This window comes from Gossypium raimondii, chromosome 11 (genome assembly GCF_025698545.1).
Source record: "Gossypium raimondii isolate GPD5lz chromosome 11, ASM2569854v1, whole genome shotgun sequence".
In the NCBI taxonomy this organism is placed as follows: Eukaryota; Viridiplantae; Streptophyta; class Magnoliopsida; order Malvales; family Malvaceae; genus Gossypium; species Gossypium raimondii.
Genome location: NC_068575.1, coordinates 17,838,592 through 17,910,680, shown reverse-complemented (window position 1 = coordinate 17,910,680; position 72,089 = coordinate 17,838,592). Strand labels below are relative to the sequence as shown.

At 31.7% G+C, this 72,089-nt stretch overlaps 3 protein-coding genes, 1 long non-coding RNA gene and 2 pseudogenes across 5 annotated transcripts; 5 read left to right on the top strand and 1 right to left on the bottom strand.

Moving 5' to 3' along the window:
- Nucleotides 1–3,616: 3,616 nt before the first annotated feature.
- LOC105804399 (cytosolic sulfotransferase 14-like) lies at nucleotides 3,617–4,815 on the top strand (annotated as a pseudogene).
- A 2,719-nt stretch (nucleotides 4,816–7,534) lies between these two features.
- LOC105804400 (uncharacterized) lies at nucleotides 7,535–9,708 on the bottom strand. 2 transcript variants are annotated; one of them, XR_001136959.2, is made up of 3 exons: nucleotides 9,195–9,661; nucleotides 8,658–8,722; nucleotides 7,535–7,947 (listed from the first exon to the last, which is right to left on the bottom strand). It is a non-coding gene; the product is annotated as an uncharacterized LOC105804400 (long non-coding RNA). The 2 variants fall into 2 exon arrangements; XR_008191314.1 differs by having other exon boundaries at nucleotides 8,658–9,708.
- Nucleotides 9,709–38,507: 28,799 nt separating this feature from the next.
- On the top strand, nucleotides 38,508–39,658 carry LOC105801581 (cytosolic sulfotransferase 14-like; annotated as a pseudogene).
- A 2,812-nt stretch (nucleotides 39,659–42,470) lies between these two features.
- On the top strand, nucleotides 42,471–43,556 carry LOC105801582 (cytosolic sulfotransferase 14). The gene has a single exon (XM_012632817.2). It carries the CDS (start codon nucleotides 42,471–42,473, stop codon nucleotides 43,554–43,556), a length of 1,086 nt encoding a protein of 361 aa, XP_012488271.2.
- A 2,509-nt stretch (nucleotides 43,557–46,065) lies between these two features.
- LOC105804402 (cytosolic sulfotransferase 14) lies at nucleotides 46,066–47,231 on the top strand. Its single transcript, XM_012637001.2, has one exon. It carries the CDS (start codon nucleotides 46,087–46,089, stop codon nucleotides 47,173–47,175), a length of 1,089 nt encoding a protein of 362 aa, XP_012492455.2. The 5' UTR covers nucleotides 46,066–46,086; the 3' UTR covers nucleotides 47,176–47,231.
- A 2,601-nt stretch (nucleotides 47,232–49,832) lies between these two features.
- LOC105801179 (cytosolic sulfotransferase 14) lies at nucleotides 49,833–61,193 on the top strand. Its single transcript, XM_052623594.1, is given in 2 exon segments — nucleotides 49,833–50,239; nucleotides 60,503–61,193. Coding segments are annotated over 2 exon segments (1,098 nt in total).
- Nucleotides 61,194–72,089: the final 10,896 nt, after the last annotated feature.

The window sequence follows — 72,089 nt, the reverse complement described above, 5'->3', positions numbered from 1 at the left end:
CCACTAATATATTCATGCTATACTGCTTAATGGAAAATGCGCACTCTTCCTTACTTTCAAATCTTTAGCCTACGAACAACTCCTCAAGATCGGAATCTACGGCCAGCTGGTGAGCATGTAGTATTTCAAGGTACTCTGGGAACTTAGCTGTGTGTGCCACATCGGGGTCAATGAGTGACATGTGTGCCCCAAGATTATTGCGTATCATAATATGTCGAATATGGTCATTCACCCCTTCGTCGTTAATATCATCCGGGACCTCATCTACATCGGGATCACTATCACTATCGACCTCGTGATCAGAAGGATCACTACTATCATATCCATTATCACCAACCGCATCAGTCTCGATTGCAGCATTAAGATCGATATTGATCCTGCATACAATCGATTGACTATCAACATACATGGCTCTTGAGCTCCATTTTCTTCACCTAATGGAATGGGATCTTCAGTTGGCTCCACACTAGCTAACTCGGCAAATAATTGAATCGATGCATTTTGGTTGCTCCGATTCCTACAATAAAGAGTGACAATTGCCTCATCTTCTTCATTGTCTACAAGTTCCATTTTGGTAAATTTTATGGGACCTATTGAAATTGGAAACTTGTAGAAAAGTTTCGAGATCTTTCTCCCACAAGATTTAACACATTTTGCACTAATCCTTTCCTTCATGTTATCAAATGAGACATTTCTATTAAATCCCATTACTATTTGTTAGTGAAATTCAAATGTATATCCCATGGTTATTGTGAAAATTACTCCATTGAAATAAACACATACGAAAAATGATTATCCATCTTCAATACTAAATCTATTAAAAACAAATAAAATTCTCAAAACAATTTTGAACAACAAAAAATACTTATATAAAAATTTAATGAATAAAAGAGACCAAAATTATAACAATATGAAAAATTTTCATTCATGAGCTCAGACTTTTCAATTCTCATTTCATAGATATACAAATTCTCTACTCTCTAAAATTTATCCTTACATTTAACCACTTAAACTCATTTCTACATTTTCTTCCATCTCCGTTTTGGTATATTCCTCTAGGAAATTCTCAATATTAAATTTTGAATTCTCTTCAAATTCATCTTCTACAATCCAATGTGGAAATTCTTCAGGATCTTCTTCCTCTTCAATCTTTATAACGGGTATTGAATTTATAAGTTCTCTTGATAATTTCCTAACAACTAATTTATCCATCCATGGCATGTCAAAGACATTTTGCTTCCCAATCAATTTTCGCAAACCTACACTTTTTCTTGCTATTTTCCTTGTTCCATAAGAGATTATAAACTTCAAGAAGTATATAACTATATTACAATAGGTTCGTGGTACCAATGTCTTCCAAATTTGGTCTAAAATGATTTGATGCTTCTGTTCTATTAATGTCTCTCTAAGGGTCAAGTATTGCACTTTATTCTTTCTAATCAATTCTCTCATCATCTTATAAACTTTCTCCCTTTGTGCTGAAGTTGTTATCTCATCAAGCAATATCAGATTTATTGTCATTTCTACTAATATCTATGACAAAAAATATTTTTTTCTTGATTTTCGCTTTTATCTATTTTCCTCTAGCATCATCACTAACTAATAATTAATTTATAATAGTTGCTAACAAAATAACTTTCAAATAAATTAAAAATATTAAAGATTACATTCTTAACCTAACAAATCACAATAAACCCTAAACAAACAATTAACCTAATCACAAAACTTACTAACAAAATTAATAAAAATTTACATTCATAACCTAAAAATCACAATAAACATTAAACTAAACAAATAATTTATAATAGTAACTAACAAAATAACATTAAAATAAATTAAAACAACATAAAATAACAATAAACAAACTACACAATACTAACAAAATAATTTATCCTCATCATAATTCATCCTATTTAAAAAAGAAAAACATTATCCTTCTTTTTCCTTCTCCTTTCTTTCTTTTCTTTTTTCTATTATTTCTTCTCCCTCTCTTCTTTCTTCTCTTCTACTATTTTTTTAACCCTCATTCTCTTCTTCACTGGGACCATTAAATAGTGTCTTAAAATCGGACCACTGGTGCCGCCTAACAGATAGGGGTCACTAGTGCCGCCTATCAGATAGACACCATCCCCTTATACCAGTTTTGAATTTGTACACGGGCTTATACTAGACCTGAGAATGCCTAGGAGAAAGGCACCACTAAACAAATAATATATTTTTAAAAAAATAAAAAAATAAATTTTATTAAAAATATTGGTGGTGCCACCTATGAGAAAGGCACCAACCCTAAACATACCATTTTGATATTTAATCATACTAACATACCATTTTGGTATTAATTTTTTTTATAATATTAACGTAAAAAAGCTTTGAAAATATTAAACACAATGCCGAAGTTTAGTTCCACTATTGGCCTCTTCCCTTGAAAATAAAGGAGATGAGGACCCAATTTTTAAACGTTTTTACCTTAGGTAATAAAAAAAAGTTTTTCATTATTTTAACTACTTCCGTTAAAATTGTAAATCAAAATATATATGAAATTATTTTTAAAATTTTGATATTTTGCACAATTTTTTTAAAAAAATTACCATTTTAATCTTCAATCTTTTAATATATGTGAGGTTTAATCCTATTCTTAACAAATTGGGAATAACAACCACATCATCTATGAAAAATGGCCTCCTCTTTCATCTGCTTTGTTGATTAGAGCAATGCGTCACCTTTGACGCTGACTCTTTGTAGTAGAGGTGACAAAAAATCGAAAAACAACTTAAAAAATAGTATGGAAACATCAAATAAAAAAAGAAAAGAAATATTGAAAATATTAAAGATAATGTCAAAGTTTCCAAATCTACTATTGGCCTCTTCACTTCAAGATGATTTACAAATAATTTTATTTTAAAGTCTATGCTTTTTCTCTTTTTTGTAATAACTGTAATAGTAAAGCTAGAATTTTTATACAAATTTTTGGATTTTTTATACCTGTGAGGATTTAAGTTTTAGGCATGGGTTGTTTTTTCTGGAAACTGTTGTTAAGTGCTTTGAATGGTTGCCAATTTCCCCATGCCCCTAATATTTGCATAAGAACAATGAAAACCCTAACTATTATATGCCCCAAATATTACTAGTTAAGGAAGAAGAAAGCATGTTATTTATGCCCTAAAGACATTGGAATTTATTGTGAATTTTTCACAGAGGATATGGTTGTTGTTCTCAAATTGTTAAGGTGAGAGGTAAACCTCGTTTATATAAAAAGATTGAGACTAAAATGATGATTTTTATTTCATTTAAATATGTGAAAAATCAAAATTTTAGAAATAATTTCACGTTAGATCTCTGTGTATCATTTTAACAGGAGTGATTAAACTGATCTAGATCTCTATTTATCATTTTCACAGGAGTGTGTAAACTGATCTAACAGGTGTACCTATTTTTTCGGATGCTTATCTTTAAAACTTTTGAAAATGAGGCGTTTACCCTAAAATAAATTATTAAAACATAAAATATTTGATATGGTTTCTTTTTGGTCCGCTCCACAAAACTTGCTATATAAACAGAAAAGTAGTTTTGAATGTTGTTTTCCTTATCCCTTTCTCAACCAGCTGCTTGTTTCACCATGGATAAAATAGATATGTGCAACCCCAGCATGGTTTCCACCTCCCATGATGTTGAGGAGTCTTGGGATGATGAATTCCAACAACTGGTGCAAACCTTTCCTAAAGATAAAAGTTTCACAGGAATGAATCTTTACTCCTTCCATGGTTTCTGGTGCCCATCAATTGTTTTAAAAGCTGTGATTTCATGTCAGAAACATTTCCAAGCATTTGATTCTGATATTATCATCGCCACTTTGCCAAAATGTGGCAGTACTTGGCTTAAAGCTTTGGCTTTCTCCACTTTGTATCGCAATCAGTTCGCAAGGGAGAAGAATCCCTTGCTCACCTATAGCCCTCACTCTCTTGTTCGCTTTATTGATTATGACTTCTATTTCAACGACACTTGTCCTGATCTCGAAAATTGTACTCTTTATCAGCCAAAACTTTTTTCTATCCACTTACCTTATGCTTCTTTGCCAACTTCCACTAAATATTCCAACTGTAAGATTGTTTACTTATGTAGAAACCCCAAAGACACGCTCATTTCTTTTTGGTCTTTCTTTGTCAGGCTTTGAGGCGAAGGCTTTGAGCCAGTCTCACTAGATGAAGCTTTTGAGATGTTCTGCCAAGGAATCAATGAATTTGGACCATTTTTCGATCATGTGTCTGGGTATTGGAGGGCAAGACAAGAAAAACCGAGCAAAATATTGTTTTTACAATATGATGATCTCAAGGAAGACATCAATTCTCACTTAAAAAAAGTTGGCAATGTTTTTGGGGGTTCCTTTCACCGAGGAAGAAGAGAAACAAGGAGTTGTTGAAGAAATAGCGAAAATTTGCAGCTTTGAGAACATGAAAGACTTGGAAGTGAACAAGAAGGGCATGCAAACTTTTGGGTATCCACAAGAAACTTTCTTAGGGAAAATAAAGACTTATGAGATTCCACGTGAAGCTTTCTTTAGAAAAGCAAAAGTGGGAGATTGGAGCAATTATCTCACACCCTCCATGGTTGTACGTCTAGAGAAACTTATTCAAGAGAAATTGGAAAACTCAGGTTTAACATTTAAATTGTTCTCCAAAACATCAAAAGATATTACTTCTACAAAATGAGGGATGTATGTCTATTGGCTTTAATTTATGATGAATAAATTCCATATTTGCATGTAGAGAGTCTTTCCCTCGCAAAATAAGGTTATATAAAAAAATTGTGGTTAAAATATGCTTTTAGTCCTTATATTATCTAGAATTTGAGATTTAGTTCTTGTATTTTAAAAGTGAAAATTTTAAGCCTCTTGCTTTTTAATTTAAAATTTTAGTCTAATCATTATCCTTTTTGTAATTTCTATCAAAACTTGTCAACTTAACATGTTTATTTTTTGTCAATCATGTGCAATGTCATAAGAGGGTAGTCTAATTGGCGTGCCAAGTTTGCAAATTTTGATGAAAATACTAATAATATTAATGATTGGATTAAAATTTTAAATTAAAAATTAAAAGAATTTAGTTTTAACTATTTAAATATAATGACTAAATTTCAGATCTTGTCTAAATACAGGGACCTAATATTATTCCAAGGATATGTAATATAGTTATCTTATTGTAAGGCTATGATTTATGAGTATCTATATATCTAGATGTAATAAAACCAACTCGCTTGAGAGCCGAGTAGGAATAAATAGGGTATTGTGATAAGTCGTTGAAAGTAAATAAGTATATTGTAGTGATTTTAAATTATTTTTCACATAATTTTAGTTAATTGATTATCTGTTTAAAAATTTTAAAAACTTCATCAATTAAGTAATATTTTTATAATTGAAAATATTCATTCTATAAATTCCCCTTCGCCAATTTGTACTCACTCTTCTCTTTTGGTAGAATTTCTCTTTTCCGTTACCATTTTTTTACTTGGCTGAACTATCAAAAATTTTGCTTATTTATTTTCATCAATTTATGGGTAATAAAACCGCCTCCTTTCAGAATCATTAGGAATAAATAGGATTATTGTAATCATTTATTGGGAGTAATAAACGTATTGTAGCCATATTAAATTAATTTTATTTATTTAAAAATTCAAAAATCAATTTCAACTCAAAACATTTTATTTATTCTCATTAAACATCAAATAAAATTTCAAATTTTATTATTCTAACATAATCAATATTAACTAACCAAATTTCGTAATGGTTTTGATATTCTATCTCAACATTAAACTTTTTCATTGTTACTAATTTTCATGTGTATAAATAACACATTTACTTCTTATACATATTTCTATTATCGTTTTTATTTGGGATATTTATAAATGTTTCAAAAAAATCATATTTATCAGTTTTTATTTGCATAAAATTACTAAATATATTTGTATAATATTTGTCAAAAATTGATTAAATGTGCATAATCAATAGTTTTAGAAAAAGTTGAAGTAATTATAGTTTTATAAATTTATTAGTACATGTTTAATTTGATTAAATTTATTTTGAATTTTACTATATATTATAATTAACTTAAAAATTTTAAAATACTAAATAATAAGTTAATATAATATATGTTGATAATAAATATTAGAATAATAACCTACAAATATCACACCTAATTAGGATTTATATCTTTTAAATTTGGATTTCCATTCCTTTTAGCGTAAGAGAAATTAAAATTTTACAAGTTAGAAGGTAAATATAATTTAAAGCATTTTTAATTATAATCTCAATTAAAATATTTTGAATTTAAATTATTATAAAATATTTGGTTTGAAGTATCTAAAGAGACAAAAAGACAATCTTATAGTTTGTAAGATGCAAATAGTTTGATTATCATCATAATTATTGATTCTAAATATGTGCATTGTATAGGGATAGATTAATTATAATCGTGAAATGTATTTGTACTTTAAAAACAAAATAACTTCATAAGAATATCATGATATATACTAAATTTCTTAGAATGCTCAAATGATTATTTTATTTTAAACATAATTAAATCAATTATTTTTTATTTTAATTCATGATATGCGCAACGCGCGGAATAGTCCTATACCAAATTTGGTTCAGTATAATGGAATAGAGCTGTAATGGAATAGAGTTATAATAGAACAAAACTGTAATAGCAATTCAATTGTTTGGTTGAATGGAATGTAATAGAACTGTAATTGTATTCTTGTGTTTGGTTGAATGGAATGGAATAGAGTTGTAATAGCATAAGAAAAGAAGCTGAAAAGACCAGAGTGCCCTTAGTAGAAATTTTGTTAGAAGGATGATTATTGTTATTAAATATTAAAAGGATTATTATTAAATATAATTTAATAAAAACAATTATACATAATTTAATCCTATTTTAATAAATTTATTATTAAATATAATTTAACAATAATAATATATAATTTAATAATATTCTTAATATAACAATTACTAAAATATGAATTAATAAAATAATATATAATATTACAAAAATAATATAAAATTTACTTTATTATTTTTAAAATATAATGCATATTTAATGTGTTAGAATATTATTAGCGAAACAAATAATTTAGCATATATATAATAATCTATATGTTACTTAAAGAGTAATTTAAACAAATAATTTAAAGAATATCTTGTCTCAAATATTTTTACTCATAGACAGATGCTGAAATACAACAAAAGAACTAATGAAATTGTTATGTTGTGTATATATATTTATATATATATATATATAACATATTTTCATTAATTTATTTATGCTGCTAGATGTGTATAATATAAGAATCTCATGTAAAAGTAAAATGAATAATATAGATTTAATATCTGTAATCACAAACTCTCATGCAACTTTATTTTTACATGTGCCAAACTTCACAAAGAATACTGATTGAAAGTATCTATTCACAAAGAGTAGCATTAAGGTTCCTTTAAAATACTGACCGAGAGTATTCTATAGAATCAAATATGATAATACAAGGCTATTTTAATAAAATATATATTAATGGAAAATTATTGAACATAGAAAGCTTCACTGCATCAATGAATGTATTTTAGAAGCTGGAAAATACAAAGCAAGAATACCAATAGATTGAATACACTTGAATAACACGCAACCATTGGCTCCTCTTCTTGAAAATTTGTAAAGCTTTTGCAGCTGCAATCAATGGAAACTCAGTCTCCCAAGCTACCCATTTGTCCAATGCTCCATAAACTACCTCTTTTTCATTGGTAAGTTGAGAAACCTACTTTTACATATAGAATCTGTGTATATCTTTATCTTTAAATACTAAATACATACTATAACTAAAAATTATACCCAATATAGGGAATGCTCTATAAAGCTTCTTGTAATCTGAAATTTTGCATATTAGAGAATACTCTATGGTGAAGACCTGGAAAAAGAACAAAAGATAAATATATTAACTTTAGATGGCATGGTAAAACCAATAGAGGAAAAATTATTAATACATTATGTAAGTTGTATTATTTGTGCAGTCAAAGATTTCCTTTCCCATCTCTCTGAAAAGAAAGGGGTTTCACATACGTACAACTATTTGATCCCAACCATCTTGAATGTTTGTGTCACAGAGGATATCAAAATTACATACAATTAGTACTAGGAGAAAAAAAAACATAGAAAACGGGTGAGGGTTTCAAGCTGAAAAGCATACAAGTAAAATCAGACTCATTTTTTTTCCAAAAAAAAGAGAGAAGGATAGTTCTTTATTGTCACTGATATGAGCAATCATAAAGGTTTCTGGAAGGTTAATTGTATCATAATCACAGCAAGAGTGCATGTATTTTGGACAAACATAATAGACGTCTTGTGTGTTGGCTTGATTTTAGCAAATTGCAAACGTTTGTGATTAAGATGGTAAAAAATTCAACCTGAATCATATTTGAGAGTGCATGTATTTTTGTTTGTAATCATGCCCTCTAAGCTAGGATCTAAGTTATCAATGAGAGAAGCATTGAATGTTTTAATTTAAGTAAAGAACACAACATTGAACCAAAAATAAAAATAAACAGAGAAAAAACAACAGCACAACAAGTTTGTAGGTTAGATAGTATGCATTTACAAATGGAAGGGAAAAAGAAAAACCTTTGGCACAAGAGCAGTGTTTCTGTCCTTCTGGATTTTAGCAACACCACCTTTAATCTCTATTCCTGTGATACTCGTGAATAGTTAGCCCCAAAAACACCTTTAACACTAACAAAAACGAAACATAGCCTACAATGATATCTATACACATTTTTCATTACAAACATGAAATGCTATTGAACTTCAAACCCAAAAAAAACAAACAAAAACCAAAATAAAAAATTAACCTTACCAACAAAAATTCCCCGAATCAAGAGAAGAATCCAAAGGGTATTCAACAGATTATCGACTAAATATCATGACTTTGGGTATTCAATTCAACAAAGCCAAAACATAAACTACTGGAAAAAGAAAGATCTTGATAATCAAAGTTCAACTTCTTGTTTGTAGCTTAGGAAAGTAGAAATGAATTTTAAGGCAGAGGTAGAAAAGGTAAAATCACTGAAAGCCTGGCAGGATAGAAATTCAGATCCAATATTTTAGAGATTTTGTTTATTAAAAAAACACAGAGATGATGGAGAAGAGAAGAAGACTAACAACAATCACTGATAATTGATCGGAGCCTCGCCTTTCTCACAATCTCTAGGCTACACGGTGGGAGATGTGCACATTTCTTTGGAAAGTTCCACCTTCGACATCGATTTCTCCATATTTTCCACCACACGCAAATCTGCCACACCCAAAATCCAAAAACAGAGAGTCTTTTTATGCATTTTATGGAAAACCCAAGAAGATTTTCTTCTGAATGATGAGTGGACGTGGGAGGAGATTTTCGTCTGAAACAAAAAAAAGCTATTACGAGAGGCATTGAATAGGCATTCAAAGCCCAACCTTCTAAATGGATATGCAATGTTTATGTGTAATAGATCTCGCATGGAATAGCGATTCGACGGTCAAATTTCAACCAAACAAACGTGTCACTGTAGCATATAGAATAGGGACGGAATGGAATGGCCATTCCGTCGAACCAAACATGCCCCTAGTATTATAAAACCAGCTCCTAAAAGAGCCTTTAGGAATTAATAGGAGCATTTTCGACGATATAAAATAGTATTTGGGATATTTTAGGTCTTATAAAAAATATATAAGGATATTTGAGGCATTAAAACTTAATAAAGGCAATTTAGATATTTTGTAAAAAGATTTATTTATTTATAAAATTTAAATTATTTGTGGAGTGTGTCTCGTAATTTTCGAACACTTTGCAGACACTTATCGTTGCCCATATCGCGACATCGAGGACAGACGTAACCTTTTGAAAGTAGAGGTGATGTCGTGACGAGGAAGCATGTGACATCACAACGACGCGACATATTCCTCAAATAATGTAGTTGGGTTTTGACAGCCAAGTAGGATTTTTTCTCCCATACAAACTATGATTACTCCAAGGATTTTTTTAGTCATATTTGCCCTCTAATCTTAGCCTATTTAAAGGGCCACTATAACCCTAGTAGAGATGGTAAAAAGAGAACTTTATATTCGAGAGAGGGTTTTGTTTTTTGGATTAGGGATTCATACAGTGAGATCAATTTTCTCTCTATCTTGTATTCTCGTTTGTTTTGCTCATTAGTGAAAAGTTGAAGCCTACTTTGCTTGTGGTTTTTTATTCTATTGGTCGTATCGATCAGAGGATTTTTTTCATATAAATTTGTGTGATAGATCTTCTCCACTATTTCTTTTCATTATTTATTTGGGTTGATTCCCAAAAAATTGGTATTAGAGCTTTGTTAGGATTCCACAAACAACTCATTCAGAAATGGAAATAACGAAATTTGATTTTGAGAAGTTCAATGGGATCAAAAATTTCAGTTTGTGACATATTTGGATTACTACAATCCTAGTTTAGAATGGCTTAACGATGGTTGTTGCCGGTCAAAAGCCCAAAATTTTAGATTAGTCAAAATGGGATAAGCTTTATGAGAACACCCTGTTTGCAATTCACTTATGCCTCACGAATAATGTGTTGCACTTATGGAGAAAATGAAATTCGTTTTATGGACGAAGTTAGAATCATTTTATATGATAAAGTCTCTAACTAATTGATTGGTGTTGAGACAACATCTGTATGCATTCCGTATGGCTAAAGGTCCGTGCATTAGGGCTCATCTCAGTGAATTTTTTACTCTCTTGAATGACCTGAAGAGTGTAGAAGTTAATATAGATGATGAAGGTCAGGGTAAGTCTAGGTCGATATCTATTTCAAGGAATCAAGACAAGACATGTGACTGCTGCAAGAGGTTCGGTCACATTAAGGTAGAGTGTTATAAGCTGCAAAAAAAAAAAAGGAAGGCTGCTGAGGGCGATGAGAAATGGAAATAGAAGGTTGATCTAACAGATGCTAGTGTAGCCAAAAACAAGAGTGATAATTTGTTGCTATTGTCTATGACCGAAAGGTCTAACCTTACGTTTGAGTGGATCCTGGATTTAAGGTGTTCTTACCATAGGTGTGTAGCCCCCCAAAATTCTTGTTTTTGAATTGTTAAAACATTTCAAGTGAGTTAATTTGGTTCAGTGGTTAAGTGTTATGTTTGTGTGTGTGAGGTCTTGTGTTCGAATATCTTCCCTTGAATTTTTATTATTTTTCTCCAAACCCTGTCTTTGATATTAAGCTTATCTATTAATTTTACTCAACTGCTAACAAGAATAAGCTTGTTGGTTCAGTGGTTCAGTGGTAAGGTTTTAGCTTACCTAGATGTTCCGTGTTTGATTCTCATGCGTGCAAAATAAAAATATTTGTGCTATTCTCTGTCTGTGCTGCCCGTGTGGTCAGAATTTGAGTTCAATTCAAATTCTGAAAAATTTGATAGGTTAGGAATTAGTGGGTAGTTTTTTTAATAAAATAATTGAGTAGTGTGCTCCTAAATTTTCTCTCACTCCTACCATCAATTTCCTCTTCTTGCTCACGTCAATTTCTTTTCTTTTGTTTTTTCTTGATTTTTCTTTCTTCCACGTTTGCTCTATATTATTCTCACATTTCCAATTCCCTATGTTATCAGTGTCCTCTTACCATTTCTTTACTTTTCATCTCTTCTGCTATTGAGTTACTTTGCATCAACATCCTTTTTAATCTTGATTATTGGTAGTGTGTGGTAAGGATGTTGATTTAAGACTTGTATTCTCTAAAGGAGTTTTTTTCACATGCTTGAATATTATTCTTATTTTGTGTGATAATAGTTTTAATGGTTGGAAATCCTAGATTTAGGTGAAGAATTGGAAGTGACTAATCTGCCAGAAAATTGAAAGCGTTAGGAATTCTTCTTCTGTTGGGGCGAGTGATCAATGTCTTGTTAAGACCGTATCTTGATGTTAAAACCAAATGTATAATGTTTATGACCGATTTAGTGGTCAAATTTAGCATGACATTCACTAATTAGTACATTCCGAATGTTGATTTTATAGGTCTAGATTTGTGCTATTGCGTTGCTTTTCAGAAATGACCAAGTGTGTACCTTCTATCCCAAAAAATGGCGAACAACACGAAGCCGAAAAATATTCTGTTGACACCACATAACTGTGTGAGCCACACGATTGTGTGGGCTACATGGGTTGTGTCAGGTAGGTCGTGTAGGCCACACGAGCGCATGACAGGTTGTGTGGGCCACACGGGCTTGGTTAGATAGGCCATGTAGGCCAGACGGGCGTGTGGGTCTATTTTTTGTAAAATTTAGTTAGGGCCATGTTTCAAAGTGTGTTTTGAGGTCAACAATATTATAGGGTTTGTTAAGTGATATTCATGTTTCTGGTATATGAATATGTGGTTTTGCCTTTGTATGAGTACTTTCTGAAAGCATGGTAATTGAAGTAATTTTGTATCTGATCTGAAAATTTTAAGTATATCATTGGCATGATTCCAATATGTAAGCATGTCTGATCTATATGCATCTGAATTTCTGGTTATGCTATTATTGCATGTGCATTGAAGTGGGATAATTATGTGACAAAGGAAGTGTTGGCAATTTAATGATCTGCCTTATCTGGTGGTTTAACCACATATCTGTTCTAACAACTTGATTGCAATTTTGGTGGCTTGACCACACTTATCTAATTCTGGTGGATTATCGCATTATTTCTAGCAGCTTTGACTACACTTTTCTATATAGTGAAAAATGCTCACTTATTGGTGTGTTGAAATGGACGGAGATGGTGTGTAACGGATGGGGGTAGGATCTGTATCTGTTCTGTATTAAGTGTTGCATCGCATGATATGTCATGCCATCCGTATCTGATATGATTATTATGTTGCATTGCGTAGTATGTCATGTTGTGTATTCTGTTCAATTTCTAATTTCTGTGTGACTTTGCTATATTTTCTGTTTGTATGGGCTAAGTTACACATTGAGCTTGTAAGCTCACCCAATTATTTTCCCTTCTTAGGTAATCAACAGAGTTAGGGTTGGGCAGCATACGGTAGCTCGAAATGATTTTTCGGATAATAATATAAAAATATTTATGTTTAATTCGACATAACTCTCCCTAAATTGTTTTAAGACTATGGCAGTAACTACCATTTCATAGTTCAACAAAACTTAGAGAAATTCCCCTTACAATGGGTAATACATTTAATATGTCTATTTCAGATTTTAACATAGCCATGAGTTTTGTTGACCTTGACGATGTTCAAACCGACACGTACCATACTGCTTTACTCAAGATACCTAGCTATTTCAATGCTGACTTACCTTACTTGGCTTTGACTAACTCAATATACAGACCTTACAATTCTAAGACCTCCAAAGCCTTATTAGTACATGAACCGACCCTAGGATATATTCATAGATTCATTGCTTTTAACTATTCGGGCCACAATGATTCTTCCTTTGTCCTAACTAAGACAGAATTATTTTTCATGTGATACACGCACTCCAGTTATAAAGTCAACTTAGGATATTGGTTTGCACGTAGTTTTCATGTCGTAATTCAAGCCCATCGACCACTCATATTCGACCCATACATCACGCATTTAGCCATGAACATTTTCCCTCAGAAATTGATTTTTCATCTCTCTCATAGGCTTATAATATGGATCATTTAAATGAATATAGTCTGGATTCTATGGGTTTGCTTATCGATGCCCTTTCTGCATTTTATTTTGTTCCCCTAGGTACATGAACTGCTCGAAGTAATAAAGTGTTCCAATTAGCACACAATCCAGCTTCTAGGGAGCAAGAGGAGCAGCAACCTTCCGTTGTGGAAGAAAGACAAAAACACATTGAGGCTCGCCTAGAAACAATAGAAACCAACATCTCAAGCATCCTTAGCATACTGCCAAACAGTCACTTCCACCATCCTCCGCCTCATTAAAACATACACTGGGAGTACATTTGACCCTATTTTATTTATTTATTTATTTATTATTCCATATTGGGGGCAATATGGAATAAGTAGGAGGGTCATATGCTTTGCTATTTCTCGTTCTTCGTTGCATGTGTTGATTCCTATATTGAAATTATTCCCTAAGTTGCCTTGAAGTTATGTGATTCTCATGCCTAGTTAACTCAAATGATTATGTGATTCATGAATAATTTCTTACTGCTTGATTTGATTGACAAGTTATTTGTAGAATTGTAAATATTATGATTAAGTCAACATTCCATGAAAATTTTTAGCTATTTTTTTAAACTTGCCTAATAAAAATACTCGATAAAAATTTTCATAGAATACTCCACTGAATGTGACTGAATTGAGTAATCGGGTTAAGGTGTTTGATTTTTCATCTCATCTCGCGTCAAAAAATTCAAGTGACGAACCGAAACTTGCAAACACTCCACTAACCGAGCTAAAAAAAACTGTTTGGAGACAAGCCAAATTGAATAATTGGGGTAAGTTGCTTGGGTTGTCAATTCATCTCGCATAAATATATTTTCCCAGTCCTGATATAAAAAAAATATATAAATATTTACGATCATTTTTCAAGTTTTATTAAAGCTTTAGTTTAGTGAGATTGTTGATTTTGTTGCATAGTTTTCAAATTCTATATGCGCTTGTTAATTAAATTTAGCAACTACTCCTTCATGCTTCACTTAAGTTATTTGCATTCTATATAGTTGTGGGATGAGACTTAATTTCAGGGTAAGTTGTGAAATTGTTTCTAGTATAGGAATGCATAACATGCTTGAGGACAAGCATCGACTAAGTAGAGGGGGTTTGATAATATGCTAAATTTGTATGTTTATTGCACCCAATTTTGGTAATTTTTGCTGTTGGGTCTATAATTTTTGTTTAATTTTATTAGGTATGCAGTTGGAGTATCGAAATAGGAATTAACAAACAAATCGGGCTAAATTGGAACACAAGCAATAAAAGGGGTTCAAATTAAAATTTTAGAAATCTAGGGCTAATCAAATTTTATTTGACTTTGTAAAAGGTAGATTTAGAAAAAAAATCTAATAAAAATCATATTTTAGTGGGTTGGTTGTTAGATGAATTAGACTAATTTTAGTAAATGCAATATATATAAATACCATGAATGGTGGCCTTTGGAAATGCATTGAAAAGTAAAATACAAATTTGATTATTTCTTTATCTTTTCACGCGTCAATGCATTCTACCTTTCTTATTTTCCATTTTACTTCTTTTGGTTTAATTGCTTTCTAGGCATTCCAACTTTCCACCCTTCATCATTTCCATTAAATTCCTTCCCATAAACTAGCAAAGCATGATTAATTTTATTCTCAACTAATTTCCTTTTACCTTTATCCCAGTTATCATTCCAACAAAAAAATCGTGAGATATGAATCCGCACTAAAAAACCTTTCAACATGGTATTTGTTATCTCTCTGGTATATGGGATAAACACAATTGTCCCTTAAATTAATTCAATTTCAATTCAAAAAGTGCACATTGGATTAGAGTTATTTGGCGTATAGTTGGGAAAATGAGACGGTTGCCTGCCGAGTTCAAATTCTCGCGAAGAAATTGGCGTGTTCAATTGGAAAAAGCTAGTTGAATTTCGTCAAGAGATATAGTGATCAGATTTAAATGGCCTACGCAGTTGATGATATTAATTCAAGTTGGGCTTTCTAGATCGCAAGGCTGCTGAAATTTTAAATTACGGGAACAAGTTACGTTGTTAAAAATTTAACGAGGGTCGATTTGCAGGTCGTACTGGAATAGACTACATTTGGAAAATTTAGCAGTTGAGGAGTCCTTGATCGCTATAACCAACTTATCGTTTGGAAGGGAAAATCCATTTTTCAAGGATCGGTTCTAGTTCAAAGTATCGTGGTTGAGGCTAAGCTTTAACATATTTAATTCATTGATTCAATTTAATTCACTTAATTTTATTTTGAAATCATAATTATGTTTATTTTATTTATTTTACAGCTCTATACGCACAGGTCGAGGGCACAACAACTGCCTAGACTCATAAATCTGGTCTCGAAAATAGGAAAATTAGGAATTCCAATCCTTGTGGGATCGATCCTACTGCTCTATACTACTATTTAATTAAGTTAGAGCGTAGGAATTTATATTTGGTGGTTGTGACGCCCATTAGAGACTAACAAATAAACTAGAAGAGTTGGCGCAAGAAAAGAGAGATGATGAAAATCTTGTAGAGTTTATTAATTCAAAGGTATTTTTGAATCTTGAGATAGAGAAAGATGAAATGTACTAGGAAGAAAGAGCTCGGGCAAATTAGCTAAAATTGGGTGATAGAAACACAGATTTTTTTCATAAGCATTCATCTCAACGTAGGAATGGGAATTTTATAGGGAGTTTGGAGTACGATGATGGGAGGAAAACTAGTGAGGAGGGTGAAATGGAGGAGCTAGCTTAAAACTATTTTCATAAGTTGCTTTCTCAAAAGGAGTTGGGGATTTGAACCATATATTAACTAGCGTTGAAAGATGCGTCAATTGGGAGGATAATTTAAGGTTAACATCAAAACATTCAAAAGAACTGTGGACAGTGCTAAAAGAGATGGAGCTTACTAAGGAGAAATAAAGCTTAAGGAGAAAAGAAGCTAGCTCATCAAAAGATATATAAAGTTGAATGAGCATCTAAAAAATATCTTTAAAATACAAATAAATCAATAAAGTGCAATAGAAAGATATAACATAAACATAAAAATAAAGGTGCAAATGTTATGAAAATGAAATGTATGGTCTAGAGTTGGTCTAATCATCATGATGAGGGGACAAAGAAGGTGTCGAAGGGAAACAGGCTAAGAGTGATGCCATTTGTGTCTCTAAAGTCGAGAGATGAGAGTGAGCATCTTCCCTAAGAGCTTGAATGTTGTTGCTCAAGGAATGCATAGCATTGAGGATAGCACTATTAACCTCGGAGGAAGGTTAAGCAGCATGCGAAGAAAAAACTCGTAGAGCAACTGGCTCGGGTACCAGAATATCATCAAAAGCAGTGTCAACGTTACCATCTTCATAATTCACCAGATGGTCAGGTTTCATCTAAGTGTTGGTGGCAGAATCGAAATGATATCCCACAAGATGTAGGGCCCTATAACTAATAGGTTGATTAGAAGAAACGGGGGTGTCTCTATGGGTGCTAATGCCTAATTGCCTAAAAACGTATGAAAAATATGTACCATGAGGAAGAGTGACATTTGTTTTCATCCCCCTTCCAATAGCTTTCGTAATGTCATTAAACAAGATAAGTGCAAGGTCAGGACGCCTATTGGATTTAAAACAATTGAGCCACAAATAATCAGTGTTTGGAAGCTTTGCATGCTTTTTGATAGGTCTTAGGTTCCATGTGAGAATTAAATAGAGGGTACGATCATGGAGATTGAGTTCAGATGCCGATCTAGACTAGATAAAAAGAGAGATCAAAATACCCTTTTTCATTGGAGGAACCTCCAGAAGTTAAGTGAAGACAATCACCAAACTCTTTGAGAGTAAGGCGAATAGGAGTTCCCATTAAAAATGAGGTGACAGCAATAACAGTATCGCCGGACTCATCACATTTGAGTTTGGCATTTGAAAAGAAAGCTCAAACAAGATTTAAATAAGTTGGCGAAGAAATATTTAAAAATTCCGTCCACCCCTAATTTTTTAAATCAGGGAGATAAGCAAAGCTAATAGCTTCTAACATGGCTATATCAATTTTCCTAGCCTCCCAAACACGTTTTGACATAAAATATAAGTTAAAAAATATACCAAGTGTGTGAGTCTTGAAAACATGTGTTAAACGATGACTCCAACTTACTAGATCGATTAAAAGATGATGCACTGGTCCTAAAACATTTCTTTGGTGCCATGTTAACTATTAACCACTTAGAAAAACACTAAAACCAAACAAAAATCTCTTTGAAGAATTTTGTCAAACACTTGGTGTGTTAAGGTTTGAGAAAAAAATTTAACAAAGTTCAGTAGGAATAGGTGACCCCCTACAATAAAACATGATATATATTGTTCAAAAAATCCTAATAAACCATCAACAAACATAATTTCAACCTACATTTGTCAAAATCAACAACTTGAAAGTTTTAGAAATTTACCTCAAAAAAGTTGAAATAGGAAAAATCTTCAAGCAAGGATGAGCAAATCTTGTGAAAAGAACGTTTGAAGATGTAAAAGGACCAATTCTTGTCGAAAAATTGAAGAAATTTGAAAAAAAAATTGAAGAGGAGATGATAGGTTTTTCAGTGAAGGGAAAAACAAATTTAGGGTTCTTTGTTTTAAAACAGCAGCAGGTACCTTTAAAACCCTAGCAGTATCGATATTTTTTCATGAGTACCAATATTTTTATAAAAGTATCGATATTTTTAAGTTGGTATCGATACCAAATTACCATTTTGTTTTCCAAGTGCAGTAAAACAGCAAAAACGAGATTTTTAGGTTGTATTGTTTTCTAAGGGTCCTAAAATGACTCCAAAATTGTTCCTAAACATTTCATATGCATAAAGATATGTAGTGTGAGTAAAATGCCTAAAATGCATGAAGCAAAAATATGTTAAAAAAATGACTAAGCAAATACCACTTCTCTAAAATGTAAGAGGAAATGAAATCAAAATAGAACAGTTTTTCATATGAAACTCCCCCTACCTTTTTGCATATAAAAGCCATGAAATCCATTCTCAACAAGCTTTTTGCAATAAAATAATCAAATAAGATACAAGAAAATTTTACCACAAAGTCAAGGCAAGGTTGTTAAACCTAGCTCTCCCCTAAATGTCCAAAAACTTTCTTTATCTAATGGTTTTGTGAAAATGTCAACTAATTGGTTTAAGGTGTCTATATATTCTAGAACTATTTCACCCTTTTGGACATGGTCTCTAATGAAATGATGTCTAATTTCAATGTGTCTAATTCTAGAATATTGATGGGATTTTTAGTGAGACAAATAGCACTAGTACTGTCACACTTGATAGGAACGATATCTATATCAATCCTATAGTCCTTAATTTTTTGTTTCATCCATATAATTTGAGTACAACAACTACCAGCATAAATATGTTTCACTTCGGTGGTGGACAATTTAACATTATTTTGTTTCTTTGATAACCATGAAATTAGGATGATGCCTAAAAATTGACAAGTACTGGAGGTGCTTTTCCTATCTAATTTGCAACCTCCAAAATCCCCATCTGAGTAAGCATGCAAGCTAAAGGATGAGTCTCTAGAGCACAAAATACCTAAATTTAGAGTATCTGTAAGGTATCTGAAGACTCTCTTAAGGGCTTGTAAATGTGATTCCTTAGGACAATATTGATATCTAGCACGCAAGCATACGCTAAACATAATGTCGGGTCTATTTGAGGTAAGATAAAACAAAGAACCAATCATTGACCTATATAATTTTAAATCAACACATTTACCTTTATCATCTTTGTCAAGCTTTGTAGAAGAACTCATTGGAGTAGCCTGTGGTTTGAGAGTGTCCATCCCAAACTTTTTAAGCATGTCCCTTGTGTACTTAGCTTGATTGACGAAGATACCATCCTTTCTTTGCTTGGTTTGGAAACCTAAGAAGAAATTTAGTTCTCCTATCATGCTCATCTCAAACTCACCTTACATTAGCTTAGAAAATTCTTGACAAAGAATATCATTACTAGAACAAAAAATAATATCATCAACATAGATTTGAACTACTAACAAATCTTTGCCTTTTCTTTTAATAAAAAGTGTTGTGTCAACCTTCCCTTCACAAAAAATCTTTTCCAATAAGAAAATTTGATAATCTTTCATACAAAGCTCTAGGAGATTGTTTCAAACCATATAATGCTTTTAAAAGTTTGAAAACATGGTTTGGAAATTTTGAATCTTCAAAACAGGCTGGTTGTTCAACATACACTTCTTCATTTATAAATCCATTAGAAAAGCACTTTTTACATCTATTTGATATAATTTAAAATTATTAAAGCATGCAAAAGCTAAAAGCATTCTAATGGCTTCCATCCTAGCTATGGGAGTATATGTTTCATCATAATTTATTTCATCCTATTGAGTGTAAATTTAAGCAACAAGTCTAGCCTTATTCCTCACTATGTTACCACTCTCATCTAGTTTGTCCCTAAAAACCCATTTAGTACCTATAGTAGATTTATCACTAGGTCTATCAACTAGGGTCCATACTTCACTTCTCTTAAATTAATTTAACTCTTCTAGAATAGCCAATAGCCAATATCCAATATTCATCATTTAATACTTCTTTGATATTTTTAAGCTCAATGCATGAGATAAATGCAACATACTTACAAGTATTTCTAAGAGAAGATCTAGTAATTTGGAAAATGCCCCCAATTTATAATTTCATAACAATTAGACACTTCTAAGAGAAAATCTATTTCACCCATTAGTTAATTGATGGACAAAAATAGACTTAAGAAATGGGTGAAATAGATTTTTTTAAATGGGGGCATTTTAGTCATTTGGAAATAAAAAGAATAAAAAGGGAAAAAGATGGCAAAAATCATCATCTTCTCCATAGCTTGCTGCCAAATTTAGAAGGACTCCATAGCTAGGGTTTCTTCACTTTCTCAAGCTCATAGTAAGTGCATCCTAGCTCCGTTTTTAATGTTCTTCACATTTTTGAAATCCTCGTAGCTCGGTTTAGCTTATTTTATCAATAATTCATGTTAGGTTTCATATTTGGAAAAATACCCATAGGTGAAATGTGTTTATTTTGCTGTTTTATGGTAGAATATAAAGTTAGAAATTATGTTAAACAACTTTTGCTAAGCGATTTTAAACGAAAACGGGTAAATTGACATAATCGGTAAAACTAATTAATGTTCAAAAGTGTGTGTTAGAGTGAGAATTTGATGTTTCCATAGAAGGGAAAAATGTTCAGCATGTCATAAAACATAAAAAAAAGAGATGAAGTTTAATTTCCGAGCTTAGGACAAAAGTGTAAATATGCAAAAGTTTAGGGGCAAAATTGTAATTTTTAAAAAAGTTGGGTGGAGAAGTATTTTAAGAAATGTGAACATTAAATGATTTAAAATTTCTATTATAGATCAAGAAAGACGAGAAGACTACCTCAAACGGGGAAAAGAGAAGATAGTGGAGTAAATTGCAAAATTACGATATTTTGCACCGAGGTAAGTAAACATGTGAATTAATGCATTGTTTTCATATTATTTAATATTTTTTGAGATTTAATTGAACATAAAATAATTAATTGACGAAGATCCTAAAAATGTGGTTAAGTTGGGAAAGGTGGTAAAATGTTGAAAAACACAATTTTCAGTTGAACACTCGGAATAGGCCGGAGTACATTGAATATAAAGGGGGTTGCTAAGTGCAGTTTCCCCCAAGGGGTTGCTAAGTGTTGATTCCCCGATTCATTGGTGGTTGCTAAGTGCTGATTCCACCATATTTTAAATGTGAAGGGGGTTGCTAAGTGCTGATTCCCTGAATCATTGGTGGTTGCTAAGTGCTGATCCCACCGTATCTTAAATGTGAAAGGGGTTGCTAAGTGCTGATTCCCCGATTCATTGGTGGTTGCTAAGTGCTGATTCCACTATATTTTTGAATGTGAAAAGGGGTTGCTAAGTTTTGATTCCCCGAATCATTGGTGGTTGCTAAGTGTTGAATCCACCAATAACGGATAACATTCCGAGTGTTCAAAGGGAAAATTGGAATAATATATGAAAAATCACCATAAATGGTGGAAAATGAATTAGAGGCTGAATAATATATTAAATTGAAGCTGAATGAGTCTATTTTTGTATGACAGGAACATAACAAGTAAAGGATTTTTATATTTTGGGACATTTAAGTTTTATTGAGACAGGGTTGGATTGATTTCGAATCCCCTGTTCCAACTTTGGAAAATCACCAAATATTGTTAAAAAATAATTATGGATTGAAATTTACATTCTTGAATTCCTTAATGAGTATATTTTTGATATAAATAAAAAAGAACATTATTTGAATTTTTTACATGGAGATAAATAAATTTTAGTAAGGAGAGGTCAAAATTGTCAGGAAGTGAAATAGGGGAATATTTAGAGAATAAAATGTACTAATTGGCTACGAAAAAAATTCTGAAAATTTTATTTCAGAAAGGTATATGAGTCTAGTTTTGGGGAAAATTTACGAAACTTAATTTGGATCCCTGTAGCTCCATATAAAAATAAATTGGTGACTGTGATGCAAAAAAATAGCTTGCTGGAAGTTGAGCAAACAATGAAATTTTTGTGTGGTTAAAATTATGTTACTTTGTAATCATGTGAGAAATTTATTTATTTGTCATGTTTTTACTTACTAATCTCTATGCTTACTCTTCTTTATTTTCCCTTGATTATAGTGACATCGATCAGCCCGAAAATTGGACGAAGTCAGAACATCACCCACACTATCATCAACTTTTGGGTATTTTGGCAATCAACACTTTTGAAACATGGCATGTATAGATGACTTTAAGTAATGTGGTATAAATATGTATATATATAGTATTGTTTGGTTTAATATGTTGGTGTTTATTAATGGATAAATTATGTCTGAACATATAACTATAATTGGTTGGAAATATTGAAGTTGTTTGAAATTGTCTTTGGAAATTTGCAGGGGGTTTTATGTAAAAATAAGCTGAAATGCTCCCGAAATTTAAAAAAAATATAAATGTTTGAGTTCTATTAATACCTCATACTCTATTTCGGTAAGGAACACGGGTAAGGGGTGTTACACCATTTCCTCTAAGCTACTATTTCTCCTCTCAAAAACTCCATTTTGTTGAGGGTGTCTAGGTGCAGAAAAATTGTGGTTACTTCCATTTGAGTTGCAAAATTTTTTAAAACCAAGATTTTGAAATTCGGTTCCATGACCACTTCTAATACTAGTGATAGAGTAACCTTTTTCATTTTGGTTTATTTTTGAAAATGTGATGAATTTTTCTAAAGCTTCATCTTTAGTACTTAAGAAAAGAACCCAAGTAAATCTAGAATAATCATCAACAAGCACAAAAGCATATTGGTTTCCACCCAAGCTAGATGTCCTAATTGGACCAAAGAAGTCTATGTGAATTAGTTGAAGAACTCTACTAGTTGATACATCATTAATAGGTTTAAAAGAAACTCTTTATGTTTACCCTTAATACATGCATCACAAATATTATTCACATCAAAGTAAACTTTAGGTAATGTTCTTACTATGTCATTTTTAACTAATTTATGCAATATGCTTATGCTAACATGTTCTAGTTTTCTATGCCATAACAAATAGCTATTCTTATTTTTAGCAATAAGGCATACGCTAGAGTTATGCATATCATCCAAATGCACTATATATATTTTCTTATTAGAAGCAATATCAATAACTTTACAACCTTTAGTCTCAAATATGACATTGAAACATTTATCACATAATTGACTAATACTTAGAAGATTATGCTTAAGACTGTTGGCATATAAGACATTTTCAATAATGATAGAAGAGTTTTTACCAATATAGTTTATTCCTTCAATTTGTTTTGTAGAGTTTTCACAAAATACAACTTCTCTTCCATTTTTTGGCTTCAAATCAATAAAGCAACTCTTGTCACCAGTTATGTGTCTTGAGTATCCATAATTGAGGTACCATAAGTTTTTCTTTGAATAACCTGCCTCAAAGTATTGTTCCTTTTCCTACAAACATAGAATTAAAATTTGATTTTTGATACCCAAATTCTTTTGGGTCCATAAGCATTAGTTCCTATAATTTAGTCCCATTGCGTATCCATTTGAAATCAAGCTTCTGTCTTGAGAAGTTATGAGTCTTTTAGGGACCCATACACTTTTAATGATTTTTCTCTTGTAAAAATTTTGGTAACCTCTATGTTTATATAAATTAAAGCTATTTTTAACAAAGTTTTGTTTTAAATTTTGTCTTTTTTCTAAAACTTTGTTAGAGTGAGCTTTATCACTTTTAAACAACTTAAGTTGCTTTTGATAATCCTCATAGGCTCTTGAAAGTAAATTATGCAAGTCAAAATTTTTCTTTTCAAAGTCATTTCTAATTTCTTGCAATTTATTTACTTTCTCTGTAAGTTCATGATTGGTTTAAGAAAGTAAGTCATTTTCATTTCTCAATTTTGAAATATTTTTCTTGTGTTTTAACATCATGACTTCAGATTTCAAACCCAATTCATCATAGGCATCTTGCAACTCATCAAAAGAATACTTATTTAAAGTAGATGAGTTAGAAGTTACCTTAATATCATTGATGGTCATAAGGCAAAGATTGACTACTTCTTGATCTTCATTGTTTGATAAATCGTCATCACTCCAAGTAGCAATATGAGGCTTAAGCTTTTGTTTGCTTGGCCGTCTTTTCTTCCATTGAAGATACTTAAACTTGATGTGTCCCAGATTCATGCTTTCATAGCATATGATAGGGTCCTTCTCTTTAGTGGATTCATTTTTAAGTCATTCCTTCTTTTGGAATTGTCTTCCTTTGTTGGACCTTATGAACCTCTTGAATCTTTTTGCAAACATTGTCATTTTTTCTTCTTCATCATTAATGCCAGAGTCATCATCCTTCTCACAAGTTGTTGATTTGATTACAACTCCCCCTTTCTTTGGAACTTCTTTGATTTCCTTTACGTTGTAATTGATCTTCATTTCATAAGTCAACAAGGAACCAATGAGCTCATCAAGGGAGAGTGCATTGAGATCCTTTTACTCTTCTATTGCCGTCACTTTAAGTTCCCAAGATGTTGGGAAACTATTCAATCTTCACCATCTCCTTGTTAGGATATGTCTTCCCAAGGGCTTTGAGACCATTGATGACATGAGTGAAGTGATCTAACATATCCTTGATTCCTTCTTCTGGTTTTGCCTTAAACAATTCATAATCAAGGGTGAGAATACTTATCTTAGACTCCTTAACTCTACTTGTCCCTTCATGGGTGACTTCAAGTTCATCTCATATTTCTTTTGCGTTATCATACAATGAGACTCTATTGTACTCATTTGGACCAAGAGAACAAAAGAGAGTATGCATAGCCTTCGCATTTAATTACACCTTCTTGATATCATTTTCATCCCATTCACTCTCTTCCTTTAGGATAACACCTTCAACCCTCTTTATTAGAATGGATGGCCTATTAGTGACTATCCTCCAAACTTCATAGCCGTTGGCTTGGATGAATAATTTCATTCTTATTCTCCAATATGAGTAGTTGGTGTCATCGAATAGTGGAGTCCTTATGGTGGAATGTCCTTCTCCCAATATAATGGAATTTTGCTCCAATGCCATGAAAGAAATTTCTTGACTTGAAGCTTCTAGCTTGAATACCTTAAGGATCTTCTCTCTGATATAAATTGATAGCTTGATGAAGCAAATCGAAAATGCCAAAAGGAGGGGTGAATTGGCCTTTAAAAAATTTGGTGAAGGAAAAAGTAAGAATGAAACAAAGAACACAAAGATTTTAGAGTGGTTCGGCCCCACTTGCCTACTCCACTACCTTAGCTTTCCACCACTAAGGACTTTTCCAAATTTACTAATTTGTTCAACCTTTGACGACAAGGTTTAACCTCACAACTCCTTAAGATTTCTACCCTAAATATTAAGTTTCAAACTCTCTTAAAGAGATACAAATGAGCAAGCAGAGAAACAATCCTTACAAGATAAAATTGTTTGTAAATTGAAGCACAAATACAATTAGATACACTTGAGCAAAAGAATAGAGATAAATATCAAAAGTGTATATAAGAAGAATATGAAAATTTAAGCTCTAATGTTGTTTGATTGATGATTTTTGCTTGAAAGTGCTTTCTTGGATGTTGTAGGACTTTGAAAGATGGTATTTATACCCCCTAATAGATTTCCAACCGTTGAGGTTGTTGGTGAAGTTAATATGGCCATTGGGGATGTAAAACCAGAGCATTTATTTCACCTACAACTTCGAGTATCGATACCTCCAAAAAGGGTATCGATATTTTTTGTCATAAATGCTAATTCAATGATCGTTGGAATGAAATAATCGATACTTAAAAAATATTTTATTGATACTTCTTGAAATAGGTATCGATACCGGATCGATACTTCAAATGGTTTATAAGAAACAAAATTTAATTTTTGTATCGTTTTTAATAAATGTATCGATTATTTTCAAAAAGTATCGATACTAAAAATATGGTATTGATAATTTTAGGGTTTCTAAAATAAAATGTCTTTTTGGTCTTGATTTTTCTAAGGGTATCGATATTTCCAAAATTATCTATACTTGGTCAAATGGTATCAATATTTTTTGGCACGGAGCAATTTTGACTTGTTTGAACATCATTTTGATGTGTTAAAATGATTTTAACTTAATTGAGATAATTTTAACTTGGTTAAAATCAGTTTCACTTGATTTTAAAATTGTTTCAAATTTTTCTAAGAGTTTATTGTAAAAATTCAAAATTTTAGTTCTTCTAATTCAAATTTAAAAATTATTTTGTCAATTTTAGCTTATATTTAAAAACACTTTTAATTTGTTATATCAAAATCTTTTATCAAATAAAGTTTAGTTTAACAAAAGAGTTCCTTAATGCTTCCATAGATAGCGTCGAAAGTGCTTTCGTCTTGAGGAGGTTGATTTCGGATAACATATTGTTAGCCTATGAAATTTTGCTTACCTTTCGACAAAAGAGAGTGGGAAAGAAGGGGTTCATGGCGGTTAAACTTTATATAAGTAAAGCGTATGATAGGGTTGAATGACCATTTCTTAGGGAGATGACAATTCGCATGGTTTTTGATTTGGCATAGGTCTCTACCATTATGAAATACGTCACTTTTGTCTCGTATTCAATTATAGTAAATGTGAATGCTAGAAAGGTTTTTAGACCAACTGGAGACTTAAACAAGGGGATCCATTGAGCCTGTTTCTTTATTATTATTATTTGTATTGAGGGGCTACCAACCCTTATGTGGTTAGCAATAAGGGATAGGTTGATAAGATGAGATAAGGAAAGTAAAAGTGGTCCACAAATTTCTCATTTGTTAGGGGTCCAAAATTTGAAACTGGTTTTAAAGGAGTATGAGAGGTGTTCTTGTCAATGTGTTAACATCGATAAATCAACTATTTTTTACATCTCTAACACTTTTAAAGGGGGAGAGAATACTCGTCTCTGGCATTTTAGGGGTAAGATATTCGAATGTTCTTGAAAGGTACCTTGGGTTACCTAACATAGTGGGGAGAAATAAAAAGTTATCCTTTCATATTCATAATAATAGACTTAAAAAATGGATTAAAAGTTGTAGTATGCCATTTTTATCTCAAGAAGGCAAGGAGGTCTTTATTAAGGTTGTCTTTCAAGCTATCCCTACATACTCAATGGTGTGTTTTCTGCTACTAAAGACCTTTTGTGATGAATTGTAAAGCATTACGACTAAGTTTTGGTGCAGAAAGGTCATGGTAGGAAAGGTATACATTAGTGCAATTGGGATCATTTATGCGTGTTCAAAGAAAATAGGGGTATGGGTTTTTGAAGTCGTACTAAATTCAATATTAGGTTATTAACGAAGCAAGGTTGACACCTAATTAATTATCCAAATCCTATTTTAGCCCGTGTTATAAAAGTAAAATATTTCCCGTCTACAGATTTCTTAAATGCAAAGTTAAAGAGTCTACCTTCATACACTTAGAAGAGCGTGTGGGCAACGTGGGGACTATTACAGAAGAGGTTGGGCTAAAGGGTTGGTTCGAGTTAAAATCTTTATTAGGGAAGGTTCGTGGCTATCAAGTTCTGCAGGGTACAGATTAAACATTTTCATTAATAATGATGGGGTTAGATTTGTTTCGGACCTAATTGACGCATATTCTAGAGAGTGGAGTGGCAAATACAATTCCCAACGAATGTTACAAATACAATTCTACAAATTTCATTGGCAAGGGCAAGTCACGAAGACGTACAAGTGTGGAGTGGCAAGCCTTCTGGAGAATTTTCTGTGAAGAGTGCCTACAAACTATTACAAACAAGTACTCTACTTCCTATTGATAATTTTATACAAACTGGTCCTAGTGGATTCTACAAAAAATTATGGAACTTACAACTTCTTCCGAAAATAAAGACTACAATATGGAGGATATCTTGGAATTATATGATTACACCTGCTAATCTAAGCCACAGAAGAATAATAGTGGATGTATTGTGTCCGAGACGTCAAGGAGTAGTGGAAAACACCAATCATATCTTTCGAGAGTGTCCTACGACAACCGAGACCCGAGTTAGTATAAACTTATCCTGGATTTTAACTAATACGAATCTAAATTGATGGGAATGGATTACTAACGTTTTTCAAAATAGGACCAGTGAGCAATGTAGGCTATTCTATTATGGTTTATGGGCAATCTGGACAAATCGAAATCAACTAGTGTATGAAGGGAAGAAATTATCAGGCATGGAAATCTCAAACTAGATAACTAAGTATATATGCAAACTGGATGGGTTACAAGTGAAGAAACTCATTATATATGGTGGACAAGAGAAGTGGAGACCCCCAAGTGAACCAAAGATCAAGATTAACTTTGATGGAGCTTTTGATTTACATCAGGCTAAACCTGGATCTGGGGTGGTGGCTAGGAACTCCTCTGGTAAAATTCTGGCTTCGAAGGAAGTCTTACATACAATGTTTTCTTCTCTATTTGTAGCGGAGGCTCTGGCATGCTTTCAAGAGATTTGTTAGGGGTTCACCTGGGTTTCGAGTCTGTGATAATTGAAGGTGACTCATTGATAACAATCAAGAAATGTATGTCAATAAACACATATAAATCGGTAATTGGGGCCATTATTAGAGATATTCACCAATACAGGGGCCATTTTTAGAGAATAGTCTTTCATTGTACTCTTAAAACAACAAAGTCACTTGTTCATTGACTAGCTATGGTGAGTCTAAAGAAAGGAGAGGAGTTTTACCTTAATTGTGCTATTCTAGACTTTGTGTGACGTGTGCTGAAGATGAGAAGGCAATGGAACTCGGATTGAATTTGTTGCATAGAAGATTACTCTGGAAGAAGATAGGTAGCAGAGAAGAGCCTTTGTTTTTTTTTTTTTGGAAGCTGTTACTTTTGGGTAGTTGTGTAACAGCCCATTTTTAGTAAAATTAGAATAGTGGTTTCGGGACCACAAATTTGAAGTCAAAAAATTTAGTTCAACATTATTTTATGGTCTACAGTATTATAGAAATATCGTATAAAAATTTCATTAAGAAATTTTACCGTTTACATGTCTAATTTTATATAAAAAACTAAATTGCATTAAGTGCAAAGGTTGTGCTCTACTAGCTAAAGGTGTTAAATAGCTATAGAACTTTAAATTGGAGGTCCTTATATAGTAAGTAAGCCATTAAAGTGCTTAGCGGTTAAGTATGAATAGTCATCTTTAGAAATTGAATGAAATATTAAGGTTAATTTTGGAAATTAGTGATTAAAGTTATAATAAGTAAAATAAAATAATCTATTATCATCATCATCATCATGCACCAAAAATAAAAAAAATAAAAATAGGAAGAAAGCTTAGCCATGAAAGCTTGAATTTGGGCAAGCTTATTTTGCTCAATTAGGTATGAATCTTTGTCCCGTTTTTGATGATTTCTATGTTTCGAAAATCGTAGTAGCATAATCTAGCTAGTTCGGGGATTATTTTGTAAAATTATTAAAGTATTAGGGCTTTTCTATTGATGAATATGCTTGAATTTTGAAGTTTAATGATAGAAAATGAATAGTTGTTGTTAGATAAACAACTTTTGTAAAGAGAATTTTGATGGAATTATCAATTAGGGATTAAATTGAAAAATATGATAAATTTATGGTAAAATTTATGAATTTTGTGAAATACATGGGCTGCTATTAATATGTATAAAAATCGGTTATGCTTGAGTAAGGATTAAATTGTATGAATTTCATTTTTTGAGCCTAGGGACTAAATTACAAAAGAATTAAAAGTGTAGGGAAAAATGGTAATTTTGCTAAAATTCCATGCTAGATTAAAATGAATGAAAATTATATTGAAATGAGTTAAATTCATTCATATAGATCCTGTCAGACCTCGTATAGAGTTAGACCGAGGCAAAGAGAAAATATATGATAAGTCGCATTCGTATCTACGTACACTTGTTGAGGTAAGTTCGTGTAATTAAATTGTATATTTATATGTTTTAAATTGAACTATTTGTTTTTGAATTGTATAATTGCCTTGAATAAATACCGGTTGTATATTCGACAATTACCAAGCCCAGTTTTAACCTTAGGAATCCATAGGATACAAATGACATGTCATTAGGGTTACCGATTTCAGCTCTTATGAGCTTCCCGATACTTAGCTCGCATGAGCTTCCTGCTATTCAGCTTGCATAAGCTTCTCGTTATTCAGCTCACATGAGCTTCCTGGTATTCAGCTCGGAGGAGCTTACTGTTTACAGCTTGTATGATCATACATGTACATGAATTGACGTCTTACAGTTAAGTACACTTCATGTGTACTACTCCTGTATCCAACGATATTCTAAATTGTTCAACGGGCACAGCTCTATTACGAGATTATATGAGATCGATATGAACTATTATTGGTATTTACATGAAATTTGATTATTTGCTGAATTCAACTATGTGTGTTGGATCTTATATGTGATTTTCATGGATAATATATTGGTGATCATGTGTTTAGGCTTTTGGCCTAATTGGTTGAGATATGTTTTGTTTACTTACCTATTTTACGGATATATGGTAAGTTAAATTTTTGTGTTATACGAACTTACTAAGCTTAAATGCTTGCTCTGTGTTATTTTTTATGTTTTATAGTAATTCGAAAACTCATATGGGTTGGAAGCTGGTCAGAGCTATTTCACACTATCCATCAATCCTTTTGGTACTTTCAATAAATTAATCCCGGTTATAATGGCATGTGTAGGTTAATTTGGCCAATGTTGGCATATAATTTTTTTGTTGAGATTAGCCACTTATATGGCTTGTGTTTGGTATATTTTGATGTATATATATAAGTGACCTTATCATGTTTGATGTGTGATTGATATTGTAGAATGAAAGAAAGTAAAATGTGGTTTGAATATGTATATATGAATTTTGTCATTTAGGTAAGTTGAGATACTTGTTGACATGTCTTTAAGTTGTCATTTAAGGTGCCTAAGGGCATATTGGTTGTATGTGGTGATATTTCATGTTTAAGACTAGATTTTGGCTTGTTTTGAATGTCTTTTTATGGCTTGTTGATGTGCAAATTATTTTGTTTAGGTTGGTACCAAATTGGGTGAGAAATGTGGCTTGGCAAATGGCCTATTTCGTCCACATAGGCAGAGACACGGGCGTGTGTCTCAGCCGTGTGTGACACACAGCCAGGTGATACGACTGTGTGTTCCCTGTATCTTTTAAATTGTGTAAGTCAGTATGCTCACACAACCTAGCACATGGGCGTGTGGCTTGGCCCTGTGGCCCAAGTCAGGGAGTTACACGAGCATGGACACCGACTGGGACACGACCGTGTCCCTATTTTGAATGTCCACATGATCTAAGACACGGGCGTGTCTCTTGGCCGTGTGACCCCTGCAGCTTTGAAAATTTTCAATATTTTTCGAAAAATTCATTAAGTATCCGATTTCATCCCGACTTGTTTCTAATATGCATTTTGGACCTCGATGGCTCGTATAAGGGGCAATATGTATAATTTTTATTGGTTTTTGACATGAATGCTATATGATATGAAATTTTTTCATTTTCTGTCTATTTGATTTGTAAACTCTAGTAATGCTCCTTAGCTCTGTTCCGGCAACATATTCGGGTTAGGGGTGTTACAAGTTGGATAGTAATGGGCGATAAATGCGGTTAATGATGATGTCAGCTGCCGCTTTTGACTGGATAGGTTTTGTTTGTTCGATTGTTTTACTTTATTTTGTTTTATTGGTTAGTTCCATTTCTATTTTGTTTTTAGGCCACCTTTAGGATCTGCTTAGTTTCTGTTGAACATTTTACGATCCAGTCCAATATTATTTCAAAAAAATCGCATAGGTTCTAGTCATATCTATTTTTTACTTATGTAGAAACCCTATGGACACGCTCATTTCTTTTTGGACTTACCTTTCCAGGTTTCAAGGCGAAGCCTTTGAGCCAGTATCACTAGATGAAGCTTTTGAGATATTCTGCCAAGGAGTCATTCAATTTGGACCATTTTTCGATCATGTGTTAGGGTATTGGAGGGAAAACTAAGAAAAATCGAGCAAAATATTATTTTTACAGTATGAAGATCTCAAAGAAGACATCAATTCTCACCTAAAAAAGTTGGCAATGTTTTTGGGGGTTCCTTTCACTGAGGAAGAAGAGAAACAAGAAGTTGTTGAAGAAATAACGAAAATTTGTAGCTTTGACAACATGAAAGACTTGGAAGTGAATAAGAAGGGCGAGAAAACTTTTGGGTATCCACAAGAAACTTTCTCAGGGAAAACAAATACTATTGAGATTCCACGTGAAGCTTTCTTCAGAAAAGCAAAAAACGGGAGATTGGAGCAATTATCTCACACCCTCCATGGTTGAACGTCTAGAGAAACTTATTCAAGAGAAATTGGAAAACTTTGGTTTAACATTTAAATTGTTCTCTAAAACTTCAAAAGATATTACTTCTACATGATCAGGGATGTATGTCTATTGGCTTTAATTTAAGATGAATAAATTTCATATTTGCATGTAGAGAGCTTTTCCCTCAAAAAATAAGGTTATATAATAATATTGAGGTTAAGATATGCTTTTAGTTCCTATATTTATCCGAATTTGAGATTTAGTTCTTGTATTTTAAAAGTGAAAGTTTTAAGCCTCTTACTTTTTCAATTTAAAGATTTTAATCTAATCATTATCATTGTTTGTAATTTCATCAAGACTTGTCAACTTCACATATTTATTTTTTGGCGATCATGTGCAATGTCATAATAGGACAATCTAATTACCATGCCGAGTTGACAAATTTTGATGGAAAATACTAATAATGTTAATGATTGGATTGAAATTTTAAATAAAAATTAAAAGAATTTCACCTTTAACTATTTAAGTATAATGACTAAATTTCATATCTTGTCTAAATCTGAGGACCTAATATTATTCAAGGACATGTAATATAGTTATCTTATTGTAAGGTTATGGTTTATGAATATCTATATATCTAGATATAATAAAACCAACTCGTTCTGAGCCCACTAGGAATAAATAGGGTATTGTGATAAGTTGTTATGAGTAAATAAGTTTATTGTTGTGATTTTAAATTATTTTTCACATAATTTTAGTTAATTGATTATCTGTTTAAAAATGTTAAAAATTTCATTAATTAAGTAATATTTTTATAATGAAAAAATATTCATTGATTGAAAAGTTAATTAAGTAATATTGTGCGACGTGCGCTGGAGATGAGAAGGCAATGGAACTTGGATTGAATTTGTTTCATGGAAGATTTCTCTGGAAAAAGATAGGTAGCAAAGAAAAGCCTTTGGTTTTTTTTTTTTTGGAAACTGCTACGTTTGGGTAGTTGTGTAACAACCCATTTTCAGTGAAATCGAAACAGTGGTTTCGAGACTACAAATCTGAAGTAAAAAAAATTAGTTTAATATTATTTTATGGTCTACAGTATTATAGAAATCATATAAAAATTTTGTTAAGAAATTTTACTATTTACATGCCTAATTTGATAAAAGGACTAAATTGCATTAAGTGCAAAGGTTGTGTTCTAATAGCTAAATATATTAAATAGCTATAGAATTTTAAATTAGAGGTCCTTATATAGTAAATAAGACATTAAAGTGCTTAGTGGTTAAGTATGAATAGTCATCATTGGAAATTGAATGAAATATTAAGCTTAATTTTGGAAATTAGTGATTAAAGTTATAATAAATAAAATAAAATAATTTATTATCATCATAATCCACCAAAAAAAAAAAACCTAGCCATGGAAGCTTGAATTTGGGCAAGCTTATTTTGCTCAATTAGGTATGAATCTTTGTCCCGTTTTTTATGATTTCTATATTTCTACGATCGTAATAGCTTAATCTAGCTAGTTCGGGGATTAATTTACAAAACTATTAAAGTATTAGGGTTTTCCCATTGATGAATATGCTTGAATTTTGAAGTTTGATGATAGAAAATAAATGGTTGTTGTTAGATAAACAACTTTTGTAAAGAGAATTTTGATGAAATTATCAATTAGGGATTAAATTGAAAAAGATGATAAATTTATGGTAAAATTTGTGAATTTTGTGAAATACATGGGCTGCTATTAATATGTATAAAAATCGGCTATGCTTGAGTAAGGATTAAATTGTATGAATTTCATTTTTTGAGCCTAGGGACTAAATTACAAAAGAATTAAAAGTGTAGGGGAAAATGGTAATTTTTCCAAAATTCCATGTTAGATTAAAATGAATGAGAATTATATTAAAATGAGTTAAATTCATTCGTATAGATCCTATCAGACCTCGTATAGAGTTAAATCGAGGCAAAGAGAAAATATCTTATTGGTCGCCTTCGTATCTACGAACACTTGTCGAGGTAAGTTTGTGTAACTAAATTGTATATTTATATGTTTTAAATTGAATTATTTGTTTGTGAATTATATGATTCCCATGAATAACTACCGGTTTTATATTCGACAATTACCGAGCCTCGTTTGAGCCTTAAGAATCCATAGGATACAAATGACATGTCATTAGGGTTACCGATTTCAGCTTTTATGAGCTTCCCAATACTTAGCTCGCATGAGCTTCCCGTTATTCAGCTCGCATAAGCTTCCCGTTATTCAGCTCACATGAGCTTCCCGTTATTGAACTGAGAGGAGCTTATCGTTTACAGCTAGTATGATCATAAATGTACATGAATTGACGGATTACAATTAAGTACACTTCATGTGTACTACCCGTGTATCCAACGATATTCTAAATGGTTCAACGGACATAGTTCTATTACGAGATTATATGAGTTCGATATGAACTATTTTTGTTATTCACATGAAATTTGATTATTTGATGAATTCAACCATGTGTGTTGGATCTTATATGTGATTTTCATGGCTAATATATTGGTGATAATGTGTTTAGGCTTTTGGCCAAATTGGTTGAGATATGCTTTGTTTACTTACCTATTTTATGGATATATGGTAAATTAAATTTTGTGTTATACGAACTTACCAAACTTAAATGCTTACTCTGTGTTATTTTCCATATTTTATAGTAATTCAGAAACTCATACGGTTTGGAAGTTGGTCGAAGCTATTTCACACTATCCATCGGTCCTTTTGGTACTTTCAGTAAATTAATTTCAGTTATAAGGACATGTATAAGTTAATTTTGCTAATGTTGGCGTATAATTGTTTTGCTGAGATTAGCCACTTATATGGCTTGTTTTTGGTATATTTTGATGTATATATATAAGTGACCTTATCATGTTTGATGAGTGATTGATATGGTAGAATGAAAGAAAGTAAAATGTGGTTTGAATATGCATATATGAATTTGGTCATTCGGGTAAGTTGAGATACTTGTTGACATGTCTTTAAGTTGTCATTTGAGGTGCCTAATGGCATATTGGTTGTATGTGGTGATATTTCATGTTTAAGACTTGATTTTGACTTGTTTTGAATGCCTTGTTATGGCTTGTTAATGTGCAAATTACTTTGTTTAGGTTGGTACCAAATTGGGTGAGAAATGTGGCTTGGTAAATGGCCTATTTTCGTCCACACGGACAAAGACACGGGCGTGTATGACACACATCCAGGTGACACGGTTGTGTGTCTCATGTATCTTTGAAAAATTTCAATGTTTTCCGAAAAATTCCTTAAGAATCTGATTTTGTCCTGACTTGTTTCTAATGCGCATTTTGGGCTTCGAGGGCTAATATAAGAGGCAATATGTATAATTTTGATTGGTTTTTGACATGAATGCTATATGATATGAAATGTTTTCATTTTCTGTCTGTTTGATTTGTAAACTCCGGTAATGCTCCTTAACTCCGTTCCGACGATGAATTCGAGTTAGGGGTATTACAACTTGGAAGAATAGTAATGGGCGATAAATGCGGTTAATAATGATGTCAGCTGCCACTTTTGACTGGATAGGTCTCGGTTATTTTATTTTATTTTGTTTTGTTTTGTCGGTTGGTCCATTTCTATTTTGTTTTTAGGCCACCCTTAGGATTTGCTTAGTTTCTGTTGAACATTTTACTATTCATTCCAATATTATTTAAAAAAAAATCGTATAGGTTCTGGTCATATCTATTTTTTTTTGACATAATGTTACAAACTCATAAATAGGAGGATAATGTGCTTCAGTACACTCGAACTCATATCCTCCTATATTGGTAACAATGCCTATACCAATTGAATTAAGATTCAATCAGCAAGCGGTTTAAATTTGTAAACAATAATTAAGAAGACGGCAGGGACATATTAATGCTATTATCATTAATTTCGTATTAGCATTTATTATTATTATTATTAGTTTTATTTTCCTTTTATTTATTTGTTACTATTATATTAATATATTAATTAGTTTTATATTATTTTTAGCTTTATTTTTATTCTATATATATACATATATGCATTATGCATTTACATATTTTTATAATAACTTATTTTTACATACATACAAACGTATATATATATATAAATATTTTTTATATATTCTATAATTTTATACATAAATGTATTTGCACATCTATATACACCTATACGCATTTTTTTATAAATACATGTATATAAAAATATGCTTTTGTACACCTTTTATAATATATATATACTTACATATTCTTTATACTTTCAAAATATATTTTGTTTATATTCGTTATATTTTATGATTCATATATATACCTACTTATATATACTTTTATATATTCGATGATGATTCTATACATATACATATACGTGCATATATACTTACATATATTTTCGTGTATAATAGTTTTAAATATGTGTACATGCATATGTTTTTCATATTTTCATGATTTTATATATATATATACATATATATATGTATATGTATCTTTTATATTTTTATAATTTTGTTAATTTTGTTCATTTATTTATTCACATATACATTATTGTTATTATCACGCTTTAGTTTTTATCATTTATTATTTGTTATTGTGCTTGCACGATTATTTTTATATTAGTCTTATTTTTGTGTATATTTTGTTTTGCTCGTGTTATTTTATTCACATTATCATCTTTATCATTATTTTACATCCATCTTTACTCTGATTTGTCAAAAAACGGAAAAATTTCAAAATAAAAGCAATAATCGGTATTTGGGATCTTCGAGAGAATTGAGTCTTAACGTATTGGGTTCCAATTTTTTTCATTAAATCTAAATAACCGAGAGTGCTCTTTAAAACAAAAACATAAATAAAAAGCTCATTATCGAGAATTCAATACGTTATGTCCTAATGCATTGGATATGACACGTTGTTTTCTCGAGACGAGGATTTTCTAAAAAATGCAATATTTAATGTTTAATCTTTTGAGAAATTGTGCCCTAACGTATTGGGTTGCAATTTTTTCACATGACTTAAACAATTGAATACCCTTTTAAATTTTATTGTGCAAGTTTTTAGACAAGCTCATTTCTGAAGAGGTAAAATACCGTACCCTGACTCATTGGGTGTGACATTTTCTCTTTCTGAAATGAGAGGGTCTTAACGAGTAACTTGATTTATATAAGTTTTTTTTAAAAATAAAGGATCGTATTTTAAATCTCTGCAAATTTTTCAATTTTCGACATTAAGACTTTAACTAATCAATTAGGTACCAATTTTTGGGTGTTACGAGGTGCTAATCCTTCCTCGTACGTAACCGACTCATAAACCTATTTTTTTGAATTTCGTAGACCAAAATCGTTGTTTCAATAAAATCAAACCGTTTATTAAGAACAACCACTTTTCGAGGTGATCCAATCACACCTTATCAAAAAAGATTGGTGGCGACTCCCATTTTCGTTTTCATTTTCAAAATCCAAGTCGACCCCGTTTTCATCAAAAAAAAATGGTGTCAACAATATGCCACAATTATTACTAGTTAAGGAAGCAGAGCATGTTATTTTTGCCCTAAAGACAATATTTGAATTTACTGTGAATTTTTCAAAGAGGATATGATTGTTGTTCTCAATTTGTTAAGGTGAGAGGTAAACCTCATTTATATAAAAAGATTGGGACTAAAATGAACATTTTATTTTATTTAAATACGTGAAAAATTAAAATTTTAGAAATAATTTCACATTAGATCACTGTTTACCATTTTAATAGGAGTGACTAATCCAACACGTGTACCTACTTTTTCGGATATCTATAATAAAATTTTTTGAAAATTTGGCTTTTACCCTAAAATAAATTATTTAAACATAAAATATTTGATATGGTTTCTTTTTGGTCTGCTCCACAAAACTTGCTAAATAAACAGAAAACTAGTTTTTAATGTTGTTTTTCTTATCCCTTTCTAGACCAAATGCTTGTTTCACCATGGAGAAAACAGATATGTGCAACTCCAGCTTGGTTTCCACATCCCATGATGTTGAGGAGTCTTGGGATGATGAATTCCAACAACTGGTGCAAACCTTCCCTAAAGATAAAAGCTTCACAGGAATGACTCTTTACTTCTTCCAAGGTTTCTGGTGCCCATCAATTATTTTAAAAGATGTGATTTCTTGTCAGAAACATTTCCAAGCATTTGATTCTAATATTATCATTGCCACTTTGCCAAAATGTGGCACTACTTGGCTTAAAGCTTTGACTTTCTCCACTTTGTACCGCAATCAGTTCGCAAGGGAAAATAATCCCTTGCTCACCTATAACCCTCACTCTCTTGTTCGCTTCATTGGTTATGACTTCTATTTCAACGACAGTTGTCCTGATCTCGAAAATTGTACACTTTATCAGCCAAGACTTTTTTCTATCCACTTGCCTTATGCTTCTTTGCCAACTTCCATTAAAGATTCCAACTATAAGATTGTTTACTTATGTAGAAACCCCATGGACACACTCATTTCTTTTTGGTCTTTCTTTTCCAGGCTTTGAGGTGAAGGCTTTGAGCCAGTATCACTAGACGAAGCTTTTGAGATGTTCTGCCAAGGAATCATTCAATTTGGACCATTTTTCGATCATGTGTTAGGGTATTAGAGGGCAAGCCAAGAAAGATCGAGCAAAATATTGTTTTTACAGTATGAATATCTCAAGGAAGACATCAATTCTCACCTAAAAAAGTTGGCAATGTTTTTGGGGGTTCCTTTCACTGAGGAAGAAGAGAAACAAGGAGTTGTTGAAGAAATTGCGAAAATTTGCAGCTTTGAGAACATGAAAGACTTGGAAGTGAATAAGAAGGGCATGCAAACTTTTGGGTATCCACAAGAAACTTTCTCAAGGAAAACAAAGACTTTTGAGGTTCCATGTGAAGCTTTCTTCAGAAAAGCAAAAATGGGAGATTGGAGCAATTATCTCACACCCTTCATGGTTGAACGTCTAGAGAAACTTATTAAAGAGAAATTGGAAAACTCTGGTTTAACATTTAAATTGTTCTCTAAAACTTCAAAAGATATTACTTCTACATGATCAGGGATGTATGTCTATTGGCTTTAATTTATGATGAATAAATTCCATATTTGCATGTAGAGAGTCTTTCCCTCGCAAAATAAGGTTATATAATAATATTGAGGTTAAGATATGCTTTTAGTCCCTATGTCTATCCGAATTTGAGATTTAGTTACTATATTTTAAAACTTAAAATTTTAAGCCTCTTATTTTTCAATTTAACGAGTTTAATCTAATCATTATCATTGTTTGTAATTTCATCAAGACTTGTCAACTTAATATGTTTCTTTTTTGTCAATCATGTGCAATGTCATAAGAAGGCAATCTAATTAGCATGCCGAATTGGCAAATTTTGATGGGAAATACTAATAATGTTAATGATTGGATTGAAATTTTAAATAAAAATTAAAAGAATTTCACTATCAACTATTTAAATATAATGACTAAATTTCAGATCTTGTCTATATATAGGGACCCAATATTATTCAAGGACATGTAATATAGTTATCTTATTGTAAGGTTATGGTTTACGAATATCTATATATCTAGATATAATAAAACCAACTCGTTTGAGAGCCCACTAGGAATAAATGGTGCTATTGTGATAAGTTGTTAAGAGTAAATAAGTTTATTGTTGTGATTTTAAATTATTTTTCACATAATTTTGTAATTGATTATCTGTTTAAAATTGTTAAGTAAAAAAAACTAAAGAGATTTTCTCAAAAATAAAACCAATTAACTAATCACGCAAAGTAACCAAAAACATATCACCACTTCGCTTATGCAAAGACTCAAAAACGGGACTAAAGAATATAGAGAAGCTTAACTAGTGAATCAACAGGCTTATTCTTGATACAAAAGACAGAGAATTGAACGTAAAGAAGGGACCTAGGCTAAGGTTCAAATAAATAAATTACAAATTACAAAATTAGTACAACTTGAATCTCAATCACAAGTAAGCAAACAAAACACACAACCACAAAAGCATATATATATATATATATATTTATTTGTTTAGCTCTATTATTATTATTATTATTATTTTGTTTAACTTTATCATCAATCAGATTTCCCTTTCCATACCCTACCAACCACCACCTGCTGTTGTGTTCAGTGTTACCAGATTTACTCTAGTCTTCCTCTCCACATTCTTTCAATACATCTCATTTACTTGTCTGCAATATTTTCTCTTTCCATAACAAAAAAAAAACTCTCTAGACACTATTAATGATTTAATGGAATAATAATCAAAATATTGAATGCGGATAGCATTAGAGACAAAAATAATTTTTTTTAGACTTGAATGATAAACTAAAACACTTTAATTAATAATTAAGCGAATACTGGTCTATATCTAAAAGTTAAAAATATAAAAACAAATTTTATTAATCAAATAATATCTTAAAAGGATAACGAACGCAAACATATGTTCACAATCATTGCACAAATGAATTTAATAATGCAATTCAGCATTAAAGTTTAATAATGCAACCATTCGGCTAAAGACGAAGATAATTTCAGTGGTGCAAGATCTTCTGTATCCCACAGCATTAAATTTTGATTGCATTTCCCGTTTGATAATATAAAATAAAGGAGATGATGACCCAATTTTTAAACGTTTTTATTTTAGGTAATAAAAAAAAGTTGTTGATTATTTTGACTACTTCCTTTAAAATTGTAAATGAAAATATATATGAAATTAATTTTAAAATTTAGATTTTTCACACAATTTAAAAAAAATAAAAATTTACCATTTTAGTCTTCAATCTTTTAATATAAGTGAGGTTTAACTCTTTTCTTAACAAATTGGGAATAACAACCACATCATCTATGAAAAATGGCCTCCTCTTTCATCTGCTTCGTTGATTGGAGCAATGCGTCATCGTTGCCGCTAACTCTTTGTGGTAGAGGTGACAAAAGTTCGAAAAAAAATTAAAGGATAGTATTAAAACATCAGACTCAAGAAGGAAAAGAAGATTGAAAATAGTCTTTTTTTACGTGTATATTATAAAAAAAATTAATATCAAAACGTTAACAGTGCGCGCGTCACCGTCGACGCTGACTCTTTGTAGTAGAGGTGACAAAAAATAAAAAAAAATTAAAAGATAGTATTGAAACATCAAATTCAAAAAGAAAAAAAAAGATTGAAAATATTAAATACAATGTTGAAGTTTCCAAGTCTACCATTCGCCTCTTCACTTCAAGATGATTTACAAATAATTTTCTTTTAAAGTCTATGCTTTTTCTCTTTTTTGTAATAGTTGTAATAGTAAAGCTAGAATTTTTATACAAATTTCTAGATTTTTTATATTTGTGAGGATTTAAGTTTTAGGCATGGGTTATTTTTTCTGAAAACTTTGTTAAGTGCTTTGAATGGTTGCCAATTCCCCCATGCCTCTAATATTTACATAACAACAATGAAAACTCTAATTATTATATGCCACAATTATTACTAGTTAAGGAAGCAGAGCATGTTATTTATGCCCTAAAGACATTGGAATTTACTGTGAATTTTTCAAATGGTTGTTGTTCTCAATTTGTTAAGGTGAGAGGTAAACCTCGTTTATATAAAAATATTGGGACAAAAATGAACATTTTTATATTATTTAAATACCTGAAAAATTAAAATTTTAGAAATAATTTCACGTTAGATCTCTGTTCACCATTTTAATATAAGTGAGTAAACTAATCCAACACATATACCTATTTTTTCGGATGGCTAAAATAAAAACATTTGAAAATTGGGCGTTTACCCTAAAATAAATTATTAAAACATAAAATATTTGATATGGTCTCTTTTTGGTCTACTCCACAAAACTTGCTACATAAACAGAAAACTAGTTTTGAATGTTGTTTTTCTTATCCCTTTCTCAACCAGCTGCCTGTTTCACCATGGAGAAAACAGATATGTGCAACTCTAGCGTCGTTTCCACCTCCCATGATGTTGAGGAGTCTTGCGATGATGAATTCCAACAACTGGTGCAAACCTTCCCTAAAGATAAAAGCTTCACAGGAATGAATCTTTACTTCTTCCAAGGTTTCTGGTGCCCATCAATTATTTTAAAAGCTGTGATTTCTTGTCAGAAACATTTCCAAGCATTTAATTCTGATATTATCATCGCCACTTTGCCAAAATGTGGCACTACTTGGCTTAAAGCTTTGACTTTCTCCACTTTGTACCGCAATCAGTTCGCAAGGGAAAATAATCCCTTGCTCACCTATAACCCTCACTCTCTTGTTCGCTTCATTGATTTTGACTTTTATTTCAACGACACTTGTCCTGATCTCGAAAATTATACTCTTTATCAGCCAAGACTTTTTTCTATCCACTTGCCTTATGCTTCTTTGCCAACTTCCATTAAAGATTCCAACTGTAAGATTGTTTATTTATGTAGAAACCCCATGGACACGCTCATTTCTTTTTGGTCTTTCCTTTCCAGGCTTCGAGGCGAAGGCTTTGAGCCAGTATCACTAGATGAAGCTTTTGAGATGTTCTGCCAAGGAATCAATGAATTTGGACCATTTTTCGATCATGTGTCAGGGTATTGGAGGGCAAGCCAAGAAAAATCGAGCAAAATATTGTTTTTACAATATGAAGATCTTAAGGAAGACATCACTTCTCACCTAAAAAAGTTGGCAATGTTTTTGGGGGTTCCTTTCACTGAGGAAGAAGAGAAACAAGGAGTTGTTGAAGAAATTGCGAAAATTTGCAGCTTTGAGAACATGAAAGACTTGGAAGTGAATAAGAAAGGTGAGCAAACTTTTGGGTATCCACAAGAAACTTTCTCAGGGAAAACAAAGACTATTGAGATTCCACGTGAAGCTTTCTTCAGAAAAGCAAAAACGGGAGATTGGAGCAATTATCTCACACCCTCCATGGCTGAACGTCTAGAGAAACTTATTCAAGAGAAATTGGAAAACTCAAGTTTAACATTTAAATTGTTCTCTAAAACTTCAAAAGATATTACTTCTACATGATCAGGGATGTATGTCTATTGGCGTTAATTTATGATGAATAAATTCCATATTTGCATGTAGAGAGTCTTTCCCTCGCAAAATAAGGTTATATAATAATATTGAGGTTAAGATATGCTTTTAGTCCCTATATTTATCCAGAACTTGAGATTAAGTTACTGTATTTTAAAAGTAAAAATTTTAAGCCTCTTACTTTTTCAATTTAAAGATTTTAATCTAATCATTATCATTATCATTATCATTGTTTGTAATTTCCGTCAAGACTTGTCAACTTAACATGTTTATATTTTTGTCAGTCATGTGCAATGTCATAAGAGGGCAATCTAATTAGCATGACGAGTAGGCAAATTTTGATGAAAAATACTAATAATGTTAATGATAGGATTGAAATTTTAAATAAAAATTAAAAGAATTTCACCTTCAACTATTTAAATAATTTTAATCTTATATTTGTTTAAGTTTACGTTTTGATCATCGATCTTTCAAGTGTTACATAAATGTCATGGACATTATCGTTTGATAACAATTTAGTCACTATATCGTTACCCATTGTTATTTTAGCAAAGATGCTATAATAATACATAATCCATAGCGATTTGCAAGTTCAAAGGATATAATCTTGCATATATATATATATATATATATATTAGTTTGTATTTTGTGTGATGCTTGAATTGGTTGTGTATATTAATTATCCAGTTTTGTAACTTCCTTTTTCAAAAATCTATAAAGAGAAGTCCTCCACAACTAGTGGAGAGACCTTTGGATATTTTGGAAATTTGACTCTCGAGCTCTATCTAAAATTCTCTCAACTTATTATTATTTTTGTTTAGCTTTATCATCAATCAGATTTAGCTTTCTATACCCTATCAACCACCACCACTTGCTGTTGCGTTCAGTATTACTAGATTTACTCTAGTCTTTCTCTTCACCTTCTTTCAATACATCTCATTTACTTGTCTGCAATGTTTTCTCTATCCATTAAAAAAATTCTCTACACACTATTAATGATTTAATAGAATAATAATCAAAATATTGAATGCGGATAGCATTAGAGACAAAAATAAATTTTTTAGACTTGAATGATAAATAAAACACTTTAATTAATAATTAAGCGAATACTGGTCTATATCTAAAAGTTAAAAAAATAAAAACAAATTATATTAATCAAATAATATCTTAAAAAGGAATTTAATAATGCAACCTTTTGGCTAAAGATAAAGATAATTTCAGCATTAATGTTTAATAATGCAACCTTCTGGCAAAAGATGAAGATAATTTCAGCATTAAAGTTTAATAATGCAACCATTCGGCTAAAGACGAAGATAATTTCAGTGGTGCAAGATCTTCCGTATCCCACAGCATTAAATTTTGATTGCATCTCCCATTTGATAATATAAAATAAAGGGGATGATGACCCAATTTTTAAACGTTTTTATTTTAGGTAATAAAAAAAGGTTTTTCATTATTTTAACTACTTCCATTAAAATTTTAAATCAAAATATATATGAAATTATTTTTAAAATTTTGATTTTTCACACAATTTTAAAAAAATAAAAATTTACCATTTTAATCTTCGATCTTTTAATATAAGTGAGGTTTCTCAACAAATTGGGAACAATAACCACATCATCTATCAAATATGGCCTCCTCTTTCATCTGCTTCGTTGATTAGAGCAATGCGTCACCATCAACGCTGACTTTTTGTAGTAGAGGTGACAAAAAATCGAAATAAAAAATTAAAAGATAGTATAGAAACATCAAATTCAAAAAGAAAAAGATTAAAAATATTAAAGACAATGTCAAAGTTTCCAAGTCTACTATTCCCCTCTTCACTTCAAGATGATTTACAAATAATTTTCTTTTAAAGTCAATGCTTTTTCTCTTTTTTGTAATAACTGTAATAGTAAAGCTAGAATTTTATACAAATTTTTGGATTTTTTTATATCTGTGAAGATTTAAGTTTTAGGCATGGGTTATTTTTTTGGATACTGTTGTTAAGTGCTTTGAATGGTTGCCAATTCCCCCATGCCTCTAATATTTGCATAAGAACAATGAAAACCCTAACTATTATATGCCACAATTATTACTAGTTAAGGAAGCAAAGCATGCTATTTATGCCCTAAAGACATTAGAATTTACTGTGAATTTTTTACAGAGGATATGGTTGTTGTTCTCAATTTGTTAAGGTGAGGTAAACCTCATTTATATAAAAAGATTGGGACTAAAATGATGATTTTTATTTCATTTAAATATGTGAAAAATCAAAATTTTAGAAATAATTTCACGTTAGATCTCTATTTATCATTTTAACAAGAGTAATTAAACTGATCCAACCAGTGTAACTATTTTTTCGGATGCTTATCTTTAAAACTTTTGAAAATGAGGCGTTTACCCTAAAATAAATTATTAAAGCATAAAATATTTGATATGGTCTTTTTTGGTCCGCCCCACAAAACTTGCTATATAAATAGAAAACTAGTTTTGAATGTTGTTTTCCTTATCCCTTTCTCGACCAACTACTTGTTTCACCATGGATAAAATAGATATGAGCAACCCCAGCATGGTTTCCACCTCCCATGATGTTGAGGAGTCTTGGGATGATGAATTCCAACAACTGGTGCAAACCTTCCCTAAAGATAAAAGCTTCACAGGAATGAATCTTTACTTCTTCCAAGGTTTCTGGTGTCCATCAATTGTTCTAAAAGCTGTGATTTCTTGTCAGAAACATTTCCAAGCATTTGATTCTGATATTATCATCGCAACTTTGCCAAAATGTGGCACTACTTGGCTTAAAGCTTTGACTTTCTCCACTTTGTACCGCAATCAGTTCGCAAGGGAAAATAATCCCTTGCTCACCTATAACCCTCACTCTCTTGTTCGCTTCATTGATTATGACTTCTATTTCAACGACACTTGTCCTGATCTCGAAAATTGTACTCTTTATCAGCCAAGACTTTTTTCTATCCACTTGCCTTATGCTTCTTTGCCAACTTCCATTAAAAATTCCAACTGTAAGATTGTTTACTTATGTAGAAACCCCATGGACACGCTCATTTCTTTTTGGTCTTTCTTTTCCAGGCTTCGAGGCGAAGGCTTTGAGCCAGTATCACTAGATGGAGCTTTTGAGATGTTCTGCCAAGGAATCAATGAATTTGGACCATTTTTCGATCATGTGTCAGGGTATTGGAGGGCAAGCCAAGAAAAATCGAGCAAAATATTGTTTTTACAATATGAAGATCTTAAGGAAGACATCACTTCTCACCTAAAAAAATTGGCAATGTTTTTGGGGGTTCCTTTCACTGAGGAAGAAGAGAAACAAGGAGTTGTTGAAGAAATAGCGAAAATTTGCAGCTTTGAGAACATGAAAGACTTGGAAGTGAATAAGAAGGGCGTGCAAACTTTTGGGTATCCACAAGAAACTTTCTTAGGGAAAATAAAGACTTATGAGATTCCACGTGAAGCTTTCTTTAGAAAAGCAAAAGTGGGAGATTGGAGCAATTATCTCACACCCTCCATGGTTGTACGTCTAGAGAAACTTATTCAAGAGAAATTGGAAAACTCAGGTTTAACATTTAAATTGTTCTCCAAAACTTCAAACGATATTACTTCTACAGAATGAGGGATGTATGTCTATTGGCTTTAATTTATGATGAATAAATTCCATATTTGCATGTAGAGAGTCTTTCCCTCATAAAATACGGTTATATAAAAAATTGTGGTTAAAATATGCTTTTAGTCCCTATATTATCTAGAATTTGAGATTTAATTCTTGTATTTTAAAAGTGAAAATTTTAAGCCTCTTGCTTTGTTAATTTAAAAATTTTAGTCTAATCATTATCTCTTTTGTAATTTCTATGAAAACTTGTCAACTTAACATGTTTATTTTTTGTCAATCATGTGCAATGTCATAAGAGGGTAGTCTAATTAGCATGCGAAGTTTGCAAATTTTGATGAAAAATACTAATAATATTAATGATTGGATTAAAATTTTAAATTAAAAAATTAAAAAATTTAGTTTTCAACTATTTAAATATAATGACTAAATTTCAGATCTTGTCTAAATCTGAGGACCTAATATTATTCAAGGACATGTAATATAGTTATCTTATTGTAAGGTTATGATTTATGAATATCTATATATCTAGATGTAATAAAACCAACTCGCTTGAGAGCCGAGTAGGAATAAATAGGGTATTGTGATAAGTCGTTGAGAGTAAATAAGTATATTGTAGTGATTTTAAATTATTTTTCACATAATTTTAGTTAATTGATTATCTGTTTAAAATGTTAAAACTTCATCAATTAAGTAATATTTTATAATTGAAAAATATTCATTCTATAAATTCCCCTTCGCCAATTGGTACTCACTCTTCTCTTTTAGGTAGAATTTCTCTTCTTCCGTTACCATTTTTTACTTGGCTGAACTATCAAAAATTTTGCTTATTTATTTTCATCAATTTATGGGTAATAAAACCGCCTCCTTTCAGAATCATTAGGAATAAATAGGATTATTGTAATCATTTATTGGGAGTAATAAACGTATTGTGTCATATTAAATTAATTTTATTTATTTAAAAATTCAAAATCAATTTCAACTCAAAACATTTTATTTATTCTCATTAAACATCAAATAAAATTTCAATTTTTATTATTTTAACATAATCAATATTAACTAACCAAATTTCGTAATGGTTTTGATATTCTATCTCAACATTAAACTTTTTCATTGTTACTAATTTTCATGTGTATAAATAACACATTTACTTCTTATACATATTTCTATTATCGTTTTTATTTGGGATATTTATAAATGTTTCAAAAAAATCATATTTATCAGTTTTTATTTGCATAAAATTACTAAATATATTTGTATAATATTTGTCAAAAATTGATTAAATGTGCATAATCAATAGTTTTAGAAAAAGTTGAAGTAATTATAGTTTTTATAAATTTATTAGTACATGTTTAATTTGATTAAATTTATTTTGAATTTTACTATATATTATAATTAACTTAAAAATTTTAAAAATACTAAATAATAAGTTAATATAATATATGTTGATAATAAATATTAGAATAATAACCTACAAATATCACACCTAATTAGGATTTATATCTTTTAAATTTGGATTTCCATTCCTTTTAGCGTAAGAGAAATTAAAATTTTACAAGTTAGAAGGTAAATATAATTTAAAGCATTTTAATTATAATCTCAATTAAAAATATTTTGAATTTAAATTATTATAAAATATTTGGTTTGAAGTATCTAAAGAGACAAAAGACAATCTTATAGTTTGTAAGATGCAAATAGTTTGATTATCATCATAATTATTGATTCTAAATATGTGCATTGTATAGGGATAGATTAATTATAATCGTGAAATGTATTTGTACTTTAAAAACAAAATAACTTCATAAGAATATCATGATATATACTAAATTTCTTAGAATGCTCAAATGATTATTTTATTTTAAACATAATTAAATCAATTATTTTTTATTTTAATTCATGATATGCGCAATGCGCGGAATAGTCCTATACCAAATTTGGTTCAGTGTAATGGAATAGAGCTATAATAGAACAAAACTGTAATACCAATTTAATTGTTTAGTTGAATGGAATGGAATAGAACTGTAATAGTATTCTTGTGTTTGGTTGAATGGAATGCATTTTTTATATCTGTGAGTATTTAAGTTTTAGGCATGGGTTATTTTTTCTGGAAACTGTCGTTAAGTGCTTTGAGTGGTTGCCAATTCCTCCATGCCTCTAACATAAGAACAATGAAAACCCTAACTATTATATGCCACAATTATTACTAGTTAAGGAAGCAAAGCATGTTAATTATGCCCTAAAGACAATATTGGAATTTACTGTGAATTTTTCACAAAGGATATGGTTGTTGTTCTCAATTTGTTAAGGTGAGAGGTAAACCTCATTTATATAAAAAGATTGGGACTAAAATGAACATTTTTATTTTATTTAAATACGTGAAAAATCAAAATTTTAGAAATAATTTCACATTAGATCATTGTTTACCATTTTATTAGGAGTGACTAATCCAACACGTGTACCTACTTTTTCGAATATCTATAATAATTTTTTTTGAAAATTTGGCGTTTACCCTAAAATAAATTATTAAAAAATAAAATATTTGACATGGTCTCTTTTTGGTCTGCTCCACAAAACTTGCTATATAAACAGAAAACTAGTTTTGAATGTTGTTTTTCTTATCCCTTTCTCGACCAACTGCTTGTTTCACCACGGAGAAAACAAATATGTGCAACTCCAGATTGGTTTCCACATCCCATGATGTTGAGGAGTCTTGGGATGATGAATTCCAACAACTGGTGCAAACCTTCCCTAAAGATAAAAGCTTCACAAGAATGAATCTTTACTTCTTCCAAGGTTTCTGGTGCCCATCAATTGTTTTAAAAGCTGTGATTTCTTGTCAGAAACATTTCCAAGCATTTGATTCTGATATTATTAGCGCCACTTTGCCAAAATGTGGCACTACTTGGCTTAAGCTTAAAGCTTTGACTTTCTCCACTTTGTACCGCAATCAGTTCGCAAGGGAAAATAATCCCTTGCTCACCTATAACCCTCACTCTCTTGTTATCTTCATTGATTATGACTTCTATTTCAACGACACTTGTCCTGATCTCGAAACACTACACCAAAATAGGTCTTTAGCGACGTTTTTTTAGGCCTTTAGGGGCGCTTTTTAACACCACTAAAGGTATTTGCGGCGCTTCTGGCTGCTAACGAAAACTTCGCAAACGTTTGCAGCGTTTACAAACAAAAATGCCGCTAAAGTTAGCGACGCTTAGAAAAAAACGCCGCTAAAGACCATGTTCTTTAGCGGCGCTTAGAAAAAAACGCCGCTAAAGACCATGTTCTTTAGCGGCGCTTAGAAAAAAACGCCTCTAAAGACCATGTTCTTTAGCGGCGCTTAGAAAAGAAATGTCGCTAAAGACCATGTTCTTTAGCGGCGCTTAGATAAAAACGCCGCTAAGGAACATGAAAAATAGTGGCATTTTTTTTAAAACACTGCTAAAGAACATGTTCTTTAGCGGTGTTTTTATACAAAAAACACCACTATTTTTGGGGTTTTTTTATATTAAATTTTTCATTTTTTCAGCCCTCCTGTAGCAACAAATCAAAAGCAACTAGATTTACACCAGCCAAAAGCAACAAATTTATATAATACTTCAAATTAAACGAATAAAATAATATTAATATCAATAAATAAAAGTGAATTCATAGTATTTTTGCAAAAATGTTAAATGTAAAAATGATAAAAATATTTATGTCATACACTATGAAGGCGGAAGTTGCGACTGAAACATCTTCATCAAAGTCTAAAGCTGTTGCTGGAGTTCGTCGTACTTTTTGGTCTGCTCTGCTTCCCTCGTTGCCGCCTCTGCTTTAAGTTGTAGCTGGAGTTCTTCATATTTCCTTTGAACCTCAACTGTGGTTTCTTGCATCTTAGCCATCTGGTCTTTCAACCTCTGAACTTCAGCTTGAGCCTGACTCCCCGAAGCCATGTATTGGTGGGAGCTGGATCCAAAATATTGGGTTGGTCTAACAAAAGATCCTTGAAATCGAACCCGACCATACCTTTCAGGACCTAAAACTTCAGTACTAATCCGGTTATCAATGTCTTCAAGATGAACAGAACTATCACTCGAAGCAATCGCTTCAGTACTCACTTTTTATCCTTTAGTTTTTCCTAATAAATAAATCACATAGTTAGGAACGCATAATATTATATATTAAAAACATTTGCAACATAACAATAGTTGCATTACAAGCAATGAATTAAACCATTAGAAAATAAACACTAAAAATAACTAAAATAAGTCAAATCGTATTAAGTAAGCGTACCATTATTTCACCGACTTGAGTCATGGGAGATCCATATTTCTTCCTATGTGTAATTTCAAAAGTTGAAGGCGTCCAACTTTTGACGGACAAATGATTCCTACAATATGGTAGTATAAATATTATTTAACGAAAGTTATACATATTCGACAATATTAAAAAATTAAAATACCTCCGCCTCACTACACATGCAAAACTTCTCGACCCGTCTGTGTGGGTGAATTTTTGTTTCACTGCTTGCTTTTTCCAACTTGTTCACGATCCTATGTTATGAAATTTTTAGTACGTAAATAGAGAATACTATAAACCAAAATAATTACAATAGTTTGGAAGTACGTCATTCCTCGCCTTTCTTCGAATGCCAAAATCTAACCGCATCTTCCCATTGGTACCTCAACATACCCGGCGGGACATTTTGCAATTTCTCATCGAAGGTTGTTTTTGTTTTATAATAATTTTTCTTCAAAGTACTTTTATTGTCCCTCCATCTTTTTCCCAATGCCTTCTTTACGTAAGCATCGGAGACCTCTAAAGCAAACCTCGCCTACAAAAAACAAAAAACACAAGTTAATAAAGTAAATATAAATGAAACTATTCCCAAGCATTACAGATGGCATTAACATTTTGTTACCTTAATATTATCGAGGGCTTGGTTTTTGTTGCTATCGGGCATTTGATGCCATGACTCGTAGTTGATAGGCAACATATTCGGATTTTGTGCTAAAATGCCCATGTATCGTGCTAGAAGTCGAGCTTCTAATCCAACAGGCTGACCAAAACTGTTTCGTCCAACTTTGACACGCTCAAGTGGATCTAACTCGTATAACTCTCTAAGTAGTGTACGTCCTCGACCTCTGCGCGTCCCACCATTTTCAGCTACAAATGGTATATTATAATATAAGAATTTGAAAAATAAATCAACTATAACAGAAACACGCATGTAAATTAAATGTAAAATTACTTTGAACTTCTGTAGGATCCTCAGCTGTAATCGGAACATTCGAAGATCCAATTGCTGTCTGCTGTTCAGTACTATTTGTTTCTATCAAGTTAGGATCATTTTGAACAATGCTTCCCCTTAGAATTTTTCTTCTAGGCATTTTATCTGCAATACACATAAAATAGTTGACAACTTAATAACTAATTACAACAATATCAGCACATATAAAACAGTTGAAATATAGCATAAGACCAAGATTTAAATTATGATATTACATATAATTAAACAATCGTAAAATCTTACTACATCATTATTCGTAAATATCTTCATCGGTATCCTGATGAACCCATTGAAATTGTGCACTAGTACTAGGGATATTGTCGTTTAAGTTTTGTTCTGGAAAGGACAAAGTTTCTGATCTGTCGTCGATGTTATCTCTACTTCCACTGCCCATGTCAAACAAGTCTCTAGGGATGTTACGGAGTACAACGTACCAACCCTCATCACTTGGATCTTTTGAGTAAAAAACTTGTTTGACTTGAGATGAGAATACATACAGATCATCTATCAGTTGTTGTCCTATGTGAATCAATCGGTCAAAGTTCACCATTGTAAAACCAAATTGATCTTGCTTAATTCCACGAGCTATATTAACATCGGCCCAATCACCTCGAAATAAGACAACTTTCCATTTTCCGTAGTAATCCAACTCAATTATGTCAGTAAGATGTCCGAAATATTCCACACTTCCCTCGATAGGATTATTGTCCCTAGCACTAGCATAACTTGTAATTGCAGAATTGACAACTATTCCACAATTTTGCGTTCTCTTCAACCTCTCGCGATATTTTGTATGAAATCTGAATCCGTTGATGAGGAACGCACTATATCTTTTAACCACTCGATTTGGACCTTGGGAGAGCCATTTAACTTCGTCGTTTACGTTCTTCCCACTCCAAACCTATTGAACGGAAAGTAAACTGAGTAATTAAAAACGTTATGAAAAACATTATTATTTGTAAGCGGAAGCTCCAATTGCATACTGTTTGGCTTAACCATTCATAAAAAGATTATGTAAACATCTTATTGATATCTCGATGTTGTGTTCTTCGGGAGCGCGAACGAGATCTCAATATTTGTTTGTACTCACTATGTTAAGAAAATGTTCACCTTGTTAGAAGATAAACAGTTTTTACTTTGATAAATATTTATCAAATTTGTATAACTTACTTCCGTAAAGGTTCCAATGATTCGTGGTGAAACAGAACATATCGATGTGCTTGTACCCAAGATAAATGATCTAATTCTACAATTTCAACTTTGCTGATTGGTTCTCCAAAACTTTGGAACAAATAAGTATCGGCTAAGTTATGGTCCGTGAGTCCAGCATTCCTATTTGGTCTGTTTAACCTTGTTTCAACATCTTCCAAATATCTTGAGCAGAAGGTCATACATTCCTCTGCCAAGTAGCCTTCAGCAATCGATCCTTCTGGATATCGCTTGTTACGGCAGTAAGACTTTAATTTGGATAGGAACCTACACACAATATACAACATTTCTTAATTATTGAAACTAAAGGCATAGAGGTGAATGAAGGAAAATTTTAAAAATTTTAATTAACACCTTTCTATGGGATACATCCATCGATAGAAAACGGGTCCGCCAAGAATTGCTTCGTACGGGAGATGGATTATCAAGTGAACCATAATGGTGAAGAAGGAAGGTGGGAAGATTTTCTCTATGTTGCATAAAGTCAAAGCGGCTCGATCCTGTAGCTTCTGAAGTTCTTGAACATCCAAAACTTTGCCATAAATGGCTTTCATTATGTTGGATAGTTCAATTATACAAGACGTCACCTTCTTGGACATACAACATCGTAGAGAGCCATTGGCGATAAATCTTGCATCAAGATGTGATAGTCATGTGATTTTAGCGAATATAATCTTCGATCATTAACACTAACACATCGAGATATATTTGATGCATACGCATCTGGAACCTTTATATCCTTCAACACCGTGCAGAACACTTCTTTTTCCGTCTTCGACATTGAAAAAATAGAAGGCGGCAACCGATATTTCCCATTCGGAAGTGGATTGGGATGAAGATCAGGTCGAATTCTCATTTGGACTAAATCAAGTCGACTCTGAAGATTGTCTTTTGATTTTCCGTCGACATTCAAAATTGTACCCACAATGTTCTCGCAGACATTTTTCTCAATGTGCATAACATCAAGATTGTGTCGTAAAAGGTGATGCTCCCAATAAGGCAACTAAAAAAAATACTTTTTTTTTCCACAAGTCCGCCTTATTAGGATCGTTCTCTTCATCAGAGTCATCATCAGCTTCATCATTTGATCTTCTATTTCTTTGCGTGTTTGGCGGTTGGTTCATCTTCCCATAAATGAAATTCATATCTTCCAACATGAACAAGATTTGAGCCAGCGGTCTGCGAAGGAGCTTCTCGAACTCTTGATCTCATCAAATCTGAACTCAAATCTAAATCTATGATTTTCCGGTAACCACAAGCGATGCCCCATGTAAGAGAACTTCTTCCCATTGTACAACCATTGCGAACATGTTTGTGCAGCACAACAAGGACACGCATAACGACCCTTGGTACTCTAACCGGATAAATTGGCATAAGCGGGAAAGTCATTAACGGCCCACATCAAAGCTGCACGTAAATTAAAGTTCTCCTTTCTCAGCACATCGTATGTCTCCACACCAGCCCACAATTGTTTTAACTCTTCAATAAGTGGCTGTAAATAAATGTCGATATCATTCCCGGGCCCTTTCTCTCCAGGGATAATCATAGATAAGATAAGGGAAGTTTGCTTCATGCAAATCCACAGAGGCAGATTGTAAGGAACAAGCACTACTGGCCAAGTACTGTTCGCAGTGCTCATGATCTTGAAAGGATTAAATCCATCAGATGCTAGCCTAAGCCTCACACTCCTAGGATCGCTTGCAAAGTCTGGAAATTTATTGTCAAATGATTTCCAAGCTAAAGAATCTGCCGGATGCCTTAATAATCCATCATCGGTTCGTCCATCATGGTGCCACGTCATAGACTCCGCAGTCTTCGACGACATGAAAAGCCTTTGAAGCCTCGGTATCAGCGGAAAATACCGTAAAATCTTGACTGGCTTCTTCCTTGACTGTGCATTATTTTTATCATCGTTCCTACCTTCTGCGTTTTTACTTATCCAACGGGAGTGGCCGCATACATGACAGCACTGTTGATTTCTCCGATCGCCCCAATACAACATGCAGTCATTTGGGCAACTATGGATTTTGTTGTACCCAAGGCCTAAATCTTTGATCAATTTCTTAATATCTTTGCATGACTGAGGGATTTTTGTAAAAGGGAACATTTCTCTCAAGAACTCTAACAGCATTGTCAAAGAGTTTCCGGTCCACCCTCCCAAACATTTTAATTGAAAAAGACGAACACAGAAAGACATTTTTAAAAATTTTGATCCCTCATACAATTCTTCGTTCATGTCATTAAGTAGCGCATAGAACTTCGCCGCTTCTTCGTTCGACTCTTCATGACGTACACTACTTCTCGGTTCGGTAAAAGCATTTCTCCCAATATTACAATCATCAGAAGCCACAAAGTCCGCTGGAACGACTGGACACATGATTGTGCATATTAAATGCATCCCGCAACATACCTTCAATGTCATCCCCTCTATCAGACTGATGGTAAGCAGTACCAGAATAAGATACATCCATCGTTGAAGAGGAAGTACTACGCAGGCATTCTCCATGAAATAACCATTGTTTATAACCCCGAACAAACCTATCAACAATTAGATGCTCGTATACAACATCACGATAATGCCAGTTTATGTTGACACACTTCTTACACGGGCAAAGAATCATGTTCTCTTGGCTTGTATATTGAAATGCAAAATTTAGAAAACTATGCACTCCATTTCGATAACCGTCGCTTACCCTTGACAAATTCATCCAAGAACGGTCCATTTCTTAATTCTTGAAGTCTGACATTGACAATAAATTGCACGGGTTTAGGATTTAGGAATAAGTTATACATTATGTAAGTTATGTAAGTTATGTAAGTTGTGTAAGTTGCGTAAGTTGTGTATTATGAAACTTATGTAAGTTATGTCTTATGTAAGTTATGTAAATTATGTATTATTTACACATGTAAGTTATGTCTTATGTAAGTTGCGTAAGTTGTGTATTATGAAACTTATGTAAGTTATGTAAGTTGTGTATAATAGCAAACTTATTTAATTTATGTAGGGTATGTAAGTTATGTAAGTTCAGTATTATTTACACATGTAAGTTGTGTATTATGTAAGTTATGCAAGTTATGTATTAAGTAGGTTATGTAAGTTATGTGTTATGTAAATGAATATATGTATAATATTAAAATATAGTAATACTTATTTAAGTTGTCAATTTATTATTAATAAAATTTAAATATAGCTTACATAACGTAAATGAATATATGTATCATATTAAAAATATAGTAATACTTATTTAAGTTGTCAATTTATTATTAATAAAATTTAAATATAGCTTACATACGTAAATGAATATATGTATAATATTAAAAATATAGTAATACTTATTTAAGTTGTCAATTTATTATTAATAAAATTTAAATATAGCTTACATAAGCAATTTTTGCTTTTAAACCTACCGGTCCACTGAATTATTCGTGGAGAGTGAATATACATACAAAATTAGGGTAACTAGATGACTTAGCTACAAGTTGACTCTTTGAATCATATGTAAATAAATTAAATTAATCTAAAAGTGAGCACAGTCTGCATTCAATTTGATGCACCATTTTTACTTTGACTTATTTAGAGTATTAAAATAACAGTTTAAATAGGAAGTTCTCCAAATTATATGAATAAGTGACTTGACATTTTGAAAAACGAGCATTTTCAACTTATGATTTCATGTTTTAAGTAAAGCAATTGTGAAGATTTATATACATCATAAAAAGGAGTATTTTGTAATATTTAAAAACAAGGTGAATCACATGAAGAAATATTAAAAAGATGAAGACAATACTAATGCCACTGTCAAAGTGCATTTCGAGTTTTGAGTGGAAAATAGAAGCTGAAGACAGCTTCGTTTCACAGTTAAGTTTTCTTAAGCGATTTCCAGGCAAACTAGGTCAAAACAATAAGACATTCAAACCATTTTATCCTTTGTTTCTAGGGAAAAACATAAAATCCATTGCTAAAAGCACAGTAGCAGATGAATCCACCGACATCATGTTTGTGCAGAAAACAGAAATTTTCCTACATATATATTTGCACATCAAATTTTCCTACATATATATTTGTACCTTCAGAACGATGTAGAAAACAGAAATGAACGCAATGAAATGGAATGGACTGAAACCCTATAAAAAAGCAGTATTAACATCAGTTTGTAAGCAATGAAACCATTCCGAAAATAATTTCACTTTCGAGGCATTACACTACCTTCAGGACGATCCAGAAAAAATGAAGAGGAAGACCGAATGGTACCCTATAAACAGAGGATACAATTTTTTTTACTTTCAGGATCAACAAACCAAGAATAAAATTAACAAGTAAGAGAAAACCCAAATGAATATATAGGCAGAATGGGGAAATCGAACCTTGAATACTTATTCCCCCGACGACCGATTCCAATGATGCTTCGCGACGTTCTCCGTCAACTATGTGTGTTGACCGAATGTACGAACCGGAGATTTTAATCTTTTGCAAGAAATGGAAACACCCAAACAATGAAACACGGTACAGATGAAGAATTGCTTTCTTAGAAATGGCTGATAGGAAAAAAACTTAGGGATTTCGGTGAAACACTTAGGGATTTCAGAGAGTGGATTGGAATTGGGGCTAGGGGCGGGGATATACCCCAAAACTGATCTGGTCAATAAAACGACACCATTTCATTAAAATACATTTGTGGCGCTAATAGCAAACGCCACTACAAATTAAATTCGTCAACGAAACGGCGCCATTTTGTTTCAATTTTAATTGGATTCTTGCGGCGTTTTGAATAGAAACGCCACTAATAATTCACTTCTTATAATTTTTTATTTCTTTTTATTTATAATTTTAATTTTTAATATATTTTTGATTTAATACATTATTTTTAAATGATAAAATTTATTAATTTTTTTTGATTTTATACAGTATGAATAATGTATATATTAGCAACATTAAAATTTATAAATAATTGAAATTATAAAAAAAATATTTTTCAATTTTAAATTTTAATCAGTAAAACCTAAAATATAATTTATTACGGTTGCGGCGTTTTTACAAAAAACGCCTCTAATACCAATAAACAGTATAAAAACGATGTCGTTTTGTCTAACTTCCAACCAAAATAATAAAAGTAAACGACGTCGTATTACAGAAATATTCGCGGCGTTTATGTAAAACCGCTGCTAAGACCGGTAAACATCATCAAAGCGACGTCGTTTAAAATTTGGGCATTATAGCTCAAGACGAAACTCTGCGTTTTGGTCCACATATTTTGCGGCGCTTTTTCATTAGCGCCGCTAATTATGTGCTTCAGCGGCGTTTTTATAGAAGCGCCACCAATTCTACTATACTTCAATATTGTACGCTGCGTTTTGTTTAACATTTTTTGCGGCGTGTTACAAACAAACGCCGCTAATTATTCAATTTTTAAAAACGTTTTATTTCTCTTTATTTATAAGTTTAATGATTTTTAATAGATTTTTTATTTTGATAATTCTTATGACATTATTATAAATTGACACATTAATATGATTGTTATGTAACTTACACAATATTAATATATATGTTTCATAATATATAACATATATATATATCATTGCATATATATCTTTTTCTATAACCCTAATTATATTTAATTATAATCCAACTAATGACATATATAATAAGAAGTAAACCCTAAAACCCTAAAACCCAAACCTATTAATCCCTATAACCCGTAAATTTTAAATTTAAATTATAAACCCTAACTCGTATTCTTCATGCGAATCCGAAACGCAAAAACCATGCATTGTAACATTCAAATCATTAACGCTAAACCATAAACCATAAACATCAAGCCTTAAAACAGTAAATTTGATCATTATCTTATAAGCCGTAAACACTGACCTCACATTAACACTAACATGTAAACTGAAACTCTAAACCTTAAACCCCAATCCCCAACCCATAAACCTAAACCCAAAACCCTGAACTTCATATTGTAAACCTAAAATAATGAACATTATGTAATGAACCCTAAAACCCCAAACCGTACACGACAAAACTAAAATATTAATCTCGAAACCCTAAAATATAATTTATTTCATTTGCAGCGTTTTTACAGAAAACGCCGCTAATACCAATAAACAGTATAAAAACGATGTCGTTTTGTCTAACTTCCAACCAAATAATAAAAGTAAACGACGTCGTATTACAGAAATATTTGCGGCGTTTATGTAAAACCACCGCTAAGACCGGTAAACATCATCAAAGCGACGTCGTTTAAAATTTGGGCGCTATAGCTCAAGACGAAACGTTGCATTTCGGTTTCACATTTCTGGCGTTTTAAGGTTAAGCGCCGCTAATAGCGGGATATAGCGGCGTTTCCCTAAAGCGCCGCTATTGGCTCCATGCCTCAATACCAAACGCTGCGTTTTGGTCCACATATTTTGCGGTGCTTTTTTTCTAGCGCCGCTAATGATGTGCTTCAGCGGCATTTTTGCAGAAGCGCCACTAATTCTACTATACCTTAATATTGTACGCTGCGTTTTATTTAACATTTTTTTCGGCGCTTACAAACAAACGCCGCTAAATGTGCTCTATAATGGCGTTTCTATAATGCGCTGCTACTGCCACTATTCCTGAATATTAAACGATGCGTTTTGTCAGATTTATTACGGCGTTTTGTTTAAAAACGCCACTAATGATGCTCTTTTTCGGCGTTGTTATATAAAACGCCACTATGTATCTGACCATTTACGGCGTTTTCCCAGAAACGCTGCTATTGCTTAATCATTACCGGCGTTTTAGTGTTGGCGCCGCGAATGCCTGATTTTTAGCGGCTTTTAATCTAAAAACGCCACAATAAATGCCGCTAAAGCCCTCTTTTGGTGTAGTGAAAATTGTACATTTTATCAGCCAAGACTTTTTTCTATCCACTTTTCTTATGCTTCTTTGCCAACTTCCATTAAATATTCCAACCGTAAGATTGTTTACTTATGTAGAAACCCCATGGACACGCTCATTTCTTTTTGGTCTTTCTTTTCCAGGCTTCGAGGTGAAGGCTTTGAGCTAGTATCACTAAATGGAGCTTTTGAGATGTTCTGCCAATGAATCAATGAATTTGGACCATTTTTTGATCATGTGTTAGGGTATTTGAGGGCACACAAAGAAAAATCAAGCAAAATATTGTTTTTACAGTATGAAGATCTCAAGGAAGACATCGATTCTCACCTAAAAAAGTTGGCAATGTTTTTGGGGGTTCCTTTCACTGAGGAAGAAGAGAAACAAGAAGTTGTTGAAGAAATAGCGAAATTTTGCAGCTTTGAGAACATGAAAGACTTGGAAGTGAATAAAAAGGGTGAGCAAACTTTTGGGTATCCACAAGAAACTTTCTCAGGGAAAACAAAGACTTTTGAGATTCTACGTAAAGCTTTCTTCAGAAAAGAAAAAACGGGAGATTGGAGCAATTATCTCACACCCTCCATGGTTGAACGTCTAGAGAAACTTATTCAAGAGAAATTGGAAAACTCAAGTTTAACATTTAAATTGTTCTCTAAAACTTCAAAAGATATTACTTCTACATGATCAGGGATGTATGTCTGTTGGCTTTAATTTATGATGAATAAATTCCATATTTGCATGTAGAGAGTCTTTCCCTCGCAAAATAAGGTTATATAATAATATTAAGGTTAAGATATGCTTTTAGTCCCTATATTTATCCAGAACTTGAGATTTAGTTACTGTATTTTAAAAGTAAAAATTTTAAGCCTCTTACTTTTTCAATTTAAAGATTTTAATCTAATCATTATCATTGTTTGTAATTTCCGTCAAGACTTGTCAACTTAACATGTTTATTTTTTGTCAATCATGTGCAATGTCATAAGAGGGCAATCTAATTAGCATGCCGAGTTGGAAAATTTTGATGAAAAATACTAATAATGTTAATGATTGGATTGAAATTTTAAATAAAAATTAAAAGAATTTCACTTTCAACTATTTAAATATAATGACTAAATTTCAGTTCTTGTCTAAATCTGAGGACCTAATATTATTCCAAGGACATGTAATATAATTATCTTATTGTTAGGTTATGGTTTATGAATATATATATATCTAGATATAATAAAACCAACTCGTTTGAGAGCCCACTAGGAATAAATAGTGCTATTGTGATAAGTTGTTAAGAGTAAATAAGTTTATTGTTGTGATTTTAAATTATTTTGACATAATTTTAGTTAATTGATTATCTGTTAAAAATGGTAAAAATCCATTAATTAAGTAATATTTTTATAATTGAAAAATATTCATTGATTGAAAAGTTAATTGATCATCTTAATTTTAGTTAAAAAATGTTAAAAAAATATTTTTCACTTAATTTTAATTAATTGATCATCTTCCACCCTTTTTAGGTGCGGCAATATCCAAGGGTTGTTTGGTTTTTATTTCTTTCTCTTACGTTGGTTTCACTTGTAACTCGGCTACGATGCGTTTGTCATTGTAAAGGCTCAATCTTGTGAACATTGCTCTTAGTTCTGTTTTTACCTTCCTGCTTAGGGCATCTGCTAAAACGTTTGTTTTCTTTGGATGGTATTCAATTGTACAATCGTAGTCTTCGAGTAGCTTGATTAATCTCCTTTAGATTAGGTTAACCCTTTTTAAGTTAGGAGATATTTTAAACTTTTTTTATTTGTGTAAATTGAGCACTTTTCTCCATAAAGATAATATCTTCAAATTTTAAGTCCGAAGATCACCGGTACTTACTTTAGGTCATGTGTAGCGTAGTTGCACTCATGGGTTTTGAGTTTCCTTGAAACATAAATGACTACCATCTTACATTAAAACACAATCGAGTCTCACATGTGATGCGTCACTATAAATAACATATACTTTTTTTATTTAGGTTAGATCAAGATAGGTGCTCAAGTTAGAATCGATTTTAAGTTCTCAAAACTATTTTGTTATTCCTCGGTCCACTTAAAGGGCGTATCTTTCCTCAGTAACTTAGTTAAGGGGGTGACTACTAACGAAAAACCTTCGACCAGCCTTTGGTAGTATCCTGCTAAGCCTAGAAAACTCTTAATTTCCAAGACATTCTTTGGTTGCTTCCATTCTAGGATTGTTTCTATCTTCTTCGGATCTACTTGGATTCCATCAGCAAATATAATATGACTTAGGAACATGACTTTCTTAAGCCAAAATTCGCACTTGTTAAATTTTTCAAAAAGCTTCTTTTCCCGTAGAATTTGTAAAATGATCCTCAAGTGTTCGTCATGCTCTGTTTCAAATTTTAAGTATACAAAAATGTCATCAATAAAGATTGTAACACCCCTAACCCATATCCGTCTCCAAATTAGGGTTAGGAGGCATTACTAAGCATAACAAAACTCAAAACAGACATACATTAAAGTTTAATAATTTAAAAAAACCTACATACTAATAAATCCATAATAAACAATTGTATTTATTTACTCTATACAATATTTCAACCTTTAAACTTTATCTAGTCTGTACATGCCATAAGTTAAAATTTAAATATTTTAATACCAAAACAGTAGATAGAGTGATGATCTTGCTGGCGATCCCTAAGCTTAAAGCTTGATCTTTAAAACTATAAAACAAAGAAACGAATACAAACAAGGTAAGTTATTATAGCTTAGTAAATCTAAAGCTTAACAAATTATATAAAGAATAAAAATAAAAACAAGTAAATAAGTTCTTGGTATATCTATTGAATTTGCAAAAACCACATATATATTGTCTTTTGAATATTTGCTATTCATAATCCCTTTATTTATAATCAAACATATGAATTCACAAAATAAAAATCACTAAACTCAAAAGGAAAGCCCAAGTACAAGACATACCGGGAGTACAAGCGCTTGACCATAGGAAGAAGGAAGAGGACGCTGCTCTGACATAAGCGATTGGAAGATCTGATCTTTCTTTGAAGACCGGTCCGATTGATACAAAAAAGAAGTAGAGGTTATGAAAGAAATCATTGTCTTGTCAGCTTCATATTCTTATTTATTTTATTTTAATAAGATGATTGGGCCCTACAGTGGTATAACCGGTGAACCTACACAACCAATTTATATATATATATGCATTCGTCAAAAATCCTACTTACGAATGCATTACATATTATTTGCATATAATCATATGCATACGAAATTTTCATAATTTAAAACTTAATGTATATACATTTCAATTATGAATAACCGAATGCTTATGTATTTGCACCTAACAAATTATCATAACCAAATGAGTATACATATACATCAAATAAATATATTCATATATAATTACATTTACCATAATATATATATAACACAGAGTATAAACATATTCCTTAAAACATATACCAAATGCATATATAAATTTACTATATGCATATAACCAAATATATATATATAATTTCATATATAACAAGTGCAATAAACCGTGTATATATATATATATATAAATAAATATATATACTCTCCAAATATATAATAACAAGTATTTATCTGCTCATCAAACTTATTAATAAAATATATATACTTGATCTTCAAATATATATAATATTTACATATCACGTACATATTCAATATATTCAAACCAGCAATATAAACAGATTCACAGGCATTTAGCCTGCTAGGTTTTAAAACATGATTTAATACACCGACTTTTAGCCTGCTAGACTTATAGTCCGAATAATTTCACCGGCATTAAGCCTGCTAGACAATGAATCTGAATTATATCACCGGCATCAAGCCTGCTAGACAATAAGTCTGAATTACATTCAATCACTTTATATTAGTCGTTCAAACTAACAACCTCATATATTCATTTCCATTCAAGAACTTTCGCATGAATAATTTCACATAATCGAAACTTTTTTAAACATATATAAGTTTCATACCTTAATTCATTTCAAGAACATATACACATATACTTGCTTCATCGAAATTCATAATATCTTACACATGTATCCTACCTAAATTGGGATTAAGCGCCTATTCATGTATGTAAACATATCCAATCAAATATAGCATATACATATATTTTCAACTCACGCATAAACATACCTATTCAATACTACATATATACTCATGAATTACATGTCTTAAATCAACTCCAAAGGTTTATACATGTATATACATATATATATGTATATTCGAACCTTATATAATAACAAGTTTTAAAAACCTTTGAATCTCAAACAAGAATTTATACATATTCAATATTCATACTTTAACTAAATTCAAAACTTATATATATAGATTCGAGTGTTTTAAACATACGAATACATATACATATATACTTACTTATTCGAATATAATCCATACTTTTATACATTTTATATTTTTATTTCAAACCATAAATTTATACAAGATTAAACTTGCATATTCGAAAATTATAATTATATAAATTATTCATAACTTAAAATTTATTCAATTAACATACTTTTATTTATATCTCAATACCAAATACAATTAGTATACATGTATAAATATTAACTTAAGCAACTCTTAATTGCTAATAGACTTACCTCAGACGATGAAAAATCGAAGTCGGACGATTATTCGACTACTTTGGCTTTTCCCCGATCTAACTCCGATTTCTTTGGTTCTCGATCTAAATATATTAAAAATGAGCTAATTTAATTATTAATGCATTCAATTTAGTCCAAAGACACATAATTGGGAAAATTACCATTTTACCCCTGATATTTACACTTTTTTACAATTTAGTCCCTATTGCATAAAACACAAATTACACAAAATTTGCCCATACCACACAAGGGCCGAATATTCATGGTTCTCATACAAGTCTACACATTTCATTTATTTCACATTTTAGTCCCCTAAAAATTTAATTTCACAATTTAACCCTATTTACTCAATTTCACTAAAAATTCAAAGACAAAACATTTTAATCTAACACCTATATTTCATATTTCATCAACTAACATCACATATCACAAGTTATCATCAATAGCAAAACACAAACTAATCAACAATTTCAAAAATTCAAGCATGGGTCTTGTAGTATACAAAGCAACGATCTCAAAAATATAAAAATTATCAAAAATCGAAACCAAAACACACATTAATTTTCAATAGGAATTGTCGAAACCCTAAAAGCCATTGATGAATTCTCCCAAGCTTAACAAACAGCAAGGTAAGAATTTTTTAATGCTTTCTTTACTTATTTTAATTATATGACATAATTTAATTAATTACTAAATTAACCTTATATAATAAATATATAAAACATATGTATAAAGGACAATGTTGTCATATGTCACCCACTAACTATATTTTGGTCTAATTACATCTTTAGACCTCCCACTTAAAAAGACAACAACAAATAGGTGCTTTTAAAATTTAACCTCTAATTTTTTATTTTACGCGATTAAACCCTTTTTATCAAATTGAACCTTCAACCGATTAAATTTTCACACGAAATTTTCACACATATAACCTAACATGCAATAGACACTAAAAATAATATTAAAATATTTTTTTGACTCGGATTACTGGTCCCAAAACCACTATATCCAATTAAGGTCAAAATTGGGTTGTCATAAAGACTATGATAAATTGGTCAAGGAAAGGTTGAAACACGCAGTTCATGAGATCCATGAATGTTGGTGTATTAGTTAATCCAAATGACATGACCAAAAACTCATAGTGATCATAACGAGTTCTAAAAGTTGATTTGGGTACATCCATCTCTTTAACCTTTAGTTGGTAATACCCCGACCTTAGATCTATTTTGGAAAACACAGTGGCACCTTGGAATTGATCAAATAAGTCATCTATCCTTGGTAAAGGGTATTTATTTTTCACCATTAACTTATTTAGTTTACGGTAATCGATGCAAAGTCAAAGAGATCCATCCTTCTTTTTCATGAACAATACTGGTGCACCTCACGGAGAAATACTGGGTCTAATGAATCCACGATCTAGCAACTTTTGAAGTTAATTTTTTAATTCTTTTAACTCATTTGGTGTCATACAATAAGGGTCTATTGACACTGGTGTGGTTCCTGGCATTACCTCAATTTCAAACTCTACCTCGTAGTCCGAAGGTAACTCTGGCAGTTCTTCGGGAAATTCACTAATTATTCAAATGTCGTTTACTTTGGGTTCTACAATTTTAAAATATTTGACATAAGCTAAGAACAATTTGAAACCCTTGCGAACCAACTTTTTTGCAACCATGAAAGAGATGACCTTTGATAAGTAATTTCTTCTATTTCCTACCATGAAAACTTTTTTTCTATTATTGGTTTTTAAGGTTTCCCTTTTTAAGGCACAATCCAAATTTTACTTGGTGCTCCATCAACCAGTCCATCCTCAGAATTAGATTGAATTCCTCAAATTACAATTTCATAAGGTTGAAATGACAAATTTCCCCTTATAACTCCAACAAAGATCTTTTTTAAATTTCGTATATCCTAACTATTTGTTCTAATGGTCTTATTACTGTCATAACATTACTAGTTTTTTTTTTAATTTTTCTTTCAATTTTTCAACCTTATTCAATGCTACATACGAATGAGTAGATCCCACATCGATTAAAGTAAAGAAAGGCACATAATGAATAAGGAATATACCTTTAATGACATCGAAGACATTCTTATCCTCATATCCTATTTCCATATAAACTAAGGTTGGTTGGCTTACTTCTGCACGATTTGCACCCTATGTTGGCACTTTTGGACCTGGGTTTTTGTCATTTTGGTTGGGTCTAAAGTTTCCTTATCTTTGGGTCCAGTTTTGGCCCTGATTATGCTATTGAGTGGGTTTATCCCAACAGGGACAATCATTTATTTGATGTTCTTTTGACCCACACTTAAGACAAGCATAATTTTTTTCCAACATTCTCCTGTGTGATGTTTCTCACAATATTGGCAGTTTAGAGTACGTTCTTCATTGGACTTGAGCTGTGGCTTAACCCTTTTTGTAGGTATGTGGTTTGAATTATTAGAACCTAAATCTCTTTTGTTTGGAACTGTCTATCTCTTTTCTTGTTCCATGCGTTTGATTTCCTCTAAGATTTTGGTGTTTTCAACCAAATTTTTGAACTTATATTCCTAGAGGAGTGCCATCTGTGCTTTCAAGTCATATCTCAACCCCTTTTTCAAACCTTACACTTGTCTTCCTCTATTGCTACCAATCTGAGAATATAACGACTCAATATTAGAAATTCAACTTTGTACTCCAAAACTAACATATCTACTTGTTTTAATTTGATGAATTCATGTCTACAGGGTTTAACATATTGAGGGCCCACATACTTTTTCTGGAAAGCTTCTTGGAAATAATTCCAAGTTATTCGTTTCGCAAGTGTTCCTCTAACAATAGCCTGCCACCATCAATAGGCTTCGTCTCTTAACAAGGATACAACTCTTTTTAACTTTTGTTTCGGAATGCATTCTAGGTCCTCCAGAATTCTTTCTGTTGTTCCCATCCAATACTCTCATATGGTTAGAGTTGTTTCGGCGACACCTTTGGATAATTCAACCTCATTTGACTTAAGCTTTTCTACGACCGTCTTTCTGTTACCATTACTCGATCTGGTGACCCTTTGAATAGTTCTCAGCATAGCTTCAGTCACTGCACCGTCTCCACCAATTCCATCATTCTGATTTCCCGTTCCCATATCTCTGTTCTAGTGACCTTTGCCTTCATTAACGGTAGAATTTTCTACATAATCCTTCTTAAGATTTGAGTTTTCTCCCTGTACCATGGACAGTTTGATAGGTACAGCCCTACGTAGTCTACCCCTACCATATCTGCCTTGAGTGCTTATAATGATATTTTATGAAAATCTACAATTTAGAGTCCTAGTTTTCTACACTGCCTGAGAGGTAAGGAAAAGGGGGAATGAGCTTACAACGGCTCAGTGTGAGTCTAATCTTTAAACCATTATATATAATTGTTTCATAGTAAAGCATTCAATTTATAGTGTCACAGTAGTAGTTTAAGCATAATATAAGGAACATTCAACAAAATAATGCAAGTACAAGTTATATTCATGATGCAAATGTAATTTCCCACCTATCCATCTTATCTGCCCTTGAGCATTTCTCAACACTTCAAAACACAGGTCAATAATTAACCATCCCAAATTTCCCGGTGAAAATGGTTGTTCACTTGTCATTCAGGACGATGGCATTTACTAAAATAACTTACCATAACTAGTTGCCTAATTTTGATGGCTTTTTAAATTATCATTCTGGTTTATCCAGTTTTGATGACATTGTAGGCTACTTTGTGCAATATTGACTTTTGGTGTAGATTTAATTTGCCACTTTCTCCTATGAAATTCCTCCGTCCTCCATACCCAATTTCATGTAACTATGCACATATACTCAATATATCATGCTATTAATCATCAATCATGCTATGCTTGTCAAGCACATTCAATATTTCATACCATCATTTAATGACTTGTATTTTTGCATTCATTCATATCAATTTCACATATACAATTTCTTTATGCAACTAAAACTTGTAACAGCATATTGGCATTAGATTATTTATCATGCTTGTTCGGCTAACACATACATAACAAGTTTAAATGTAAGGTTCGCACATATAGGGTTTGCACATCTAGCATTCATATGAGTAAATAAATAGGTTTTGCATGTATAACATGTACGGTTCGCATGAATAAACATATAAGGTTCACACATTAATATAAGTAGGGTTTGCATAAATATACTAAGAGATCGCATACTAAATCAAATAAGGTTTTGCATATGGGTTTGCATATTTCTACTAAAGTTCGTCTAGGGGAGTTCGCATATATAATAGTTTATATAAGGGTTCGCTCATAGGGTTTTCATTCATAATGGTTTGCATACAAGGGTTCGCCTATAGGGGGTTCGCATACATGGGTTCTCCTATAAGGGTTCGCATACAAGGGGGTCATACATAAATTACTTTCTATCACTTTAGTTAATCATACACAATGATTTAAGTTTAGATCCCACACCTGATTTGAGGACACCTGATTTGAAGACACAAAAAACCTTAATTTGGATGAGGAGATCGACAATCTACTGGGAAGGGAGGGATGTGATTGAAATCTTCAAATATGTGGTTGAATAAAGAAAGAACTTTGAGAGTTTTTCTTTGAAAAATTTTCTAGATGAAAATTCTAGGGTTTGCACAAGGGGTTTTGAACTTGGAATCTAAGGGAAAGCTAAAACTTTACCACTGAACCAATAGGCTCATTCTTATTAACTTTTTTTTATCAAAATAAGTTTTAAGTCATTCTAAAGAATTCTCCTTCCCTATGCTTTAAAAAAACCTTAATTTTATCTCTATTTCTTCTAGCACCAATTTTGGGATGTGGCACTATATTTAATTTGGTTAAATTAATTAGACTTTAAAAGTAAGTTGTAATTTTTTTATGGTCAATATTTATATCTATGTTATATATACTGAGTAAATAACGATTATGGACATCAACTGGGCGGGGTGGGTGTAGGGGGTGCTCCCCACGCATCATCCCCCCACCACTCATGTGGGTCCCCAGACCCACCTAATCCTCGCTATTCCCACCTTGTGACCCACTTCACATAATATATTTATAAGTATCAGATAAATAAATATACACCAATTTTTTTATGAAAAAAGTATGAAATAATTGTCCTCTAAACTCCCACCACATATGTGACATTATTCCAACTGTCGCCATTGAAAAAGAAATTTATCACAATCCTTTAACTGGTAAATAAAATATAACTTCAACACAAGTTTAAAAAATTCAGAAAACAAAATCCTTACATAATATCCAAATACAAACAATGTCTCAAATACATCATAAATGTCTTCAAATGCAACACAAGTGCAAAAATTCTAAAAAGTAATCAATACATGTCACTCTCGTTGCTTCTGTATCACATTCATCTTCTAATTCTTCTATCAATTGTGAGAATTGTATCTCTTTAACTTCTCCTAAACCTGCATATGTAAGCTTCTTTATAAGTAACTTGCACTTCTATTTGACAAATAGATTCAATGTAAAAAAATGATATGTTACTATTTTATAAATAAATTCAAAATAAAAAATATCATAAACTACCTATAAAGCAGCCCAAATCCAATTTTGAGCACACATCAAAGCCTCCATAATTTCTAGTAAAAGTCGACTACGACAAGGATCAAGTACTTGACCACTAGTGTTGAAAGCAGACTCTGAAGGGACTGTAGAAACATGAATGCTTATAATATCCTTAGCTATTTGTTGAAGAATGGGATATGTGTTTCCATTTTTCTTCCACCAGGTGAGGATATCAAAATCATTACACAGTGGTACATTAGAAGCTTCCAAGTATTTTTCCAATCTGAGTTTTCATAACTCTAACTCCTATCTTGCTCCAAAAATTGCGCAAATTCTTGCATATATGCATCTCCTCCAATGTTATCAATATCACTAGGTGCTTGAGAACTAGTAGCTTGAACCCTACCATTCTTAGACCCATATTTATCCACTAACTGGCGAAGAAACGTCCTAATTCTACTAACCTCGCTCTATGCTTCATCATGATCAAATATTTTTTTTAAAATAAAAGCGGATAAGGGTCATTTTGTATCTTGGATCAAGTATTGTCACCACAAGCATTAGACCATTAAAACCAATCCAGTACTTGTTCTATTTTTCTAGCATTACTTGTGTCATTTTCCTTATATAATCATAAGGAGACGAAAGCCAATTAGATATAGCAAGTCTAAGAGTACAAATATTGACAGTGGGAAATCTTAAAACAAAGAAGTCAAGGGTCGTAGTACTAAACACTTCCAATCTTTCACATACTTTCTCTAATTTTTCCCAATCTTCACTATTTTGTGGGTTCTTATAAAGATTATCTCAACCACTCAAAACAAAAAAACACTTCTCTATACTTCATAGAAACTGTAAGCATTTCAAAAGTAGAATTCCATTCAGTCTTGCAATGAAGTGCCAATTTTTTTTTTTTTGTATTTAGGAACTAATTGCCTAGTTACTTGTTCAAACTTTTGGATCCTTTTATCAGAAGCAATCCAAAACACAACACTATCTCTAATTCTTTGGACACCATCAACTACAACATGACTTAACCCATCTTGAACAATTAGATTTAGTATATGAGCACAACAACACATATGAAAAAACTGACCATGCAAAAAAATGGAACCATAAGAAAACTCTCCACACAAAATATCCATGATTGCATCATTAGTCGTACAATTTTCCACAATGATAGTAAACAATCTAATATCAAGATTCCAAGATTGAATGTATTTTTTCAAAGTGTCAGCAAGTACCTCAACGGTGTGAGGGGTTGGGTCATAACAAAACTTACCATATGCAATAAATAAAAGATTACTAAACCAGCTAAAAAAGATCCATCCCTAAAATATTTAAAAAGAATGTAATACCTTATGATTCAACTTTTTAGTCTCCAAGCATTATCAATAAGATGTGCAGTGACAGCCA

Coding starts and splice junctions, on each gene's coding strand:
- LOC105801582 (XM_012632817.2), top strand. CDS start 42,471: ATGGAGAAAACAGATATGTGCAACTCTAGCGTCGTTTCCACCTCCCAT.
- LOC105804402 (XM_012637001.2), top strand. CDS start 46,087: ATGGATAAAATAGATATGAGCAACCCCAGCATGGTTTCCACCTCCCAT.